Source organism: Chaetodon auriga, chromosome 12 (assembly GCF_051107435.1).
Source record: "Chaetodon auriga isolate fChaAug3 chromosome 12, fChaAug3.hap1, whole genome shotgun sequence".
In the NCBI taxonomy this organism is placed as follows: domain Eukaryota; kingdom Metazoa; phylum Chordata; class Actinopteri; order Chaetodontiformes; family Chaetodontidae; genus Chaetodon; species Chaetodon auriga.
Window position 1 is genome coordinate 2114371 of NC_135085.1, and position 72089 is coordinate 2186459.

A 72089-nucleotide genomic window follows, 5' to 3' on the forward strand; every position below is an offset into this window, starting at 1 on the left:
CAACATTTTAAGGCCTGACTTTGGACGAAAGAGGAAGGACGGGACTTTGGTCCGGGAGGCAGACAGTCTGGGAGTGATCATACGAAGAGAGGAGCTGCCAGGGAGAAAGTCCTCCAAAACCGGCAACCCTCAGCAGGGTGGAGCAGCAGGCGAAGAGGAGGAGGAGGAGGTGGAGGACACGGGAGCATCCAACGACCGGCGGCGGGACACTGAGGCCAGGAGGCCTGACTTGATAGCCGCTGATGTGGCTGTGAAGGACCGGGGGAGCGGCGGGGACCGCTGCCGCAGCCCCCAGGCCAGTGCGGCCCCTGCGGCCAAACCGATGCTGTGGCCAGCCTGGGTTTATTGTACCCGCTACTCAGACCGTCCGTCATCAGGTTGGTGGAAATTGTTCAGCCACTTGTCATTAATTGGAAGGAAAAAAAAAAAAATCCCCCAAAGAATGAATCGCTACACGAAGACCAGTAACTTCTGAGTCAATTAAAAAAAGGCCTGAATTGCCTAAAACAGCAGCCTCTTTCAGAGAGAGAAGAATGATTTTCAGGTTTAAAACCTGTGAGAGCTAATTTAAAAAAAAAGAAATGAAAAAAGAGTGGGATTTTATTCGGGCAGCAGCGCGACCCCAGACCCACTTAATAGACATATCACTTGTAACAATTGACAAACCAATTATTGCACCGCCATAACTATTTATTCTAATATCGAACATCTTCATTATGTCATACTTTCAATGTTTCTAAAAACGACTTAGAGTCTTAGAATAGACACCAACCTATTTTACAAAAAATATACTACTTTAAGCACAAATGAGAAACTAATTCGAGCTGCTTTCAATGGAATTCGATCTGGATTTTGGCTTTAGAATAACGCTGAAGTGGACAAGACGACAAGTAGTCATCGGAAAGTTTGGTGAAAATAAAGTTGAAATTAAACCGGTCTGCGAGTCAAAAGCAAAGCTTAAAAATATATAGAGAAGTGAGTGAAGTAAAACCAAGTTTAACGCCATTGTTCCTTAGTCTTCTTTGTTGATAAACCATTAGCATATTTTTTGACAATGGAGGGGGGGGGGGGGGGGTCTTAAAAAAAGTGAGGACCTTGTGTCCCAAAAAAAGAAGAATTTGACGTGAAATGCTGAACAAGGAAACTTCAAAGCCCTTTTACTTCCCAGCGAAATAAGAAAAGTCATTTTTGGTAGCATTTCCATGTTGAGGCTTTGAAATTATTTGGAGCATTTTGGAATCAGGCGGCCGTAAAGTGTCTTCCTCTGTGGCTCGATCGCTTTGTTTTGAACTGTGCGCTTTATTACAGCATGGAAATAAACATTATTCCATTTTTATCAATGAAATGAATAGCTTTCTGCGGGCTGAGGTTATTTCAAAGGTGGAGGCATGGTGCACTTGGACTTTTCCTTTGTCATGATTTAGAATCACACTGAGCCTTAAATAATGCTGCTTGCGGAGGTAAAGATGCTGATTATGGTGTACGAGGGGACGGCTGGGAGAACTCAGAACGAAACGAAGACACAAGCAGAAATGATGTTTTTATTGTTGTATGAAACACAGAAAAGTTTCCATCGAGGTCCAGGCCCGAGCTCAGAGGACCACAAAGGGCCTTTAAAGAGGTCAGGGAGGCTGCAGCTTTCCTTGCATTATGATGTCTGTCAACGGAACCATAACTTCTAATAAATCAGTAAATCATTCAATTATAGAAGATGCGACCAGATTTCAGAATGAATTGTTGTGAAGCCAGACGCAGTCCGTCACAAGCGGGCTCTTGCAGTATATAGAGTAACTGTTGGATGTTGATTTAGGCTTGCTTTATTTTTACACTTTAAATATCAAAGCTAAAACATACTCTCCATCCATTCCAGTTTGTTTGCCTTTTGAATTAGCAATGGTAGAAACGACCAAGTATTAGAACAGAAACAAAACACGTTATTGATCTTTTTACGAGACTATTTTTTAAAAACGAGTTCCTATGGTAACAGGGAGGAAAAGAGGCGCCTATCTCCCCCATCCTCCATCATGTCCTAACCCCACCCCCATCGGCACCCTCCTCCCTTTCTCACTAAATCTGCTGCAGCTGAGCTGAGGTGGAGGACGTGCAGCCACCATCAAGCTTGATGGGTTGCTCCTGTGAATTAATGCAGAATATCTTCTATTTAATAACTATTTGCAGTTATAGTTGTAATTAAAAGGTCTGTCTATCTATCTATCTATCTATCTATCTATCTATCTATCTATCTATCTGTGTAGAGAGAGAGAATTTAGCTAATGGTTGGTGGTTAATAATAATAATCAGAGAGAAAACCTGAGAGGAAAATAATAATAATAATAATAATAATGCTATCATTATTGTTGTTATTGTTATTATTATTATTATTATTATTAGTCATAGTAGTAGTAGTAGTAGTAGTAGTAGTTTTAATTCGTATACTAAATGGTTTTTTTTTTTTTATTACTTAGCTGATTTCTACCTCTGGAAACAATGAAAGAACATATGCACTTGTTATTCCATCCTCATGATGGAAGATGAGATAGCCTGTTCTTTCTGGTGTGACACAACAAAATAATTGCCTGTGTGACGCATGAAAACGTCTGCAAACGTCTCCATTTTGGCTCACAGTATCTTAACGGAAACAGCTTTGGAAGCAGCTTTCTTGCAGTCTACATGTGATTTAAATTACAAACAAACAACCAAACAAACAAACAAACGTTTAAATAAATAAATAAATAAATAAACGTGTTGAAGTTCAAAAGTAGGCCACAAACCTCTAGGTGTCATTTTTTTTGTAATTTTTCTCTTTTTTTTCTTCACCCCCACCCCGACCCAAGGGCCCAGATCCCGCAAACCAAAGAAGGCGTCGACCCCGAGTAAAGAGGACAAGCGGCCCCGGACGGCCTTCACCGCGGAGCAGCTCCATCGCTTAAAAACAGAGTTCCAAGGAAACCGATACCTGACCGAGCAGCGGAGGCAGAGCCTGGCCCAGGAACTTGGCCTCAATGAGTCTCAGATCAAAATCTGGTTTCAGAACAAAAGGGCCAAAATCAAGAAAACTTCCGGTAATAAAAACTCTCTGGCGCTCCATCTCATGGCGCAGGGACTGTACAACCATTCCGCAGCCAAGGACGCAAAGTCGGACAGCGACTAGAGGAGACGCGGGGAGGGAGGGAGATTCTGAACCATGCAATAAAATCACTTCAGTACCAGCATTCATATTTAAAACTCAACCAGAGGCGATATCGTGACGTTTTCTTTATCTTTTGAGAGTGTGTGCTAGTGAGAGAGTGTGTGTCAGTGTGTCGGCTCAGGGCTGTAGTTATGACGGTGTCCAATCCAGGTCAAACGTGGTGCTGCATTCAGGTCACATCCACAAGTCGGAAATTTCCACGTTACACACTTGTTACAACCTACAATCCTGAACCTCTGTGCATGCAGAGGTCCGAACAGAAACACGCATGGATGATTGTGAACTGCTAACCATTACTGTTACCCATGCACGTCTAATGTTAGCCATCGTCAAGCTACATCAGAGATGTGGGTTTGAATGTAAGAGGGCCGACCAAATTATATTTCATGATCGGTGAATAAGCCCAAGAGCAAAATTGGTGTTCACTAATTGAGGAAAGAGTAACCTATACACTATTTGGCCTATTATTTTATTTGCTAAAATGTGTGGGCTACAGATGAGGTTATAAAATTAAATTCCGATAGGCCTGCCATTAATGTTGGGAAGAAAATGTGCTTTGATAGAATTAAGATTATGCATTGCTAAAAGGACTATTTAGAAAATATTAACATCAAAATGAATGGAAATTAATGTTAGACTTTCTTACTTTGATCATAGTTTTAACCGTGTATCCCGACATCTTCAGAAAACGTTTTCTCAGAAACCTTACAAATGTTATCCTACTTGTGTGTCTAACGTCAAGGTTGTATATTCCTGTGAAGAAACAGGCAGAATCGTCGTGGGTGTAATGCAGCATCATGTGTGTGAGGGTCAAAACAAGGTGCGGGGTGGGGAGGGATGGACACCCAGAACAAATGGTCAGATCTGAACAGTAAACTCTAGACTTTTTTAGTGTCATGTTTACAGACGTTAGAGAGTGTCAACATATGTGAACTCTACCTGCTTGCTGGAATTGTGTCCTCCCACATTAGCCTAAATCTAGACGAAATAAAGCAATTTGGTCAGTTGCCGACTCAAGGGCCACAAAGTAGCTTTGAAGCGTTGAGCTGAACATGAAGGAACGCGCTGACGCTCCGCGTGTGTCTTTGGAGGGACTGGAGAGGACAGCAGTGACTCTGCAGCCCTGCGCCCCGTCAGGCTCCACTGAGCTGCTGACTCTGAAAAATATGCTGAAACCCAAAGATTTGTTTCTGCTGCATTCTGGGAACATGTGTTGAGGAAATAGCCTACTTTGTGTTGTCCGTGTTTTGTCCCCTTGTCTGACTTTACTGACTATTCTTTGCTCTTCGTCGATCTTGTGTTCTGTACTGTAGTGGATGTCACCTCCAGCCTTCTTCAGCCTTCTAAGGGCAACGAAATTGCCAAAAATTGGGAATGTAACGACACAATTGCTGAAATTAAAGGTCTGCTTTATAGAATACGTCGGGTGAACAACGTTTTGTTTAATAACAAAATTGGTCATGACAAATTGGCAATAAAGCCACGCGCAGCCCATTCCAGTGTTGATCTGACTCTTATCTGATTTTCGGTCGTGCTTTCCTCAAGATTACAATTTTTACGTCGTCGGTCGCTTTTATCCAAAGCGACGTACATATGAATTCACACACCGATGGCACAGCATCGGGGGCAGTTTGGGGCTCAGTATTTTGCCCAAGGGTACTCCTGCATGTGGACTGCCGAGGCCAGGGATCGGACCACCGACCTCCTGATTGGCAGACGACCACTCTTACACCTGAGCCACAGACGCCCCCTTGATGATCGCGTTTTATTTTTATTTGCTATCGAACCGTGGGACACTCTGTTTGAAATGTCCATTTAAATGACCAGCACAATGGATTTTTTCCAAACTGAACTTTTAGCCCAAACACTTTTAAACAATTCACATTATTCTCACAGCCAGATTGTCATCATGAAGAGCCATTTTTCTCACTGATCTCCACCAGGCTGTCGCCAAATCATGGACCTATAGTACAGGCCATCATGTCTGCCTACTCTTCCGAATGTTCAAGATAATAGGCAACGTTGTATTTGTTGTTAGTGAAGACCATTATATGCTTATTTATCATATAATCAACATTTATAGCCATGTAGAGACGGGGCTCTGGAGTGTTTACATAACTTATTTTTCCTGCAATAACTTTTGCGTTTGAATGCCACACCTGGCAGGCCTTTGCCGGGTCGAATTCACGTGGATTGAAACCAAATCGTAGTCTGTCTGTCCACGATGTTAATGCGTCTGTTTTTTATTTTCTCTACAGCCTTACAGGGAGTCCGTTCCCTTGCATTCAGTTACAAACCCGGATAAGCTTCTGCCTTAAATGTTATGTATATACGACCTAAAAATATTGACAGTGTTATAAAGAAAGAGCAGCTGTGTTTTTTATTATGGGATTTTCACATCAGGATTTTTGAAGATAAATGAATGAACGCATTCAGTTCCGAAGTTCTCTTTTATATGATCGTACATGTAAATAATTTATATCATAAAAGGTGTGATGGCAAATAAAAGACAACAATGAAAATGTGACTTTTCAGAAGCTTATTTTATTATAGAACTTTAAACAAACATCAGGGAAAAGTTCTTCGAACAAGAACAACACACACACAAGACCAAAATATTTACCAAAATATTTAGTATTTTGCAGTGAAATTGACTTGAGTCTGCTGCGGGTGGTTATTCTCGAAATATCTTGATAATGATTAGCATCATAATGAGAGCTGGAGACGGCAGACACAACATGGACGACACTTATAGTCTGCATACCAGGTACATCCGGACTCCATCCTCAACACAAACAACGGATTTCGTTAAACACTGCACCTGTGTATTGAAGCTTCAGATTTGACTTCAAAAACGTTTTTAAAATTACATTCTAAAAGGCAGTTGAACAGAAAGCTGATATCAGTTGTTCTGCCACATTTGCTGCATCATTTCTGTCTGGACGCTGCCTTTAAATACAGATCAAATGACAGTTATTTTACAACTCTTTGCTTAACCAGCTGAAAATATGGGTGCCCATGTCAAATCCCATACAATGTAATTTTGACTGGTGTATGAAGAATATTACAACCATACAATTAATAAGCTTTTCTTACAAAGTGTACGTTAACTATAACTAAAATGTGTTCAGTCAAGTGCCCCAAATGCTAAAAAGGGTCATGTTCCAGAAAAGTTTGAGAAACTGTAATTTAGGACTAAAATCATTGCCATGGTAGGCTACAGAGTCAAGTGCTGTAAGTCATGAAAAGGTACACACATAAAGCATGCATTTATTTTATACATCCTGAAAAAAGTGTTTTTTTTTTTTAAATATTTATTTATTTTTACACTGGCAGTCCTTTTACTTATTCTGTGATTACAGGTCACAGATAAAACACATTACTAGTAATACTAGTGAAACATACCCATGAACGTGAAAAGATGCAGGAAAATAGTGTCAGGTCTGGGCGGCTGAGCTGAGCAGGATTACAGATTCACTGTGTTTAGAGAGTGAAATGATCAGTAAGAGCTTGCAACCACCACCACCTTAATATCAATTTGTTTGCTGTGTCTGCAGTAGCTCCGCAGTCAATATCCACAGCTGTTCAATTTCTATGGCTTTCCAAAACCACCTCAGAGGACTGAAAATCCTCATGGGTTTCTGCCCCATTTGGGCACAAAACCATTCTGATGAATGAAAGTGTCATAAAAATATAAGCTAAATTGGACATCAACAGTATGCAGCATGTAAGTTTTGCAGGTAGTGGGCCCCTGCTCTGAAAATAGTTCAAACTTTAATGAATGGGACAATCCAAGAATAAAAAGGCATCAGTGAGGCCAGTTAATAATAATATTTAACTAATTTAATTAAAGCTGATAACAGATGTTCATCAACTGGTCAGGATGCAGTGACAATGTAAAAATCCAAGGTTCTCAAAAACAGAAGACTCAACAAAACAAATGAGAGCAGACTTTTGGCAGCATACCTTAACAACACCAATAATTGTACACCGTAGATTAATTTATTTGAAAGCCAAGTGAACCTAGATTATTTTTCCAAGTTATAGTAGGTGCCAGAAAACAAGCCAGTAAGGATAATTGATAATGAGTTTGTAGGATTTTCAAGAAAATGTTTCTGAGGATAATCAGTCCATTTTTGAACATGCAGTGCATACAAACTGAGGGCTCCTTGCTTGTAAAAATGACACAAAGAACAGGCAAAATGCTAATGGTTCTGGTTGTTCCATCGGCGCATGCTTGACTGAATAAAGGACAAAAAAGGCAGGTGATATTTTTTGAACTACAAGGTACTTAGTCATTACTTTGATTAATATATTCACTTCATGTCCATAGCAGTTTGTCGAAGTCACACTAGAAAAGTCTGCGACACAATACACAGAACTTGGCAGGTTAAGACATACAAAACTAAGACTCATGAAAAACTGTGAGGTCAAAATGATCTGCAAACCAAAACACCCCTCCTCCCCACAACTGATCCACTATCCAAATTAACCAAGTCCACCAACAGCGTCACTGAAATCTCAGAGCTTCACACACATCTGTTCATATCTGTGTACTGTTTACCTGAACATCTGATTGATGTAGAGAAACAGTCGAGAAAAATGAAACAGAGGGGGAGAAGAAATATGGAGAGCAGAAGGAGATCCATCAACAAAAAGCCAGAGAGTTGTCTGTGACTTGTCCATTGGCAGCAGCAGCATTGACCTGGGCTCTGTGAATGGCAGCAGGAGGCCTCATCTACATTTCCTTTCTTAGCTGGCTTGTATGTGGAAGTAACGCCCAACGGTCTCTGACTTGATGAGCTGAGCTACTCTTGACTTGGGGGAGGAAAAGGGGAAAAAGCTACGAGCTGGGTTTCTATGCACAGTGTGGGGCTGTCAGTCGAAAGGGGGTGGTGGGGATGTAGGAGGAAGGTGGGGGGTGGTGGTGGTGGGTGGTACAATGGCCAGAGAACCTGGATGAAGGTCAAAATGCTTTGGATGTCCATGCAAAAAGCAGCAGGTGACAATACTACAGGCGAGAAACACTGAGAAATGACATCTCTTTCCTGTCTGGTTAAGACTGTGGAGATCAGAGGATATTCCAAAGACGCAGTGCTGAATAAGAGGACTTTCACTTGTGTTCATCATGGATCTGATGCTATGTTTTATTACAATTACATTCTGTTAAAATGTAAATACGTTTCTAAAATTGGTTGTTAAGGTCAGTCTGATTGACAAACTTTTTATAACTTTCCAAATGTCCAAGAATTTTCATATACAACCCTGTAAAAAATACATTCAAACCATTTGGACTAAACCCATTGTTCTGCTCCCCGGTTGCCAATGTCAGCAATGACAACTACTATGGTTGAGCCCCGTCTCCTAGAAACTACCTTTATATACAGTAGAACTAATTAACAACAGCAATTACTTTGAAGGAAATGAAATGATGACTAAATTATTTTTTGTATTAACACAATGAGGAAATGTTGTTAATCATCGTACTTGGCAAGTCGTTAAAATGTTGATACTGAACACATGTTCACTGATAACATTTTCATTTGTCTTCAGCCAAAATAGACAATCTTGCGATGCACTATCCACTCGTAGTAACTGCTAGACTAGATGTTGAATGTGCTATTTCTCTGTCCACCACCCCAACCTCCACACCCTTAACCCTTAGATGTACTTGAAAACAGGTGTGGACAGCAGACATCTAGGCAGTTTTGTTTGTCTTACATGGGGTATCAAAGGCTGGTGTATTCACATGTTTGTCTGTGTGTATGCTCCCTGAGTACATGGGACAAATGACAAAATTTATGTCACATAGACTGTCATGGTTATGTAGACTGGGAAAGTATAACGGGTTCAGCGTGTTTGCTATATGGCTGTTCTGAATCACCACACTTGAAAGTGGGGTGAGAAGCCAGCTGTTACAGTCTCCTCATGATTGTATCTCAATGCCTCCTCAATCTCTCTTCAACAGTTCTGAGTTTCTTTGTAGTTTCAATGTGACGAATGGCACAAACGGGGATAACAAAGTACACTTTATCTCCTAAAAGGTATCCATAATGTTGCACTCGGCTCTTCACATGAAACCTGCCTACTTTCATACCATGGCACACCTGGTCAGTCACTGTGTGAAGTGGGTCTGCTGGTCTATGGAAAGTAAAAACAAATGTCAGTTGGAGCTCCTCCAATTTCAACATCACAAAGGTGTGTTAGGAGAGTATTTTTGACACTGACAAACACTGTGTTTGAAGCAATACTGATTCCTCAATTGGTGCTTCACTGTCCTCCTCACTACATAAAGGGCACACTACTTGCTGTGCTTCCACTGAACATTCTGGGATGAGGTTTTCAATTTGGATTCCACTCTAATGAGCTCAAAACAGTTAGATTCAAAGAATGACTAAACTATCTAAAAATGACTACACCTATGTTATACAATATGTTGAGTTGTTTACTTCCAATTGTACATTATGTCAAATGTTTCTAACAATGTTGAGATATTTGTAATTTTAGTCAAGGTAATGCTGCTTTTCATTTGGTCATCTGTCAATGGCTTCATATCCCCTGACCACCTCTAGTAGCCAAAGCTTCAGAGGAAACATGGGAAACACCAGCAGATATGTCAGAGAAGGAGGAAGGATGTCAGCAAACATGACTAAATGTAAAGTGAATAACACATTGTTTAACAATGAAGACAACAACTCCCATGATCCCATGCTGTTTAACAATGTCATCACACTATGTCTTTTGTAATTGTTTCAATTGAGAGACACCTAGCAGCAGAAATTACATACTGTGCCTTTATGTTGTGTACACATCTGAAAAGACGTTGAATTATCACCTCTCGTAGTCTCAGAATGAATACCCCCTGGTGCACTTTTAAACTACAGTCAGTGTTTCTTTGCTATTTTTGATGTTCTCTCCAGAATAACCCTGTCTGAGTGCAGGTGTGCTTCTCTTTTTCCTGCTGTACACCACATGAGGGTCTGTAAAGTTGTGTCCTTTTGGGGGATGTGTAAGAATACAATCTCAACTCAATGTGCTAGCCTTTTCAGAGCTTTGAACTGCATCTCATTGTCTTCATCAGCACTTGAATTGAGATCATCTCACATACTGATCCCACATTCTGGAATGAAAGCTTTGGGGCATCAATTTGAACATGGAAAAAACACAGCAGCAACATTCAGAAGAGTCAAATCCAACCATCCACATTAGATAAACACCGCCTGTTTATCCCACCAGCAGTGGGTCATAAGTCTAAAATGCAATAAATAAATAAATAAATAAAAATTGTATCTACAGCTAACAACATAATTAATCTGTATGCACTTGTTGTAATCAGTCTGGAATTCTAACAGGAAATATACACTATATCTCTCAAAAGAGAAGCATTAACAGTAAAACAAAGGACAAGTGTCTCATTTGCTTGTTTTTGACATGAGTCAAATATTGCCAAATCTGTCTGTAGTAACAGTTCAGCAACAGGTTCTGTTGTTTTTTGGCTAACAGCGGAGTATCAAGGGGGAAAACATTAAAAACAATCTTATTTACCCAAGGTTCATACATCCCCTTGTCATAAACTTAACCTCTCCAACAGGCAGAGGCAAAGGGCAGACGAGCAAAGAAAAGAAAAGTACATAGCACAAAGTGTTGATGTCCCCTGTGTTTCCGTCAGACAAAAGACGGCTCATCCAGTCCCCCTTCCCCCCACTGAGTAATTTAGCCATAGTTCTCTAAATGCTTCCTGGTCCAACTTGGAATATGGAATGAAGGGGACGGGGGCTTTGTGGCGGAAATATAATTACGGCTGCTAAAAGCTGGTGAAGGTGGAGAATGGGGGATGACATCAGACCAATTTCACACCCAGGCCTCGGATGGCCAGGCCAAGCCTGGGCCTCGCCGCGCTACACTGATCAAAGCCTGCTGCAGCCGCCCAAAAAGCCAAAAAAAGAGGGATACTTAACTATGCTAATCTCAGGACAAATATATTTTAATCTTGTTAGAATACAAGTTAATGTCGCAGCTCAGTGACCAAACTTTATGCAATAAGAGTAGAAGGATACAAGAATACAAAATCACTTTGTCTCAAAGGGCCGTCTTTTCAACAAGGAAACGTCGAGTCTCAGCAAAACAACAGTGGTGGAATCATCAAGTAGTCAAACCTCTATCATAATCCTCTTCACACACTGTGAGCTCAGTAAGTACATGTCCTAAAGTAACTGATAGACCTAGCTATGGCATATATTTTGCTATTGGCTGTAATGATTAATCTGCAAGTTGTGACAGCATAATAAGCTTGAAAACTGGTGCTCTGCTCAATAATCATTTTTCAGATTAAGATTTGTTAGTTGATCACATTGGAGAAACCAACAAGAGTAAGGTAGATTTTTGAAGGATGAGTCCTTGAGAGAGCATTGGTGAGAGGGGTAGCGATGAGGAGACTGCTTTTTTTTAATAAACACATAACTAAGCAACTCTGTTAAATACCTCAGTCATATACATACAAGCATAATAGCTGTCATGAACGCACCTTTCAGTCCGAATTGACTGCTCGGCCTGGCAGTTACTGCTCACTGCTGTGGGTGTGTGCTTTGTGCCGCTGGGTTAGCTGTTGAATGAGAGTCTGTCGATGCTGCAGCAGCTCACTCGTTCTTCAGCTCAGGCGTGTGTGTACTGTGCTACTGGGTTAGCTGCTGAATGAGACTGTGTACAAGAGTACTGGAACACAGCACATCAGTTTCATCGCTTACCATATCCAACAACCACACGTCTCATTGATATGTAAGGAAACACGTAACATTATCATAATGAATGTAAACAACGGAAATGGCTATTGTTAGTGCTCAAGCTAGCATGTTAGCATAGGAAATTTTGATTGCCCTTTTCTGCCATTCTTGTGTGACTTGTTCGCTACAGCTTTAGCAATATATCTGCCCAGCCTTGAGGAAGACTCTGGTCATGTGCAACGAGTACATGGGCAGAGTGAACGCGGGTATGCAGGTATGTAGGCAGACAGGCAGGCAGTCCAACCAATCAACCAAGCTCACGTCTCATCACAGATCTGAAAACGTTCAAATGTGCAATTTTTCCCCAACCTTAACCTTAATCTATCCTTGTTACTGTTCACAAATACTTTTGGAAGTGAGAACGTTAAAAACATTGTCATTGAACATAATCCGGGGTTTTGCAGAATCATCCAATATCTATGTTGTGTGGTGATAGGGTTGCTGCATCTCAAACTCTGTCCAGTGGAAAACAAAAGCAGAAATCTAAATGTAAAGAAATATCTAAATATAGATATAAATACAAATTACTTTAAATTCATTCATGGAAAAACATTTGCAAAACTGGGAGGTCAGCAGCCTAGCTACTAATCATTTCCCCAAATTATAGCAAAATGTGACTACTGTCCACTTGAAAGGTAAGCTGGAATTCACAAGCAGTTATTGCTTAAGAGTAATTCTATTGTATTACAACTTGAGTTTTATTTTTTATTTTCATCATTCCTTCCAGGTATGATATTATTGTAAACAGTAACTACAGCGGGTCAAAGTTGAAGCAGGAGGTGGGTATGTAAACTCTGAGATGTATTTCAACAGACATTTTGGGTCATAACTTTTAACTTTTTTTTTTTAAACTCTCCTTTGTTTCTTCTTCTAAATAAGTTTGACTTACATGTTGGTTTGTTTCCAACCTCTCTAATTGTCTGACTGCTGTTCTTTCCCCTGTTGTACTTTTTTCTTTCAGTCATGTCTGTGTTCCCCGATCTCTGGACCACCACAAAACCACAAAAATGGAAAATGAATTTTCCCTTCAACTAAGGTTAGACTTTGTTCGATTTATTTTAGCTAATAGCAGACTTTCTAATATTTACCTCTCTCTGCCTTACCAGTAGGAGCATCTATGCCACCAGATTAGGTCAACCAGGTATGGCTAAAAGCCCCATCATCAATCAACAGGCTTTGGGAAATGAGCATTTAATAGGTGTGCGGGTTGTTAAGGGTGGAAGCTGAGCTCCCTGACATTTCCAGACAGGCAGCTACACAATGAGTTTGTATGGGTCCTACTGCGACATCAGACCCTGGGCAGATAGCAAACCACACCGGCAGGGATGATGGGAAAAGACACCCCGCTGCTGGTTTAGGAACAACAAACTGGGGGACAGCTAGGAGGAAACGTGAAGATGTGTAAGATGCTCTCAGATTACAGTTGCTTAGAATCGCTATGTGTTAGTAAATGTTTACAACATTATTATCTAGAATTGAATGCTGTCTGTAGAACTTGAAAATTTAGGCCTGTATTGATTGCGTTTTACAGCACACACAATAACCTGGTGCTTGCTCCCTTAAAACTGGGCAGCAAAAATAAACACCTAAACTAATCCTTTTTGACATCTACTCAACTGAAAACAGCACAAAGAAATTATACTGCATATTGAATTAGTTTTGGAAGTCCAAATAAATATTACTTGATTACACTTCAGGTGTATTCAAACTGTGCACTACTATTGCATTTATTTATATTATACTTATTAAAACAGATATTTGTATTACAGACAGACAGCGTAGGAAAAGATGAAAAGTAAAATTACAGATATTAAAATGTGTTAAAATGTGGCCTGATTTGGTTAAAACTGGTTTAGTGCAGGTTCCTGTTCTGTAGCACAAAAGAGACAGAATAACATTATAATACAAAAAACCCCCAAAACAAAACAAAACAAAACCGAAACAAGACTAGAAAAATGCATAAACAGCCATGCAGACATTACAGAGGAGAGGGCTAAGTGAACTAAGATGGAACCAATGGTTGCAGGTGTGTCCCTCCCTCAGATAGTGTTTATGTGACTGTTTGAAATGTGGAATAGAGGTTATTGCTCTAATGTAATATGGGATCTCATTCCAGATTTTAGTGTATGTGTGAAAAAATGTTGTCTGACCATAGTTGTTGTTGTAAGCCAGTGCGAATGCATGTGAGACTGATCTGGTGATGTGTTCCTGTCCTGTCTTGTGTCTTGGAAGTAGAGCAGTAAGTGCTGGAGGGGAATTTTTGTTTTGGATCTGAAAGTAGAATACACTACATACTTTTTAATAAATACATCAAAATGCAACTGTATACGTTCTCCATATGAAAGTACTCATTCTAAGCAGCCGTGCACACAACTGGTATGCACGTATGCATGTGCAATAACAATCGGAAACGTGTAATGACAGTTGTTTCAAAATGCACCTTAGTGTACCAGACAGCAACTGAATTGGGTCTGAGTTATAGAATGGGCAATGTCATGAATGGGATCACTTTGGGTGGACACTTTAAACAATTTGCACTGTGAAGCTGTTACAATCCAGAAGATGGTAGTAATGCAACACTCTGTGGATGCCAACCACCATAAAACTCAACAGAAGAAGAGAGCAACAGCTGTCATTAGTTATCAATATACATTATCTTCACGCGTTTCTTGTCAACACATTTTACACAATAAAGTAACCCCTTCTGTAAAAGACGTCCAAAGAACAACAGACAGTAAGCAGCTACTTTGGCATTCCACCACCAACAAAAGAAATGTCAAACTGAACCCGAGCAGAAGATTTTTCTTTGAAAAGTGGCCCAAGATGTGCCGTGGCTTGCAGCTAAAGATGCGCACACCAAAATGTGTTGTAAGATATGTTGTTCACATCCACATCCAGCAGACAAAAGATGTGCATTTTATACTGGCTCAAAGAATTTCAATTATCCATTATCTGATAAACACAAAAAGACTAAGGAATACACAAATGTGGCACAAGCTATTGCAAAGCAGCAAGCTAGTCAAGCTGAAAAGTCCAGTCACCAACTTCCTAATGGTGAAAGAAGTTGAATGAAGAACTACAGATGAGCATTTCATAAGGTTAAACACACACATACTATGTCTTACAGGGACTTTGCTTATTGAAGGGACTAGGAGTGAATGTTAGAGGTGCTTATCATTCATGAAGGCGGTACACAGATAGTACAGAGCATTACATAAAGTATCTGCAGGGAGGTAAGAGCAAAGATACAGTCTGCCAAATTTTTGGGGCTGCTCTTTGATGGATTGGGGGACATTACAAAAACCACCATAGCCTGACAAGGAGAGAAGGAGAGAATGGACTTGCTTAAGGCACGCAGGAAAATGCTTGGCAGTGTCCTCTGCATAAGACTTGTTCCAAAGAGAAAATAAAAGGAATCCAGATTGTTACTCCAACATCAGCAAGGTTTTTAAATTGTCTCTTACACCACCTTTGAGGCATGTGAGAGGGAATTCTCACATATGAGCATGATAAAAAAGTATAGATCTCATCTGTCTGGATGGAGACAACCAGGAACTGGGAGATGGGAGAACTGGGATCTTCATCATCTACCATGCAGGGAGCTGAAGTGGAGGACAGTGAGAAGAGTGCCTTTATTAAGACCATGGTGTATGGAGTGAGTACCAGTATGCCGGAAAAAATGGCTTGATAACTGGTTGTGGTCAGGAGGAGGTGGTAACATGGTGTAACATTAGCTATTACTTTAAAACTAAGGTGACAGATTTAAAGTAATAGCCACAAGCAACATGACTAACACTTGTTAAATCCTAAGACAGGTGAACATAAATAACGTGCCCTGTCTTGTTTCGTGACGATCCTCATCTTTAGTGTTGTTTCACTGGACCTTTGCGAGTGGTTAACCTAGCAAACCACCGTAACATAAATATCAACATTCAGCACCACAGCGCTGAATGTTTGTTGCTAAGTTAATCCACAGGACAATAAAAGCTGCGAACCCGAGCAAAAACGAAACGAAAGCCATTCCTGAGCACCTTGGTTGTGGACCCAACTGCCAACAAAAAAGTTGTATGACTTCATACTTTTGTATGCTTTCATTTGGTTTCTAGAGTAGACTGACATCTAAATGACAGGGTAGCTGGATGTGTCTACTTCAGTTCAGTTGAAACATTGCTTCTCTTCATAATGCAAGGGTCACATCAAACATATGTTCTGATTTCCTGTTTATACCTTTCTCTCGTACTTTAATGTAAACTAGGACATTAAGAACTTTCCGCCATCTCATCCATTGAAGTTTTCACTTCCTGCCCTCCATCTGGATTTAATGTCACGTGACTGCAAACAACCTATTAAAACACAGAGCAAATACACTTTTTGTATGATGGACACAAAACGTGATAATGTGCTCTAAATACACTTATGGCTGTTCATTTACATTTTAAGTACATGTAAGTGTATTATATTTTTGCAATGGAGAATTTGAAGATGAGTCAACTCTGGTTGAGGTGGCAGGCAGGTCAGTGACAAGCTGAGATCTGTTGGTGATCCTGCATCCTGGCACTTGACCATATGTACATCTACTGGTTGTGTTTAGCTGACATCAACACTGGCCTAAAAATGTACACTTTTCAGCAATTGTTACTGCTATTCAAGCCTAACATACACATAAACTTAATCTAAATCTAAATCTAATTTGAGCTAGCTTCTACACAACTACCACAGCTAATGCTAAGCTAGCAAACTGTAAGTAACACCAGTAAGTAAGCAAGTGTAGCACAGTACACTCACCTGGAGATCACAATGATGAACCTGATCCCAAAACATGACCATTGGTTTAAATAAGATGCTCCACTTTGTCTTTGACTTCCTGGTTGAAGTCAGAGTGCTTTCCTTCTCTTTGTTGTCACTTGCTGTATGGATTCAGGTACTCTGTGGGCTCTTTTTAGCCTTCTTCCAGTAGTCTGCAGTTCCATCAGCTCATATGCTGGCGTATCTACCAACTGCACCTCACATTTGTGGATGTTATTCTACAGATCTGCTGGGGTACGAATTGGAACCTGTCCCACAAACAAACAGGAAGCAATCCACAAATGCAGAAACCTGTTTCACATTTTCAAATGGGTCCAGAAATGCATAAATACCACTTCACATGTATATTTGTGGTTAAACTATTTACATTTGTAAACCCTAGAATATTTTATGTGAAATGTAATTGTGTTTACAAAGTAAGTTCTGTCTATTTGCAAACTGCTCTGTATTTGTGGATTTGACTTAACACAACACAAATAATAAAATACATGTTTGTGGATAGTGAAATATTTGTGGATCATGGTACACATTTGTGCATAGTCTTCTGTGGATTACAACTATTAAAGCCCAATAAACACTTCCATATTTCACTAGATGTTAGGGCTGTCACTTTTTCAAAAATTCTAATTTGAATGGATGAGAATTAACATCTATTTTGTTCAAATTAATTTGAATGCAGTCACACATAACCAAACTGAATATTAAACATTGTAGAACCGACTTCTGTTCATTGGTGGTGCCTCCTCCAGTGCTTCACGGAGTGACAGCTAAGAAGTACCTTAAGACCACTTGTGGTAATGTTACTGTAAGACAGGCAGTAAACAGCTTTACTTTTGTACACAATTTTTTCATCTATCAAATTATAGTGTATTTTTCCTTGCTGGAAGACCATGCATGACTGATTGCATTTTAGTTTGTGAACTTTGAATTGAAATATATAGTTTTATTAAAAAAAGCTTAGTAATTTCCTATAACAGTGGGGCACTGTAGTTTTAACAAATGTTACTGAAACAAGAGGAAATAGTGCATTTGTTGGGGACTACTTTCAGCAGTGGATTAATGCACACTTGTTGCTCTAGTGAGTATTTGATTTGTGTACATGGCCATGAAATTCTTTGGGGGCAGCAGGGCTTTCATAAGGGAAAATCTGTGTCCACATACACAAATCCGATGAAATTTTGTGAGTATTTCAAGAATTTTTTTCTTAACATTTATACAAAATCACAAGCTTTCCAAGACCTTAATCTAACTGAATCCTTTACATAAAATTTTGTGACAATTTCATGAACTGATTTCGTACTAACATTGAGCTGAAATGACAATCTTTCCCTAACCTTAACCAAAGTGCTATTGTTGCCGAAAGCTAACCACAGACAGGATGCAAATCCTGGATACTGGTGTCACCGTCCGGCACTTTTTATGCCCACCATCCATGTTGTTCACATAGACAAATAAACATGGAGAACTAATTTATAGACTTCAGGCACAAGTTCATACCAACTGCTGACAAGACTGAGAATCAGTTGCCATGTGGTGTCAAATCATAGCTTCCATTCTTGTTCTACTCCTTTAATAGATTTTCAGCTGTTGTCTGTGTGACAGAAGTCCTTGTTAGCTTAATTCTGGTTACAAATGTAGCTTTATGATCAGACCATGAGCCGTGTGCAGTGGCCTTTACCTCTGTCAAAGTAAAGTACATTTTCAGGAAAGGAAGAAATATTTCTGCCCAAATTTTAACATCTACAGACCACAGATTGTTGATTGTCAATTTGTTGTTCATCCTCTATGTCAAAGCACAATGTTCTGATCAACCGGCTGCTGCCGTGTCTGGTCCAATCAGACAACAGATTCATCAACATTTGCTCTTATCTGTACACCTACTATTTTGCATGAAAAGTTGGTTTGGATTTTGTTTGGCTTTTCTGCATTTTTGTCCACCTACATGTTACAACAATTTAGAATAACAATGAGCTGACAATTTTGGATCCACAACTGATGCTCTGACCTTGCATGACCAAGGTCTATATCACTATATTTACTGAAGTGAAAGAACACAAACTATGAACTAAACAAACTTCAATAATTATGTTGTAGAATAAGGGAAACAATAATGTTTAGTTCTGTCAGCAGTTTTTCATTTTTTTTAAATTAAAATTTTATTTCAATATCCAAGTCCAAGAAAGAAATTGTCAAATGTCTTTTTTTCTCTTATAGAAATCAGAGAAAAGCAGAACATTTGGAGAAGCTGGACCAGGAAATTTTGGACATTTTTGCTGAACAAAATGACTCACTGACTAATTATTGCAGCACCATGTAGAATGCGTCTTACATTTGTTTTTTTTCATGCAGCTCAAAGCTAAAAATTAACACTGACTAAAAGTAGTACAAACAAAGCCATTGCTTCATTAATGTGCTCAGTTTGTAGGTCTGATTGTGGTTAGTCAGACCAAAAAGAAGCTGTCACTGTCCAGAAAACGAAGAACCTGCAGCTGACAACACAATATTGTGGTCTGACATTAGTAAGCGGCGTGCAGGAGCATCGATTTCAAGCCCCAGACAAAAACTAATGTACGCAATATGGTTTCTCAAGATTTATTCTTTTATTTATTTCAAGATTGTCAAAAACTGATTTTGTTAAAGGCCCTTTTCGTAATCTCTGCCACGATCCTGGTTCCACTTCATCCACTGAAAATATAAAACAACACTATAACTCCTCGTTTGTGTGACTGCTGTCTTTACAGTAGTCTGAAATCAAAAGCAGAAAGACAGAAATATCAGCAAATGTTATTTTACATTAATAAATAGGTCAATGCAATCATAGTGCTATTTTGCACTGCTATTTCTTTTTGATTTATGACACAAAAAACAAAGATTTAATTTGCTGTTTAAGGAGTTCATCGTGGTCCTTTTTGAAGAGGGGACAGTTTTGCACTCAGACTGTGAGTAACACAGTCTATTGCCTCACCCTGAAGCAGTGTGCATGCTATAGAGAGGTCTCAGCATACTGATGTTTTGGTTTGAAATAAACTTTGAACAATGGTACATCTGGACTGGCAGTGACTTTCAGCTGATTCACACATTCTAACAAAATGGCCTCTCTCATCTCTGCTGTTACGTAAGGCTGCAGAGGCCAAACTCAACAGGGAGAAATAAACAACATAAGATGATTAAAAAGTCATCTTTGAATGTTGTAGTACGGGGAAATGTGTTGATTTAGATGAAAAGAAATGCAAAAAGAAGCAAAGACAAACCAGATTTCAATGATTTCTCTACGACAAATCATGTGACGCAATTTGCCACTGTGACTGTTATGACCAAACACAATCTTTGGATTAGTTTGTTCAGATAAATTCTCTACGGATTTCCCCATCTTTATTCGACAATGTTCTTTGGAAGCACCTAGAAAAATGTCATGTCTTTGCTGTAATTGATTCCACTTTGAGGAGTGATATGATATCTTGTATGAAAGGCGGGGGAGGATGAATGTAAAACATGCTGCTGCATCATATCTGTGGTAGAGAAGAAGAAGAAGCTGTGGTACCTGAAATTCTGTTGCATAACTCCTTGTGCACATGCTGCAAGTCCTGGCTGAACAGAGAGATGATATCATCCTCCAGCTCCTCCACGACAGTTTCACACTGAGAGAAAAACACAAGCGCAGAAGAAAGACTTGGCCTGGGGGAAACAGAGCTGGTGCGGGTCGACCATGCATACACAACACACACACACACACACACACACACACACACACACACACACACACACACACACAGTGTCTTTTTGCACAATGGTGGGCACGCCGTTTTCAGGGCGGTGACCATGTCTCCCCTCTGTTTGCCAAACTGTTCAGCCATTTTGACAACTCGATGGTCACACTGCTAAGCCTCAACTCCTCAGATTCAGTGGGAGCTCGATGTTTACTACTACTTTACTTACTAATTGATTTCAGCAGGTAGTTTGCCAGAGAACTGGGACTTATTTTTGAAGACAGAAGTGCTCAAGAATACAACGTGTAAAATCCTAAATCACCTGTGACGTGAATTTTCTCTCCAGTGTGCTACATGAACTGAGCAGCAGCATCAGGTTCGAGCTGAATAAACTTTGAATCCTCGATCCTAAAAAAGCACAGGGAGCTCCCATTTTGAATCTACTAAAGAGCGTTTATGATTGTTTAGATCTGCTTAGGCTTTGAAACATTCCAACTTTCAAATCTGTCTGCTATTACCATATCTATAAGGTGTATAGTATGGCAAACAAGCAATCCAGTAACATGGCGAGAGCAGTGCCTGTTAAAAATGTGCCTGTTCAAAATGAGCCGACTGCTTTGCCTCCAGTATTGCTGCTTGCAGCTTTCTTCAGAGCCGTTCATCCAAACCACTTCGCACTCGACACTCACTGAATAGGGTTCTTAAAATGTTAACATTAAAACTGAAATCAGCTGATGCCTTGTTAGGTATCGGCTCTGGGTATGATGTGGTGCAGGACTACACCGAATGATTATTCTTTTGTCAATTAATCTAACATTTCTTATTTCAATTTGTTGAATAATTTAATGACTAATTTCACTGCATGTCATTGCAACCCTTTCCCTGAACTGGAGAATCAGTAGTTTTACTTTAGTATATGACTCAAAACTTTGTTATTTCATCACTGGAGTAATACACAGTTTTGATTACTGGCAAATGCATTTTTGCATCAGTGATTTACTGAAATGATTTACAGACTATAACAACAGTACATAATGTTAGTTTAAGCCACTGTCAGTCTCACTGAGTGGTCGTTAAAGTAAACGGAAAATATAAAATGGCTGTTAAGCGTCTACTACTAACAGAAACATTCTGCTTAATGATAATCTTAATACATCATGTTTGGCTGGGGACAAAAATGAAACAGGACAGAGCTGTCTTGCTGTCTCTGTAGAGACAGGAATCTTGAGCTACACTGCATATTCAACGTCACTAACAATTGATTGATCAATAGAAAATTTAATTCAAAATAGAAAGTGTTACACTTCATAACATGCAATGTATGGTCTGGGTCGTCGAGGAACCAGATGATCGTGAGGAAAGGGTTTGTAGCTGCAGCTTGTTCTGCGGGGGATGCATGCTATGACCGGCCGCAGCCATCATTCCTTTTGGAATGCAAACATTTGACTGAGTGATGCCGAGTAGTATCACGTGAATGATTTGCAATACATACTATTGGTCTGTGAGTTTTCTGGGCCTAAACCAGTGCTGTAAAGGCTGGAAGAGGTGCGCCAGTTAAAATATAAACACTCAACTCAAAACTCAAAAAACAGAACTCAAAATTTAAGAATTCTTCAATCATTTGTAGGTCATCAAAGTGACTTCAGATTCGACACTGGGGATTCTCCTGCTAAGTATGAAGTTGACGGTTGTCAAGAAAATCAAATCACAAAGAGACAGAGAGACAGACGGAAGGAGTGATCTCAAGACACAAACACAAAGCCTTTGAAGTGAAATGATAAACTGGTTCTGTCTTCGTTTCTTCATCTACTTTTTCTTGCACCTTTATCAAAATCACTGCACTGTCCTAATCCAAACATGATTTATATTTATCTATTTTATTTATAGAACTCTTTTATTTAAAGAGATAAAGTTGAAAGATGGAAACCTCTTTTGCAAGGGAGACCTGGCCATATAGACAGCGAGTGTATTATACTGGAATGGATGTTATGTTGACCATACAGATCCAAAAGTTGAATTCAATGTGACCATCTTTGGATTAATTATTGTAATAAGTAGGCCCTCTGCATGATATATTGCAACTGGAAACATAAATCAAATTTTTGTCCCATTCATAAAAAACACTGCCAACACTTAAGTCACATGACACGACATGGTAAAATGTGGCAAGCTAGCTGCTGCACCAGCTAAAATATGACACACTGAAGGAAAAGAGGAGTAAACGAGCTTATATGGTAACACACCTGACCTTGATGGAGATTTTGGGATGGGTTACCGTAGGCGTGCTGTGTGTCAGGAGCACACAACGGACAAGTCAGCAGTGGGATGTGCCACTGTGTGTGTAGTTTGACAGCAACAGCCACTTTGACTATCACCAACAGTGAATATCACAAAAATGCCAAGACACAATGCTGAAAAAGTGGGCACTACAGGCAGTAAAGGCCCCAAGGAAGTTGAAAGTGTAAAAAGAAGATCTTTGTTCAATTTTCTATATAGATATAGATACAAGTATGAGTTGTCATAATATTTCTTAAAATCTGAAAAATTATTTCCCTTTATGGATTTTTTTGTGACCTTTACACACAGCTGCATAAATTAAATTCTATAGTTACATTAAGTAACCTGCAAATTAAAAGCAGAGTTTGTACTGGACAGGAAAAATATATACATGTATAACATCAATTCCAAAAAGTTGGGATGCTCTCTAAAATGTAAATAAAAATAGAATGAAATCATTTTAAACTAACTGTGTTTACCAACAGCAGTTTTATGAAGTGTTCTTGAGCCCATTCAGTAATATCCTTAAAAACAATCATGTGTTTGCAAAGTGTTGAACTTTGCTCCATCCTTGTTTGTGAACGACCGAGTCTTTCCAGGATGCCCCTTTCATATCCAATCATGATACTATCACCTGTTACCAATCAACCTGTTTACCTGTGGAATGTTCCAAACAGGTGTTTTTGGAGCATTCCACAACTTTCCCAGTTTTTAGTTGCTGCTGTCCACACTTGTTAGAAATATTGCTACATCAAATTCAGTATGAGCAGATATTTCCAAAACTCAATGAAGCTGATGAGCTAAACATTAAATATATTGTCTTTGTACTGTTTTCAATGTCCAGACTTTTTCTGGAGTCAGGGTTGTATATGTGTGTGCGTGCTGTGCTGTGCTATGCAATGCTTTTGATTGGACAGTGCTAAAAATGTTTCGTATCAACTCATTCATGCAGTCCAATTTAGTGAAGTACTAGCTGGAGAGTAGCTAATAGTTACTAAGACCCTAGGATGGATTTTACACACAAACTTATTGATGGATTAAACTGGTGTAACCCAGTCATAGTCAGTATATTCTATAGCTTAATCATGCATTTTACACTTACTGCGAATTTCAAGGCATTGGATGCCTCGGGTCCATCAAACTGGAAGTTTTTAAAGTCAGGAAAGTCCCCGGTGGCCCCACTGGTCCTGGGAGCAAACCTCATGTACTGTTTGAACTGGGTGTTTGGATCCACGTGGAGGGCGTAGTCGCTCATGCTGTTGCACACTTCATCCAAGAGCTCACTGAGATGAGCCTCTGAGCGAGCAAGCGGTACCTGGTCAGATAACCGAGAGAGAGGAGGAAAACATGAAAATCAGACGTTGAGCTGTTTGGTGTTGTGAGTGAACCAATGTCCGGACTCCAGTCTGGCCTAGATCTTTAATCATGTGGCATTTCTCTTATTTTCCCAATGTTGCTTACACTTCAAATGCATGCCTCTAAACACATACACAGACCAAGCTGGAAACAATAACAATCAATCAATCAATCAATCAATCAATCAATCAATAAATAAATAAATAAATCTGACCTAAATATATAAAAAATGTACTTCCAAATATGAAATGCTACCTGTGTCACTGCCCTGGCAACCATACAGCACAAATGGTTAGCTTGTGGTAAAGAAAAAAAAAAAAAACTCATGTCATTCTGATGTTGACAATCCTTAGAGTCTGGGTTGCCCCGCTGTCAGCTATGTCATACCACAGGCTCAGTGTGGGTCAGCAGGGTGACCTCTTGTTTCCGCTGTGTCTTCTCCATCCTCACTAACAAACCTTACCCTCTAACTCTGACTTTTAACCTGTGTGCATACCCTCCCCACCTCTCCATCCAACCTCCGCCATCCTCTTCCTGTCCCCTCTTTAAGAACAAAACAGTGGGGCGGTGGTGTCTAGACAGGTCAAGACAGGTGCAGTGCCCCTGTTCCCACCATCCATGGAAGGGGATCGGGTGACAGGGGTGACACCCAGGAGGTGAGGGGGTGAGGAGAGGGTGGTGAAAAGGGTGAAAGGGGAGGTTGGTTTCCTGAGAAGGGTGGGGCTGGTGGAGGAGATGGGAGAAGCAAGAGGCCTCAGCAGAAGCCAAGTGCAGGGTAAACAGTTCATCCTCTCAGCCCCGCACTGCTTCTGCTGCTTCTTTTTAGCCCACTCACCCCCCTCCACCCTCCAATGATCAAAGGAGGAAATCTTCCTTGTCTTCTTTGGTTAAAAGGTGGCAGGGTGGGGATGGGGGGAATACAGAACAAGGAGGAAGAGGGGCAGGTTGGAGGGCATCTTGCAGCATGATTTTGTAACAATGTAGATATTATTCCCTGACCCCTTTTGTCTCTTTTCAGAATTGGCCATGTTTCCTTCCAGGCCATGCCTACTGATTACACTGCGCGCACACACGCATGCACGCACACTCTTCAAGATGTCACAAAGTGACAAAGGGCCTCTTCGCCATCTGTTTTCCACCAAATCCTTCCTTTGCGTTCACAGTTTTTCTGCCTCTTCCTCTGGTCAACAAAAAGGGTCTTCACATTAAAATAACTCAGACCAATCACTGATCCCTCTGTCTTTAAGGTTGACCCCACCTCTTTGACTCGGATTCATTCAGACGATCCCTTAGCTTGACAACACTGTTGTGCTGAGGAGGAAGGAAGCTGGCTGGCCAACAGAATATGTTACAGCACGGGGCCAAAGGTTGGAGGCCGAGCACCGAGGGATGTAGGTCCCACAGGCCAATGATGATGAGGTTCACCTATCAATCAAAATCTGCTTTGACACCAGTGGTGACATGTCATCCACTGAATGAGTGAAATTAGTGATTATATCAGTCTAGTCTTGCATATTTATTTTGGTGTGGCTATTTTCATTATCTATTGTGAACATTACTGTCTGAATAAATGAATCATTCATTTTGTTCCAAAACTCAGAAATGCCTGTCTCAACTTCCTTGAGGCCAGGTTCACATATTTAAATGCCTTGTGTTGTCCAACCAAACAGTCCAAAACCCAAAGATTCTCAGTTTCCTTCCACTGTAGATCAACCTTCTCTGATGAAAAAGTTTGACAAAATTGTCTTTCTGAAAGGCCTGTTTACGAGCTTTTACTGATGCTTTGAACTACAACTTATTGTCTTCATCATTAGATGGAGGTTACTTATTTTGCGATGGAGGAGGCCATTTTTTCATATTATTATCACACTTTTTTTTTTTTTGATATTTAATTATCTTTCTCTTTAAAAAGGCATCATTTTTACAATAAGACAGCTAATATGATAGCGGTCAGGTAAATGTAGCAGTGTATAATGTACGACTGTCCTTGTTCTTAATATACAGTTAAATCTGGAGTCATTATTTTTGTCTGAAATCAAACAAATAATATAAGAACTGTGGGACATCATTTAACTGCTTAAAAGTTTCTTTTCTCACCATATATATATAAAATTGTTCAAATTTAGTTTGAAATTTGAACTCAAACTAAATGCTCAATCTCATCCAAAACCCATTAAAAAAGAATAACTCCTCTGCCTCCGCCTGACAATAAAACCACGTCGGTCCATCTCAGCCCATGGGCTTGGGTTTGAGTCATTATCATGCCATGCTACAAAATGGTCTGGAATTAAACACTTTCCTTGCCAGCCAGAGCCTTGTGAAAGGAAGCTGTCAGTCACAGCGTTGTTTGAAGAATGGGGTGGGTGGGGGGGGTGAGGGGTTGGTTGGGCCAGAGAATAGGCTTCTCAGGGATGCTATCCTCCATTCAATTCCCATTGGACAGAGAGCCATTATTGCACTGCTGTGGACAGCAGCCTTTCAATTTTATTGTCCTGGTGATATGGGCCAGTGAAGACCCATAAATTAATAATAATAATAATAATAATAATAATATTGTCATCAAAGCAGCAAGTGGAAGGAGAAGCTGAAATGTAATTTTCATCATTATGTCTTTTAAACAAGCATGTGTGAGTGAATAAGAATAGAGGTTTGATGATAATATCACTATTGAAGCAATTTGTAATTAGCTGGCAATTCTGACTGCAAATGATATACATCCTTAAAGCGGCATTAAATCACAGCCTAGAGCTGGTTAATGTTTGCATTAAGAGGATGGAGAACAGCTGACGCTTGGCACAGTGCTTGAAAGCAAAATGGCAAAATTTTGGGAAATAACCTTTGTTGCTTTTTCAATCCAGCATAAGGATGTCTTAAATTTAGCTCAGACTTCAAAGTTGTTAGCCTGGCTCTGTCAAAATTGAAAAAAATGTAGCTTTAGGGGGAGTTATTGCAACTATTTCTTATTAGGATCATGCCCTCGCTGCTGGCATTAGTGTGATCTTCTGTACACCCTCCCAAGTTCAAAAATACACCTACCAAAACCTGTACTCACCATCCATATCTGGAAACACACAATCAAGCCAGAGAGTACAGTAGAAGTCCAGTATGTAACTCCCCTTAAAACTGTAAATTTTGTTTGTTTATAGCTGAGATGGACTGCGTCTGAAAAATGGCCCTGGAGGTTCCTGTTCTCTTGGGGGGTGCGGGGAATGACGCATCTCTCTTGCTCTTGTTGTTGTATAATGAGCTGCTCAAGTGGCTGATAGTGAGTTTTAGAATGTTGGTTGGTGATTTTTGTATAAAGATTTTCACACTGCTCCCCAAGTAAACAGGAAATGCTCCCTTGCAGTCCTCCCACTAAGTTCTTTGCACGTCTTCTCTACTGTTTACTGGCTGTCCCTACAACCAACTGTCCAATAAAGTTAAAAATGGCAAAAAAAAAAAAAAAAAAAAAAAAAAAAGCTAAGTAATGCTAAGCTTGGCTAACCACATCCCATTCCAGCTCTATACCTAACACACAGACATGAGAGTGACATCAATTTTCACATCTAGCAAAGAATAAATGCATTGAAAAATCCAGTAAAGTGTATGTCACCTCACTCAGTCACATTTGTGGGCCATGATATTATGTGTCACTGTGTCAGCATGGCATTGTGCATCCTCTCATTCTCAATGCATGACTTCCCATCGGTCACTATGAGACCAGCTCGTTGCTCCAACTAAGTTCAATGTCTTTGGAGGACTTAAATGTGTCATTGTTACAGCAGGCAGTTTTAACTTTTGTGCAACAGAGCAGCCCCATGCCCCCAGGAAGTCCTACTGTGAGGAGGCCAAAGAGCAGAGACTTAAAACCTGCAAATCCTCCTCACTGATGGCATCTAAGCTGTGACATCCCTCCCTCTCCGATTCACATTGGGTCAAAAGCTGCTGAAAAGGAGGGAGCCGGGAGGGCATGGGATAAAGGTTTGGCTTCTTCTGTTACTCAGTAACATTTGATTGACCAAACAATGCAACAGGTGGAGGTTAGTGTCAACTGAGAGCAGAGGAGGAGCTCATCTCTGGAGGAACCATGCAGCCTGGTGACTATAGCATGATAATAACCCACAACTGTTTTACCCAGAAGAACTGACTTGGGTTGTAGAAATGCAGTCAATGCCTGCCCATTCCAGAGTTGGAGAAGACATTTTATATCAATATGAAGAAATTATTATTTTTTTAATCATGAAGTAAGGTTTGAGTTGTCAAGTTGCACAACCGTGGTCACTACTTAAGAATATTATTAAAATGGGAGAAAGACAGAAAAAGTTTTATCAAGGGCATACATAAATGAATATTTGTCTTTGAACATCTGGTTCCAGACATTAATTGTTTGTTTCCATCGGAACAAACAGAAATATGTACAGGAGAGATACTACATTAGGACTCGCTGAAAAAGGCTGAACACCACAGGTGAGTATAAATGTAACCTCCATGTTAAAACAGCACAGATGTTCAGTTGACTCATTCTGATGAGTAAAACTCAGCCCATACAAATAGTTAATTGATGTCTTACGTTGCTCTGGAGGAGCTGAGAAAATAACCCCAATGATGTCAGTTACACAGAAGGCACTACTGATTTGAAGTGTAGGATCCAGTTCTTTTGGAGCTTTACTCTTTACTGCTTCAACTTTGACCTTTTTTTTTTTTTTTTTTTTTTTTTACATTTATGTCTTCAGTGAGTTCCTGAACCTGGAATGGAAGTGCAATATTAAATTAATGGAGCACTTTTAATAGAACATCCAGTGATGGGTAGAGTTCTGAAAATCTGTACTCAGGTAAAAGTACAATTACTCCTATAACAAAATAACAAGTGAAAAGTAAAAATGACCATTTGAAAAACCTATCAATTAATTGTAAGAAAGTACCTGATTAATAAATTACTCAGAGGGCAAGTTACTTTGCATTTTAATATTTTTTTTTTTTTTTTTTTTTTTTTTTAGAGTAGGTGGTCCAATGCAAAATAATGAAAAAACAGCATGTGTGGTTAAAACTTAAAAAGTAATGTTAACATTGTAGCTATAAGATACAAGTCAATGTCATTATCATAACATCAATGGTTACACATGAAAATTAACGTGGCTACACATCACCTACAGTACATACAACTTACTTCAATGAAGTTGAAGAGGAGTATTTAAAAGCAGACATTGTTTGGGAGTGTCTGTTCATCAGGCAGCGCAGCAAGCACATTGTCACGCAACTGTTGCCTTTTTTAGATTTTTGCCTAAAACGGTATAAAAATAGGCCAGGGATTGTTGCTGGAACTTGCTTTTGTTCTGGTTTTGCTTCATCATCATCGCATTTGGTCTAGACTCAATCCTTGCATTTACAGTAGAGAAGTAAAAAGTAGATGACCAGTTAAAAAAATACTCTTTAAGTTTAAGTTCAAAAAGGCGTATCAAAAGTGCCTGTTCCGAAAAAACAAAACAAAAAACTTTTCCTCATGTGCGTTACTTGCAATGTGTTACTACTCACCCCTGAGAACATCAAGCTGTTCAATCCAATTTATGTTGAAATTCTTATCTCTGCTTCTTCTCTTTACATAGTTGCTGAGGATCACTATAAAATTCTCAGCTCAGAAAGAAGATATTATGTTGCTGGTTATGGTTCATGTTTTATGTGCTTGAATCATTTTCTGCTTTCAGTATATTATAACTGCTGCAAATTTGTGCATGTCATGTCTTTGTGTGGTCAGTTACACACACACACACACCAAACAACAAAAGAATATAACAAAAAATACATAGAAAAATATTTTGAAATCTGCATTGTGTCAGCTGAGATAGCATCCTTCTCCTCTCCATCTAATACTTTGTTGGCATGACAATGTTCACTGTAAAGGTCAATTAGAAGGTAATCGGCAACAAAATAGATAATAGAGTCTACCAAAAGTGTTGGAGTTCTTTTTTTTCAAACACTTGTTTATCATGCTACGCCACTAGAGGGCAGTAATATGTTGGTAACTGGTCACTTACAACATACAATCAAGTAATACGGTTTTTCGTATTCACTTTGACTCATTTTTGGAAACAGTATTAATATTCTCAAAAACATTAGTTAAAACTGTTTCATGGGACATCACAACTCCGTAAAAGGTAGTAACTCAAGACATTTCAGTCATGATTCAAAACCCAGTTAGTGTGTTAGTAAACTGAATACTGAAATGAAAAATTGTTTCATCATGTGATCTATACTGCTTAAAATGTTTATATTAGAGTCCGTGTTATGATGATTTAGTTTTATTCTTTCCATCTGGGTTGTTTGTGTTTTTGTTAACCCTTTTTCTCCGTGTCTGTAGTGGAGGTGTGGCCTGCCAGAAGTTGGCACGCTGCCAGACTTTCCGGCCATTTGTCCTGTTACCATAGCGTCCTTGTATCTAGTCTCATTTTCCTAGTCGCCTGCTTGCGGATCTTGTCTTTGTTTGATTTCTGCAGTATTGAGTCCTACTTTCTGCAATCGGCTGGCGACCGGTTCAGGGTGTACCCCGGATAGGCTCCAGCCCCCCGCAACCCCGAAAGGGATACGCGGGTATAGAAGATGAATGAATGAATGAAAGAGTCCTACTTTCGGTTTTGTCTTTAGTCGTGTGTTTTTTCTTCCTACCCGCTCGCTACAGCGTAGTGAATGTTTTCTTGGGCTGATTTTGTGTTCTCTTGTTATTCGAGGTATTTAGCGTTTTGGTTTATTTCTGTTATTGTTAAATAAACTGTTTGTTTAAACGGCTCCCTTTGTTCTCTTGCTGATTATCTGCCTCTTGGGTCCAACTACAAAATACGTTGATTTACAAATCATAACAGTTTAGGTGTTTCTTCACCATGGCACTCAACCTGTTTTGTTAAACTTTTTTGTTGACACTGACTGCTTACTGTGCTATACAAGACTGTTTAGATTCAGATTTCAGCAGTGAATAAAACTTTACTGAGTTAATACCATATAACACTGTAATACAGAAAAACGATGTGCATATTTGTATGTATAGAGTAAATTTGTTTTTGTAGCAATCTGTGACATGCAAACAGAAAATTCTTTGATCTTTCATGTAAAGTTAAAAAAATCACAGCCACGGCAAAAATAAAACATGCAACAATGAAAAAAGTATGTGGTAGTAAAAAACAAAACAAATTGTATCTCCTTACAGTGCGTAAAACTGTAAGTTCATGAGTCTAAGTGGGCAGATGTCCTAAGTTTGACCAGGCTGAACCCAAAGAGCTCATAGTACCCTATTACCCCACTCGAACACAGCGCTTCCATGATGCAGATTTACTGATAACATTTATTTCAGTTAAAATATTAATGAAACAGGAATATCAGCTCTCTAACATCAACAAGACAACTCACTTTTTAGCTTACACTTACTGCTTTCTTCTACATTATTGTTGGTTACCTGTAAATGTTGTCTTATCCATACATTGCTGTAAAATTAGACATGAAGTCTTTTTTATCAATTGTTATTTTAGGACATGTAAATTACACAATTTTTGGTGTTATTTAACGATTTCAGAGAGGGCATCCACATTATAGATGTCTTGCAGAGGATGCAGGAGAGGAGTGGAAGCCCCCATCCACAGAATTGGCCAAACCCAATCCTAAATATAAGGACAGTGTTAGGCAGTGCAGCATCACCAAAGCTTGACACTACAAATAAAATGGTGCATAAAGGTAGATAAATGCCATTGTTAGTTTACATACGTTGAGTGTTCACAAATAATAATAGTGCTGGCATAGCTTACATTTGGTATTTACTGTTAATGTTATCTTTCATGTATGGTTTTGTTGTCCTCACCAGGGATTAGAGTGCTAGTGCTAGTCTTTCAGAAGCAAAATAATGTCCATGTAACTTTCATTTTTCCTCCTGACATGTATTTTTTCCTGACCTTCCCAGCTTTCTAAGAGTAAGCCTAACCCCAATAAATGTTTCCTATGGACGCATATCACAGGGGAACAAACTGGAATACAGGGAGGTCGTAACCAACTTCGTGTGGACTGAACAACCTGTACGTAAAAGCCAGCAAGACGACGGAGATGGTGACTGATTTCCGAAGGAAGGTACCGCAGACTAAACTGGTGAACATGCAGGGCTTGGACATGGAGATCATGGGGGATTACAAATACCTGGGTGTTCACCTCAACAACAAACTGGACTGGACAAACAACTCAGATGCACTGCATAGGAGGGGCCAAAGTCGTCTGCACCTGCTAAGAAGACTGAGGTCCTTTGGAGTATATAGGACACTGCTGAAAACATTTTATGACTCTGTGGTGGCATTCCTATGCAATGGTCTGCTGGGGCTGTGGAAGCTCAGAGAGGGACAGGAAAAAGCTAAACAAACTGGTCAGGAAAGCTGGCTCTGTCCTGGACTGCCCTCTGGACACCATTGAGGAAGTGGGTGAGAGGAGGATGTCAGCCAGGTTGACATCAATCATGGACAACTCATCCCACACTCTACATCAGACAGTAGGGGGCTTAAGCAGCTCCTTCAGTAACAGACTGCTGTATCCAGTCTGTAAGAGAGAACGCTGTTGCAGCTCCTTCATCTCAACAGCTGTTTAACGCCAGCATCATGTAAACACTGTGTTGATACTGTCTTTCTCAATTCCACATCATAAATCCACGTTGTTTTGCACTACTGTTATTAATGCTAATATATGCTCACATTATCCATTCATCTGGTGCAATTTCTAAGTTGTATATTTCTCTCAACTGTGCAATAACACTATTTATTATCCATATTGGCAACAGTACTTTTCTAAACTGTATATATTGTGCATATAGTGTATATAGTCCTTGTATTTCTCAAGTGCAATAGTATTTCTCAAGTGCAATACAACATATGTCATTAGTGGCTTTCTCATAGGAATATCAGCAATAGTACTTTTTTTTATGACATTTACTATTTTTTTAATAAGCTGTATAAATGTACATATTCTGTATCCCGTACACTTTTTTATTTTGACTTCTTTGCCAGTGTGCTTGCTCTTTGTAATACTTGCTGGCTGTAAATTTCCCCAGTATGGGATCAATAAAGTCTTATCTTATCTTAAGAATAACAGTGCAAACTATTCAACAAGCCAGTCTTTTTACAAGGTTTCTCCTGGTCTTAAAAAGAAACAGTAAAATTAGTTTCCTCAATACTTTACAAGATAATATTTCATGTATAAAAGTAATGAACATCTTTTCTTGCCTGCTGTTCAACTTGGTTACCTTCTACATTTAAAAAAAAATACCAACTAACCAACTAACACCAACAACTAACTAACAGACAGACAGACATTGCTGAAATTTCACAGGGATGGGACTCGCCCTAAAACAAATTTTTAGTCCCCTTTGGGCCTGACCTTGGACCAGTGGCCTCTATAAACGAGCAGGCCAGTTTCCTTCAGTTACAGTTTGGAGCAATTTCTGTGCAAGACTCACAAAATAATGTAATGTAATGTAAAATGTTCTCAAATTAGCATGATTGTATAAATGTATGCATAAGGCATATAGACATAAAGGCATGTGCTAGGCCTACAAATCTACGTATTAATTAAAGAACATCATCTGGCTAAAAATGTTTCATATTGCTTTTTCCTCAAAGACAGATTTTGTTATGCTGAGTATGATCTGATTATAAGCCAAGAATATAATGGCTTAAGAACCCCCATACAAACAAGCAAACTTGAAAAGTTGACTTGATTGTGCTTTGAGGTTGTTATGACTGACAGAGGCTGTGGATATGCAATGTGACATGTTGATCATTTATTTGTGTGAATGACGAAATGGTACATCTATTGCTGTTGCAGGCAACTGTGGGACAACATCACCTCTTTTCCTTTAGTAAGGGATCGTCAAGTTTATCCTATGCTAAAGGATGTACGAAAGGAAGCACTAAAGTGCCTTTCCTTAGAATATGAACAGCTCTTATCATAGCTGTCACTTAAATACTTCTGGATCATTTCAATGCAAGTGCGTTCGGAGCTGCAGCTTCGCTCTACCAATATGGCAGTTGTTCCCTTGGAATTGTGGGAATTGGTGTTGGACTGTCATGTCCTATGAACCCAGGACATGACAGTTCAAGCACAGGGTAGACTACATGTACTAAGTACAGTAGCAATGCACCATCAATTTACCTCAAACACAAACATGCACATAAATCACTGTGAGGAGTAAGGTTGGCTGTGAAAGCTACATTTATGACAAAAGATTCTGTGGTTGTATGAGCTAAAGAAAAAAGCCCTCTAGCCAGGCCCTAAACACACCCCTGCTCACTTCAAACTCGGTTCATTGGTTTTTCATGGTGCTGCTGCGGCGCTGCTCTGTCTTGTCTCTCTGTGTTCTGTCAATGTCCTTTTTTTGTGCTGTTTAATTAGTTCTAAATTTGTTTTTCCACTCAGTCTCACAGTCAGTGCCTGAGAGTTGGCAGCCCTGAGTTTGTTACACAGGTTTGCTGTTGAATATTTGTATGCAAGGCCTCATACATAACCCTGATCACATCACCACAGTATCATAGTTCCTCAGACTTGACAAAAATCCTCCAGAGCCACAGAAGACATCATATACACAGGCTGATTAATACTTATCGGGGAAAGTAAATTGCCTCTGACATGTAAATGGAAAGTGGCCCATTTAACAGTGTGCTGATTTGTATTTGGTTCTCATGGATGATCCACAAAGAGCCATGTGATAACAGAAAAATAACATTGATAACAGAGGGATGATCCACAGTTACTGTTGCAAGTAAGGGTAATTATTGCTTATAGCAACCAAAAATGGGGATAAATGAGACTCACTAATATTAATGTATTGAATAACTATTGACATATGAATAACCACATGATGGAATGCTAAACAGTTTATCTGTGTCACATGATTTGTATTCACAAAGCTAAATGGATTGTTCCATATATAGTGAAGTATACAGTGGAATTCTACATGACTTTTGGCTGTAATTGTTGCTGTTTGCTTTTTGTCAGATGTCATTTTGATCACTCTGTTGTTTTCTTGATGCACATTTTTGCTGTTTGTATTTTGGCATTCACAGCATTCGACTTTTTCCCTTTGTACTTATTTGTATTTTAGTATGTGTTTTGTCCTTAGGGGCTCCCATACTGGGTCACTGCTGGGGCAGAGCATTTTAGCCTCATGTGAGTTAATGTGGAACGGAAGCTAGCTAAGTGGGACAGGGCTTCAGTCCTCTATGAACCAAACACCAAATGGTGGTTCAGCATACTACATACAGTATACTGTAACTTAGAGCTATAGCAGAAAGATGATGGTAAGTTGAGAGGATCTTTACCTTTTTGTCTGTCATGGTTCCATCGGGGTTGAGTCTAAAGCTGCCGACGTTGATGGTTTTCTTTGGGTCCACCTGACTGATTGAGTAGTTCAGTTCATCCACAATCGCCTTGCATGCTGGGAAACACAGGTAAACCTCAGAGATGACAACAAAACAAGCTGCAGCTCATGGGCAGGGATTCGGTGAATATCAGTATATGTTTATATTGTTTATTCAGAAGGGCAAGACCAATATCAATGTTTGAGCATCCAATAATAATGCATAGGCCAATACTCATTTTACAACATAAACACATAATGTGAACATTTGTGATAAGTATCTCTAAAATGTGGTTATTAAAGGACTGTCACCGAGATATGTAGAGAGCGGGACATTTTACTGTGTAAAAATCAATTTGTCAGTGCTCTCTACTGGACACTGAATGGAGACAGTTTTTTTGGTATGTTACACCACAATTTATTGTTTGTTATCAGTCAACATATACACTGCTAAAATATATCTGTGACACGCCACTAATAGCTGTTGTATTGGTTAGGTTCTGGGATATACTTACCTATACTTACCTGTACTTGAGATGTGATATTATATATACATATGCCATTTCTCATACATATCTACATATCAACATTCTGATTGGAGACTCTATATCCAAGCACATAAGAATAGCAAAGATTGAAAATCTAATTATGGATGACACATCTGTCAGAGAGCTAACAGGACTGTTGCCAGTTATCCTCTCTACACACCCAAGCGACAGAAGATTACTATTCACTGTGAATCTTTTGACATTTTGTGGAGGAAAACTGGCTCTGAGGTCCTGAAGACAGACAGGAAAGGAATCAAATCTTTCAGCATGGCTGACATCGTCATGCCTCACACATGGGACAAAAAATATCAACATCTTTTAGAAAGACCACTTTAAGCCTGATGAAAAACATCCAAACATCACTGGTTGCAGGTTGCTTGGCACCAACAGGAATGTACAGATAGGTGCCAAGGATAGTACACACAGGCAGACAAATGGCAACTCTTCCCAGATGCCTCACCTGACCCTCTGCTTCACATCACCCAAGGCATTCAGAGGATGTCTCTGTTCCACCCAGGGACCCAATGCCCCTCATTCCCCTCTTCATCACATCCTCCAGGAACCCAGCCTCCACAACAATCACCAAACAAGGAGTTACTTAAAGCTGCCACACTGAAGCTCAGATTGGTGAAACACTGAACAACAATAACCACAGAAATGAAAGAAATGAGACCGACCCCATGCCACTTCTTTAAACATACTGGTGATCTTAAACAGCCAGTGGCATGATCAAACACATTGTAGCAATCTCAGACCACCTGGTAACTGTGTTCAGCTACAGTCAGTTTCCTCTCCTATCACATAATCCCTACACCTGAAATGAGCTCTTTTTTAATGTCAGATCATTGGCTAACAAATCCTTTTTGGTTAATAGTCAGATAATTGAAAAGAATTTGGATTTAATGTTCTTAGTTGAAACCTGGCTTAACAGCACTACTGGTGTGGCAACACTGATGGCGGCTTGTCCTCGAAATTAGGATTTTTATCAGTTTGACAAAACAAGAAAGGAAGAGGCATTGCAACCATTTGTGTGTAATGACACTGATCTGGGTGAATTTATGTCACTTGAATATCTTGTTCAAAGCAGAATTATCAGTACTCATCACTACATTCTACTGACCACCGAGTCGATACCACCATCGCTGTTTATGCAGGAATTCTCAGAGCTGATCGCACTTGGTATCACTCGATATGTTGACATGACCTGAATGGAGACGTGAACATTCATATCAACATAAAGAATGAGTCCAAAGCTATGGAGCTTGTGAATTTTCTGGGCAGTTTTGAACTTTCCCAACACGTAAAACCACAAATCAGCACAGTAACATTCTGGACTTGGTAACGACAACAGGATTCTTGACAACGTTTCAGTATTAGAATGACCTATTATTGACCATCATGGTGTCTTTTTTGATGTCCACCTAATCTTAACAAAGACTGAAAGGGAATTTCTGTTTCCAAAATGTCCAAGAATGCAAGGCTGCAGCAAAGTTCTCTCATACAGCTATGATCTCCACAAGGTTAAACAATAGCAGTTTAATGAGATTGTGAGAAAATGGAGGAAAACTGGGCTCACAGTTCACTATATAATGTACAAAGAAGCCATGACTGTCTTTGAAAAAGCAATACATCTGGCAAGAAAGGATTCATTTCCCAAGATAGAGAGATACAGAGACACAAGATACAGAGAATGCTGGGAACTCTAGAATATTATTCTCCACTGCTGACCGGCTACTCCACACTGCCCCCACCCATCAGCAGTTTTCTGCATCAAACTGCAAACAGACATCTTCCCAGATGCAAAAAAAAACCCTGACTAAAGAAACCCAGCTTAGATGGTAACACACTCACCAACTACAGGCCAATGTCCAACCTTCCAATCATGTGTGCAAATTAACTCCTTTCTTAAAGAAAACAATATTCTGGAAGAGTTTCAGGCTTTAGAACATACCACAGCACCAAAACCACTCTTACTGAAATAGTCAGTGACCTCAGACTAAATTCCGATGACAATAAGGTCTCAGTTATTGTCCCAATAAACTTATGTGCAACGTGTGTTTGAGAAACATGAAATCTGTTTTGGGGATGCGCAATGGAACTGCCTCGGTCCATTACTCTTCTCACTATACATGCTGTCACTTGGTGGCATCATGGAATGCACAATGTGTGTTTCCATAGATATGCAGATGACACACAACAGCAATAAATAAATGGATGAGCAATAATGTGCTAAAATTAAATCAAGACAAAACTGAAATCCTTCAAGACGGCCCTAAAACTAAAAGAGAAATGCTGTTTAATAATCTAGGCAAATTAACTCCCTGGATTAAATCTGAGGTTACAAATCTTGGTGTTATCCTAGATTCAGACCTAAGATTCATAGATTCATAGGTGAAGTATTACCATTTATAAATAAAAAGATGCTGAAAAACTGATTCATGCCTTTATTTCAAGCCAAATTGATTACTGTAACACACTATTCTTCCTGGCTTCCTGTAATATTTAGGGTTTGATTTCAAGGTCCTCCTCCTTGTATACCCTTAATGGGCTAGGACCAAGCTACATTGCTAACTCCCTTGTTCACTATTTGCCTTTAAGAACATTGCGATAAATCTCTGCTGGTTTAAATTGCTGTATTTACTTGATTTCATGGATTCTATATACTCTGTTTTTAACTTTATTTTATTACTATTATTCAGTAATTTTATTTTCCATCATATCTTATGCACTTTCTTTATTTTCTTCCTTTTCCTCTTTTTCCACATTAGTGTATTTTATTCTCCATTGTATTTATGATTTTATGTTCATGTCTTTGGTGGATGTGATTTTCACATTTCTTGTGTGAAAGGTGCTGTACAAATAAAAGGTACTATTATGATTATCTTAATTTATTTTTTATGATTGGTATATCTATGTTATATTTTTGACATTATGTATTTTCTCCATTTGCATCTTACCATTACCTGATTGATATTTTTGGATCCTAACTGGTAACCTGTTTATATTTTTTGATTTGCATTCTATATATTTGCATTCTTTCCTATACTGCAATTGCTACACACCAGTGTCTACGGAGATGAAAAAAAAATTCTTCAATCTGATGACCACAAGCTACATAAAAAAAACTTTATACATCCATTAGATCTTCCAGAGCTACTTCTTGGTTTAACTTTGTCCTACTGTATATACCGTGCACCTAACAGACATTTTAGTACAGCTACTTAGTCACAGTTTGGTATGTTTTCAGTACAGCGGGGAAAAAAGAAACAAAGCATAAAGTTGCCTCTTTTTTAATGAAATGTCCATTGAGATGCAGCATTTAGAAATCAATTCTATTGATGAAGACCATGGAGCAGCTGCTGCTACACCACCTGAGGCCACAGGTGCGCCACGCCCTCGACCCTCTGCAGTTTGCTTAACAGAGAAGGTGGGAGTGGAGGATGCCATTGTCTACTTGCTACACCGATCCCTCTCTCATCTGGACAGGGGCAGCGGTGCTGTGAGGATTACATTTTTGGACTTCTCCAGCATCTTCAACACCATCCAGCCTCTGCTCCTCAGAGATAAACTGACAGAGATGGGAGTAGGCTCACACCTGGTGGTCTGGATTACAGACTATCTGACAGGCAGACATCAGTATGTGAGACTGGGGGACTGCAGGTCTGACACCATCGTTTGCAGCACAGGAGCACCGCAGGGGATCGTGCTCTCTCCAGTCCTGTTCACGCTCTCCACATCGGACTTCCAGTACAACTCAGAGTCCTGCCATGTGCAAAAGTTCGCAGATGACACTGCTATTGTGGGCTGTATCAGGAACAGACAAGAGAAGGAGCACAGGACACTGATCCAGGACTCCAACCACCTGCACCTAAATACCACCAAGACCAGGGAGATGGTGGTGGACTTCAGGAGGCCCAGGCCTCATCCGGAGCCTGTGACCATCAAAGGGGACTGTGTGGAGTTTGTACGGACCTACAAATACCTGGGAGTGCAGCTGGATGATAAAATGGACAGAACTGCCAACACAGATGTTCTATGCAGGAGAGGACAGAGCCGACTGTACTTCCTCAGAAGGCTGGCGTCCTTCAACATCTGCAAAAAGATGCTGCAGATGTTCTACCAGACTGTGGTGGCAAGTGCCCTCTTCTACACAGCAGTGTGCTGGGGAGGCAGCATCAAAAAGAGGGACGCTACACATCTGGACAGAGCTGCCTGACATCTGTGGCAGAGCGACGGGTGCTTCAGTGACAGGCTGGTGTCGCTGTCCTGCTCCACTGACAGACTGAGGCGGTTGTTCCTCCCCCACGCCATGCAGCTCTTTAACTCCACACTATCTATCTATCTATCTATCTATCTATCTATTGTACTTGTATTCACAGCAGCTTTCAGGTTCACATTAGGACCAGGAAATATAAAGTATTAGTAGCAGTAGCAGTAGTGGTAGTAGCAGTAGTTATAGTAGTACATGATAAAGTAGTTATGTAGTTATATTTTCTTTCTTGAGCCTTTTCAGTCATTGCTGAGTGAACAGCAGCTTGGTGCTCGACATACCTCAACTTTCCTATTGCTTTTTGTGTTGTTCATAAATATATGTGTAAAGCATTCAATTTGGGAGCCCTGTCCAGCTTCACGGACTGCACTGACAATATTTCTGTCTGTTTGTTGTGACCGGAATTGTGCTTCCTGGCACACTGCTTGTCAGTTTCTCTGTCAGATGTATGCTTGTGTGCTGTTTATAAATGGGGCGAGTTTGCAGAAAATGGCTTTCCATGGTCAGGGCTAGATGTCCACCTGTTGGTTGTGAGAGTGACAGCAGGACAGGGTTACTTTCAACATGTGCTTAAAACTCGGTTTCTCAACAATGGAGTACGGTCTCATATCTGCTATAAAAACATCTCCGGCATTTGCATTGGCCCTGTTGTTAGCGAGCAGCAGCTTATGATGACCTCAATTGATATTCTGGAATATAGCTTTCATCCAATCCATCTGTCTTTGTCCATCAGCATTCTTTGTCCAAGTGTGTGTGTGTGTGTGTGTGTGTGTAACTCCACACCAAGTTTTTACTTTGTAACAGTTTTTTCTCACAGGTTGTCATCTCCATTTTCTGAAGTTACAGTAGTAAGCAGGTAACTTGCATACATAACATGGTCAAACCATACACCTCAGCCCATTCACTACACTCTGCCACCAATAGTCACCTTGCTACACCCTCACTATTCGGGAGAAGCAAATCACGACTGTTCAAGATTCTTTCTCCATCTCTTAATGTCTCTAAACGTAACACTTTATTAAGTGCTCTTTCAGTTTTACCAACCATTCGAAGTGTTTTACAATACAAGTCATTATTCACTCATGACTGCTCTACCTCCTGAGCCATTGCCACCCCACACACTTGGAGCAGTTCTACCTGCCTGTTCTTGCATTTTTTTGAGCCAATTTGGATGAAAGTGTTAACTCAAAATTGTAATGTGATTGATTGATTGATACAGTTGCAATTGTAAACCAACTGACAGATGGGTTTGCAATTGCAACTGTTGTGCTTTGCAGCAGCATCTGCACTATTTCATCTACTAACATCATTCAGTCAGAGGACTGGTGACTTACCAGAACAGTAGAGCACCTCATCCCTCTTCCCCTGGCTGTTTCTGATGAAGACAGAGAGCACCATCACAGTCATTTGAACGATCCACGTGGCCATATTGATAACCTAACGGGACAGACACACAGTCATATCAACAGTGTGGTTGCATAGTAGCATTTTTCCAGACCTCAACTGGACTATCATTCTTGTAAACTGCCATTTCTTAACAACATTATGAACTGAAGAAGTGGCCATCCGAAAAGGTTTTGCTGTCTTCTTATCGCCTTCTCTTCACTTTGTGGGTATCAATTATTTTAACTTTCAGAGTGCTAGACAGCTGCTTAGAGAAGCCCTTTGACTGATGCCAATAAAGCTTTGAAATTTGCATCACTTGGCCTTTCCTAATGATTGTGACATAGACAGAGATTTAACAAGTCAATTAAGATCTAAGATAAAATCTGTTGGCGTGCCTGAACTTAAGTATGGTCCCATTTAATTTTCCTGCGACTGGACATCAGCCAGGGGTAGGCTTATGTAGTAGCTTCTCTTTCTGAGGCTGTTGCACCATCCTCAGGGGTACTTGGTGTGGCTGGTCTGGCTGGGTGGTTGGAAGATGTCATGGGCTGCTGCACTTGATCCAATCGCCTTGATTCCTTTTCCAGTGTCAATGAGAGTATTTGATATAAGTAATATGTTCTTCAGCAGAAAAAAACGGTGGCAAAGATTGAATGAGCTACTGGTCATAGCATCAGTATGTGCAGCCATCACCAATGTAATGATATTCAGTTGGATCAGGCCAATGGACCGAAAATACATTTTAACGGGTCTTTGCATTTTCTTTTTCACAATGTTCCTACGTGCTGTTTTAACAATATACATATACAGTTTTTTGTTTTCAAGGTTGGTGGAAGTTACGACATGGAAAAAAGAAGGTCTGAGGAGGAACCAGGCTTCATTCTCCTTTGTTTGTTTTCTGTATCTTACAACATCCACACACAACACTTAACCTGCACGCCCACCCTATAATAAAGATCGTACTGACATCCACTTCTGTCTCTTTGTGATCCTTTGTTTATATTTCAGTCAGCTTTGTTAAATATATTAGTTGGTTTAATCTTTTGGAATGGTGTGTTTGTCATGGGCCAAGAGCCAGGTTGTGACAGATGACAACAACAAATATGTCACAGGAGGGGTGTTTAACTTAAACAATCAAAATGAAAAAGAATTTGCTGACCAGATAAACAGGGGTATAGCTGGAACTTTACTGCCAAGTTAGACCCAGTGATTCTATTTGGGTGACAAAAAATAACTACTTCAAATGTCGATACATTTAGGAATAATTCACTGCCCTCACACATCTAAAGTATCCAAAAGTTATGCATCTCTTCTGATGCCACTCTCACTGTTAGAAACTTTTGTGCTGTCAGAGAAAACCCATAAAGAGTAGACTGGACTGGGAGAGAGAGAGAGAGAGAGAGAGAGAGAGAGAGAGGAAGGGAGGAAGGGAGTAAATTTTAATCTGCCAAAACCTGAGCCCTGTAATGCCATCGGAGCCAGATCAAGAAACTGATTAGCAATTATACAATCCAACAATTAGCAATCACACACACAGACTCTGCCGATTAACAGCAGGTATTGTCACATCCCCTCCTTAAGGCAGGGACAGGGTCAGCATACATAACCACAGGACCACCCCCAGCACTGATGTAACCCTCAAAGTGTTGAAGTGCTGGAATTAAAAGAATACAACTACCATTCTCTCTGCAGAGCTTGTTTGTATACGCTGAAGTTAAAAAATTGGATTCAGGTGTAATAAGTATTTTGGCCCACCGCACTCTTTTATGTTTTTTTTTTCTTGTTTTTTTTTTTAATTCCTCTCAGTCCCACATTTACCACATCATAATCTATCTATTACAGACACAAATTGTTCGCCTCTGCCTTCCACTATTGCCTACTTTCTGCCAACAGCAGGGAACCAAGATAGACAAATTAGGAAATTATAAATGGGTACAATAAAAATTATAAGTTATAATGTCAAGGGCCTCCATAACCCGATTAAAAGAAAAAAAGTCCCACTCCACGTACAACAGTTGAACTGTCAGATAGCATTTCTACAGGAAACCCATTTATCAGATGGGGAGCACGAAAAACTAAAAAAGTCGTGGGCAGATATTACTCTTCTCATCCATCGGGAAGGAAGAAGGGAGTGTCCATACTTATTCATAAACAAATCAATTTCATACATACATCAATGCATAAAGATAAAAAGGGGAGATATATCTTGATTAATGGTTTAATTGATGGTGTAGAGGTATCCTTTGTAAATGCATATGCACCCAATGAAGATGAGCCTGGTTTTATCAAAACACTGCTAAATGTGTTAGTACGGTACAGCTCCGGAGTATTATTGATGGAGGGGGACTTTAACTGTGTAATGTCTCGATTAATGGACCCCTCTCCAGAATGGGTAGAATGCTTAAAAGTCAATCCACAGAAATAGGCCTGGTGGATATATGGAGAAGCAAATTTCCAAGAAGTAGGAACTTTACCTTTTACTCAAATAGACATGCATCCTACTCCAGGATAGTTTTCTTCTTCACCCCCAAAGTGGAGTTGTACCAAATAGAAGAAATTGAGATATTGCCCATTACTATCTCTGATCATGCCCCTTTAGCTCTTGAGTGGAAAATAGGTTACAGACCAATGTCAAAACAACGGCGGCTCAATGCATCTCTTCTTAATGATAATGAATTCATTTCCTTCATAAAATCAGAGTTCAAAAATCTAGATACAAACACTTCCCCTGAAACCTCACCCCTAATACTGTGGGACTGTGCCAAAGCTCATATTAGAGGACGCATCATTTCATGTGCATGCGATAGGAAAAGAAAGAAGGAGGCCAAACAGCAAGAATTAGAAGGAAAAATAAAGGATCTAGAACGCAAACACAAACAATTTACTTCATCGGCTCTAAAAAATGAATTTGACTCAGCTTGTAGAGAATTTAATAGCCTATTAACAGAAAAAAATTGAGGGAAATTTGAGATTCACGGACCAGAAATATTATGAATTTGGCAATACAGCCAGTAGATTATTGGCGTTCAGATTGAGAAAACAGCAGTCATCTAATATCATACAGAGAATAAAATCACATGACATATTCACTACCAAACCAGATAAAATAGCAGAATCCTTTGCAGAGTTTTACAAATCCCTGTACAAAAACACAGATACTTGCTCAGATGAGGCTAAGCTTACAGATTTTCTAAAAGACTAGAATTAACAGAATTAATGGCTAGGGAGCTTGATGAAGCAATTAAAGAATGGGAGATAAAACAGGTAATATCAACACTTAAAAACAATAAAAGTCCAGGGCCAGATGGCTTCATTAATGAATTCTATAGGACCTTAAAGGATATACTATCCCCACCGTTATTAAAAGCATACCATCACTCACTGAAATCCAAAACTATGGTGGCATCTTGGACAGAGGCAACTATTGTGGTGTTACATAAAGAGGGTAAAGATCCTTCGCAATGGCAATCCTACCGACCAATATCAATGCTAAATGCAGATCTACGCATCCTAACGGCGATCCTGGCTAGAAGAGTTATTCAGATAATTACTCAAATAATTCATCCAGATCAGACTGGATTTATCAGCAGAAGGCACTGTGGAGATAATGTAGGATGCCTAATAAATATAATATCACACCAACAGGACAAGAAAACAGAAGCAAAAAAATTAATCTCTTGATGCTCAGAACGCATTTGATAGGGTATCATGGCAATAACTTATTCAAACATTAAAAAGGTTTAAGTTTGGCCCTAATTTCATTAAATGGGTAGAGACAGTTTACTCAGCCCCTCATGCCTTGGTTAGAGTTAATGGTTGTAGATCAGAGAATTTCATTCTTGAACGGGGCTGTAGACAGGGGTGTCCTCTGTCACCTCTTTTATTTGCAATTAGTATCGAGCCACTCGCCCAGGTTATTAGAGATAGTGATGAAATAAGAGGAGTTGTAATAGATGAAGAAGAACATAAGCTATTGCTTTATGCCGATGATGTATTGTTATATTTGACCGAACCAACAAAAACCATACCAAATTTAAAGAAGCTAATCACTGAGTATAGATACAATTCCTGATACAAGGTAAATGTGGAAAAAACAGTAGCTATGGATGTCAATGGCAACATCCCACAAAGAGTTAAATGAGCGCATTCAAATGGTCTAATGAAGGTATTAAATACCTGGGCATATAGAAGAAGAATCAGAGGGACAATCTCCTTTATTTGCCACACAGATACATGCCCATATCATGCCCACACACGCCATGCACTGGTGAAATTTGACTTCCGCCTTTAACCCATCCTGGTCGTCCTTCCTCCGCGGCAGACCAGGAGTGGTGGGCTGCCATCCAACCGGCACCCAGGGACCCAGTTCAAACAGGAAAATACCACGAGATTCCACTGTGGCACTACTTGGGGTAATACCTGCTGACCTGCAGGGAAGGGCCAGGAAATATCTTTTAAATATTTTGTTTACCGCAGCCTTAAAGTGCATAACCATCAAATGGCTCAAACCGGACCCTCCCAACTATAACATCTGGATTCAAAAAATCTGGGCCCTGTATCAGATGGATCAAATCACATATTCACTAAGGTTTCAAAAGCCTACTTTTAATAAATGATGGAGCCCTGTGCTGTATATACTGACACAGTGAACCCTGGAATACTTAACTGATACACCTGTCACTTTCTCTCGTGTCATTGTGAAGATTGCATTGAGACTCTTAGACTATTGCTGTCTGAAGGGGGCACTAACTTTTATTCTTGCAGGCCTGCTATATTTATTGTGTATATATTTTTGTACACCTCTGAATCCTCTTATTTTACTTTCATCCTTTGTTATTAACTATCTCTGAGTGGAAAGTTCTATTAAGCCCTGTTTCTTTATTTTGCCATTACCCAGGTTTGCAGGGCTTGCTGTTGGACTGTCTTTGGAATTGCTGATGCAATGGATGCATTCAAAAGTTTCAGTGATTTGGTGGTAGAGTTGTTACTTGGCCTGTAGATTTTGGATACGGCAATTAAGTTTTCAGAACTGTGCTTGTATGCGTTGTTTGTAATATATTACAGGAGACACAGGAGCCAATCTGAAATGCATAGCTTTCATGTATACTTCAATAAACATATTGTTTATGTAGAAGTTCCCCTTAACTTTAATAACTGGATGAACACATAAAGTTTATGCATAAGTTTGCATTAAGTTATTTAATTTGTTCACACTGACTCAGCATGATAAAAAAAACTTTTCATTAAATATGAACCTTTACACTGAACTGATGGGACAAAATCAGATGGAAAATTTACATGTAATTGAAATACTTAAAGTCAGCATTTTAGGCTCAAGTCAAAGTCAAGTCGAGTCTTTTACCAGTGTTACTCAGGCAATTCTCAAGTCCTCAAATGTTTTTTAAATTCAAGGCACCACCTCTGCTTTTTAGCTGACAGAATGTACAAACTTATTATTAAAGTTATTAACCAAACGACAATACACAGCACAACTGTCAAGAGGAGTCAGGAGATGTTAGTTCTCAGTTACACTGCTGACCTGCTGCTCCCGCAGGTGCATCAGCAGGGCTCTGCGAGCTATTCCATCTCCAGACTAAAGGTGAAAAGGCCAGTCCAGTCAGAGCGCCTCAGCTCTGCAGCTCCGTTGGATAAATTAAGTTTACTATTATTATTTATGTTGTTGTTGTTGTTGTTGTTGTTGTTGTTACCCACACAGTCGTGAGAAAGTAAATAGTGAAACAGCTGTTTGGGTGTACAATAGGTTTCTAGGTGCTTTAAGATGATTATCTGGATTATTTCAAATAACTGTCAAATTACATGCTTTTAAACGTTTGAAAATATCATTTATTTCTACAGCAGACTTTACACTCGGAGAAAAACGATTCTCCTAACAGAGTGCCCTGCATTTCATCTTCAGACTTTCCGTTGACCTTACCTGACAGGTCCACACAAAGTTATTTTATCCATTGCAAAGGACACTCTAAGCACACTGCACACGAGCTGCGCAACAGCAAGCACGTCGCCCCGAGAGGAGGTTCGTGAGCAGGCGTGAACTCGATCGTTTGACTGATCGAGACCTCAGCACCCGAAACCTGGTCTCGTTGAGCCTGGCAGCTTGCCTGCAGGCAGATGTGCGTCATGTTTTCTGTAGGGACACTTGACGAATCGCGTGTGGAAATGAGCGACATATTAGCGACATATTATTTCCGCAAAACGTCACATCTTACAGTTATATGACACTGCGCACAACCCCCAGGTTGTGTACTTTGGTCGAGTGAGAATTCAAGTACACCAAATACTAAATAGATTAAATTCTATTCTAATCCGTACTGCTTGATGTATTCGATGCATGCCGAATTGTAGGCTGACTCAAGTCAAATTGTAAAATATATTTCATCATGTTCTCAACGGGGAGATCATTGGCCAGTGCGCAAGACCACATTAAATTCCAATATTTAGCGGCGGGATTCATGGTCCGTGCTGTGCATATCGGGGCTATGGTGTAGCTGATCAGCTAGCAGACAGCTTGTCTTACCTGGTGAGGAGAACAAGCTACACCCAAACGCTGGCGGACGTGGACGTTCAGACTCGAATGACAGCCGTGATGTGACTACAATGATGAGCTGTCATCAACTTGTTACTTTGTCTTAGAATCTCAACACAAGTTACTGATCCATCAGCACTGACAGGTTTCATTCATGCTCAAGTGGAAGTTTTACATTTCCTGTCCTGACTTTCAAAATAAAATCTCTATTGACCAACAATTTGCAATATTAGATCGGGACTGGCGTAACAGTTTACACATAGAAAGTAATCAACTGTGAGTACGTATTGTTTTACTAAAATGTTCACCCGCCACTTCTTTCTCATGTTGTTCAAGACGGTTACTGGCTTAATCTGAAGGGACAGTCATCGCACTTCTCCCTCCTCCTGATTCCCTCTGACTTGACGCACTCAGAACCGGCTGGCTTTACGTGCCCGTCAGTGGTGTAGCCACGTTCAGCCAGGTATCGACCTGATTAACCAATCATGTCCCAAAGTCAAAACAGATGGACCAATCACACAGCCACGGCGTGTTCCAGTCAGGTTTGTTCAAAACTGAAATCAGACTTTTGTGTGTCATTGATTGGAGCGTCCAACGGCCTGTGAAAGAAAAACAAATTGCTTCTTATTCAATGTTGCTCACAAATACAAAAAGTACATATTACTAAAAGTCCAGACCATGCAGTTCATTCAACGTAATTCATTTGCCATGCCCAGAACATCAAGCTTACACACATATTGTATTACACATGCTGTCATGTCATGACTGATGAATTTGGCTACAACAGTTTCTCATGAATGTATTTTACCCTTAAAGTAGGCTGTTTGTGATCGCTGTAAACTGAGATGGATCTCTTTGAAGAACCACTTCCCCCTCCTAACAGCCAAGGTTAATCAAGCAACTCATTGTAACTCTTTCCCACCTGTGTATGAATATGTGTGTGTGTGTGTGTGTGTGTGTGTGTGTGTGTGTGTGTGTGTGTGAACTGTGAGACAGGGAGCAGGTGGTGTCTTCACAGGGGGATCTGACCTGGTTTCCCTGCTACTAATTGTATGTCATCTATAATATCGAGGTCTTCATTGCACAGGTAGATGAAAATGTCCTCAGTCCAGCATGCAGTGGTGTGAAAAGCGAAGTCTAGTATGACTAAAAGGCAGACAAATCCAAGCTGGGTAAAAGCAGTCAAGGTATACTGTTCAGTAAATATCATTTAGCAGTGTGTCTGAAAGTGACAGCTTTGCAGAAAGTTCTTTTGAGTTTCAGCTGGTTTATTATCAATATTTATCTAAATATATTTTGAACATCCAAAAAACAAACAAACAAAACAGGCATTTGTGAGCAAATGGGAAGAGCATAGGGCCCTTAGGAATGAGGCACATCACTTCCTGTAGAAACCCCAAGATCTTCATTTAACAATGAAAGAAGCATTTTAAAGGGTAACCTTTAACAAAGTAATCAGCTTTGCAAATATAACAGAAGGAAAGCAGTCAACACCTTGGTACAGCACATGGATTTACACTGTAGGGCAGTGGTTCTCAACCTTTTTTGGATGAACACCCCTTTACGAGAAAGCAGTTGGAACCCCTGTATATTGATATTTATGATTGAAATTGTGTATTTCAGTGACCCATCTGAGATGTAGGCCTACCCACCGTATTCATAGCCACTGTAGCCCTGTCATTTAAGTCTGATAATTATGATATTTTTTTTTATCAAATAGTAATGTAAATGTATTGTTAAATGTAAAATGAATGAAGACTACACTATTTTATTGGTTGAACATGTATTTATTATCAAATTCCAACATTAATTAGGCTCCTTCACTGATCTAACTTGAGGAACCAATCACAGTTCAAAATAATAATTTAAAAAAAATCCTGGCCAATCAAAAAATACGATGAGCTTGTGCAACCGGTCTGGCCTGACACTCTGTTTTCTGCATTGTTTGTAGACGATCAGGAATGACACCGCGGGACAACTGCTGCCTTGCCAGCTGATGGGGATTTCTTCTGTGTAAAACACAACAACATCAGTATGGCTGCTCAAGCATGCTTCTAAATACTCACCCTTAAAGGAGAACAGGAGAAAATGGCAGACTGCATCAGAAACCATCACTATGCTCCACTAGCCTAGCTTATCCTAGCTTGAGATCGGTAAAATAGCATATTTCAAAGAAGTGTTGTACATGATTAAAAATACATATATACGATGAAATAAATATAGCCCAGGCTCTAAATGACATCCCTTTAATATTGTAATTGTCCCTTTTGAAATAATTCATTTTAATTGGGAAATAAGCTATTCATTGAATAGTCATTAAAATGCCTTAAACCCATTCATTGTATTTTGGAATAGATAAATAATTCGTTCATGTCAATTTACATGCACTAAAAACGATTAAAAGTTGTTTAAAAGTGTTAAAAAATGACAAAACGTTTGCACACAAGCAATTTTGCAATTTCCAAGTTGCTACAAAGGGCTCTATTAGACAAGCTTACCAACCAGCCAATCAGTGAACCCCTTGAGCCCAGATGATCAGCCCTTTAGTTCTGCTGTGTGTCACTACTGCCGGTTTAGGGGCACATGTCGCGCTAGATACCTCGTTCACCCTCGGATAGATAAAGAGATAAAATCTATCATCTGCTGCAGCAGCGTGAAAGACTTCATGATATTCGCTGATCTGGCGTGGTGAAATGCTGTAAGCTCATTTTTACATTCATACTCAGCGGTGAGTGAAAACACTATTTAACCTGTTAGGTTGATTGTAAAGCAGCTGATATTCATGCTAATTGGTGCAGATAGCCGTGAAAAGGTGCTAATGGTGCTAGCTACCTGAGACTGTGTTTTGTATTGCCAATGGACTATTAGCTCAGGTTAGGTTATTTGGCGCACATGTAAACTATTGAGACACTGATTATTTTGATTGTTGTTTACAAAGGGAGATGTTATTTTCCTAATTGTGCTTGCTACAGATGTTGTAAAAAATGTATATTGGTGAGACTATTTGATTGTTTATTTCCCCGTTTGTGGTATTTAGTGCAGTCTCTCACTGTTACCGGTGCAAGGAGAGACAGCTAAGCACGTTGAGCCCCTAATGTCTCTACATTACTGTGAATATTTACTGCATTGAATGCAAATTTGACCAAAGTAAAGGGGAACTTCATATTATTTTTTTTTATTTCTGAAATATGATCTTTTGTTAGTTACTAATGTAACCACAGTGCATTTAATACTTTAATCTGATTATTAAAAGCGTTTTGAGTGTATTTAGAGTTTCACAACTGCAAATGAACACTTGAAAGTGAACATGATTTTATGTAGACAGTGTATGAATGTAACAAGCCATTTGGATCTCATCTGACCTGCCTATAGGTCAGGTTTTTTGGTGACACATTAAAAAGAGGTCGCAGCCAGCCACGTCTCACCGTCCTGCTGGGCTTGTGCGAGGTTTCTCCAGATCCAGAGGCGATTCCCGGATCCCAAGACCCACAGATTCCCAGTGTGAACTGGGTGGCGAGCTGAGTCGAACCACTGGTATTGAACCTCGAGGGATTTCCTGATACCCCCTCCCTCACGGACTGTGTGGTAGGACAAAAGTAAACACTGATACACTGATCAGAAAGGGCCCCAACGCAAGGAATAACTTTGGGAACAGAGGGTTTTTTCTCTTGCCATCTTTATTATTTTAGTTTGTTATTTTCCATACATTGCTGTTCCAGTTAAATGCTGTATGTTCAACTGTCTGACTAATTTGCAATAATAAGTGGCCACAAAAAATTCACACCGTTGTCGCTTATGTCATTATGCACATTCAAAAATAAGGGCTCTCACGAACTTAAAGTCTTCTGTTACTAGTCCAGGTATTTTTATTGACTACCACCTGCCTGTGCTCTGTTATCATATCGTAACAAGGGTTACATAAACATTATGACAACAAAGAACATTATTTGTGGTCTTACCTCTCCTCAGCAGGGCCTGCAGCCGACTGAGGAGAACGAGCAAACCCACAGGAATTGACATCACCAAAATGTCGAAGGTCACACTGTAAAAATACAATTAACAAAATAAAAGCTCCCCCAAAATAAAACATGAACAGAAATTAAAAAAAAAAAGATTATTGGTGAAATATAAACTTATTACATTACTACATTGGTTACGCTTGCGCAACAGAAAGTACAGAGAGAACACAGTAAATTGGGCTAACTGACATTAACAGTAGCCTTACTGCTAAGCTGACAAAAAAGGCTTTTTAACATGCACAAACTATTTCTGCATGCTATTTGCGTCAGGTCAGAGAACTGCGCTTTAGTTTGAGCCCTGTTCTTGGTGGTTTTCGGTCAGCTTCTTCACCAAGGGATGTATATTTTGCTGGGAACCGTGCGCAGCTCGTGGTAAAAATAGGCGAGCCTCCTGAGCTCTAGATGCTAATGCAGGCAGTGTGGCAGCTCTAACCTGTTAACAGAGGTGCCAAAATAAAAAGCGACAGGTTCCGCCACGCACATGTGCTGCGGACACGTCTGGCTTGTTCCGGGCGTACTCTTGTTCAAAGTTCCATTAACGTGTTCCAGGTTATAAAAACATGTCAGATTATCTTGTGTCCTCACTGTTGGTGTTTTATTTGGGTGATTTTTTTTTCTGCGTGTGTGCTGACAAACACTATGTTGTAGAACTGAGAATGCTACAAAAATGACTGAAAGTTGTAGAAGACGTAACTGTACTGTTACTTGACTAACATTAATGACAAGAAGTTTAAGATTAAATTGGAGCATTCTCTGTTTCATACATTGCTAATGCTGTTGTTTCTGTTGAAAAGACTGAGTGCGGTGCTGTTACCTTCTCATTCTGAGTGGAAAGGACATGAAACACAGTGAAAGTAACAATCTCTTTTATATATTGAGCAACAAAGGAAGGCTCATCACTCTTATTTGGACCTTATATTCTTCTCAGTTTGTTGCAGACCTGCATGAACAATGAGCTCTGGAGTTGGACCCTTTTGGACACAGCCAGTGCTGGCTTAAGTGTTAAGAAGGAACACCACCAACAATGAATGGAGAATGTATGCAGGATGCATTGATGATGTATAGTGTCTATTATCTCAACTGAGCAATCTACTAGAATCATACACTTATTTGAAAGTCGACTGATCAGCAGGAGTGTGTCAGATGAAGAGCTGCATGCTGACCTTTAACTAGACATCAGACCACGCATTATCATGACCTGTACTGTTGCACCGTTGAACGTATGAGCAATATACATTGCATACTGTATACGTATGTATGGTAGCCCTGAGGGTCATTAAACGACATTTAAGAAAACACTACATTTCATTAAACATAATTACATTTCACAAAACACAACAACATTTCGCACAACACAGCATTTCAGAAAATATGATCCCGACAGCAGTCAGTTGTGGGTTAATTGTGGATTTCTTCCAGTGTCGGCTGACAGTCGGCCTGGCCTGATTATCTGTGTATTCACCAGAACTGGTCCATATGTAGAAGTAACATACCGGTAATTTGGTAGTACAGCTATTACTTAGACAAGGATTATTACATAGGTCCTGGCTCTTAACTGCGCTGTTAGTTTTGGCTTACACTGCTGACTGGATGTGCTACAACATAAGCAGGATGTCATGTGTGGGCCAGCACAGATGAACAACATGCCACCTGGCTTTTTTTTAATCCCAGGGATGGCAGGCAATGTCATATTGTTTTTTTTCCACAGCCTGCCCCAAACAGAAGAGCATTGCTCCACAATAACAAGCCAGTTGCCAGTTACATGCATTTTTTTTAAATAATGCCTTGTCCTAGTTTTTATTCCTGTTGTCTTTATTTTGTCAATCACATTGTAAAAGAAAATAAAGGATGTTATATTAAATCCCTGGGAGGAAATGCTACTCCCACAAGACCAAGCACCTGTCCCAACCTCCTTGTGAAAAAACACAGGCTGCTTACACTGCCGGGAATTTAATCAAAGGCTAGTCATTATGTTCGGTGGGTGGACTTTTGCTTTGTGAAAATAATATTTTAGTTCAGACAATTGAAATTCTGTTCCTGTTAGTAGTGGTTAAGTATGTGCAATGTTTAAACCACAGATAATTGGATACCCTTTTTTTCCAAGCTGTGAACATATTTTATTGCCTTGCCATGTCTCGCTTCTCTCGCAACTGTCTGACGTGAGTGTGTGTGTGTGTGTGTGTGTATGTATGTGTGTGCGTGCATGCATGCATGTAGTTGAAGGTGTGTGTTAGTACATACAGAGGGTGGAAGGGATGGGTTTTAACTGTTGTTCTGTTTTCATTTATATTGTTTGTAACTTGTAAATCACATTGTGTTGCATTTTAATATGTATGAAAAGTGCTATATAAATAAAGTTTGATTTAATTTGATTTGATTTAGAATAGCTGTAGCTAACCTTCAGTAACATTTTTAACACCTCATCGGAGACATGTCATGTGCCAGCCTGCTTCAACCATCATCCCTGTTCCCAAGAAGCCAACGACCAAAGGACTTAATGACTTCAGACTCGTCGCCCTGACCTCTGCCTTGTTCTCTCACATCTCAAGTACATCACTGACCCTCTCCTGGACCCCTTACAGTTTACAGTTACAGAGCCAACAGGTCTGTAGACGATGCAGTCAACTTGGCCCTCAACTTCATCCTCCAGCACCTGGCCTCCGCAGGAACCTATGCCAGGATCGTGTTTGTGGATTTCAGCTCTGCTTTTAACACCATCATCCCAACTCTGCTTCAGGAGAAGCTCTCCCAGCTGAGCATGCCTGACTCCATCTGCGGGTGGATTTCAGACTTCTTGTCTGACAGGAAACAGTGCGTGGAGCTGGGGAAACAAATCTCCGACTCAAAGACCATCACCACCGGATCCCCCCAGGGCTGCGTTCTTTCTCCTCTGCTCTTCTCCCTGTATATGAACAGCTGCACCTCCAGTCACCAGTCTGTCATGCTCCTGAAGTTTGCGGATGACACCACCCTCATCGGACTCATCTCTGATGGTGAGGAGTCCGCCTACAGGTGGGAGGTTGACCATCTGGTGACCTGGTGCTACCAGAACAACCTAGAGCTCATCGATCTAAAGACAGTGGAGATGGTTGTAGACTACAGGAAGAACTCAGCCTCACCTGCCCCCATCACCCTCTGTGACTCCACTATTGACCCTGTACACCTCCAGGACCCTGAGGCATGCAGGAAAGATTGTGGCTGATCCCTCCCACCCTGGACACAAACTCTTTGAGACACTCCCCTCTGGCAGGAGGCTGTGGTCCATCAGGACCAAAACTTCATGCCACAAGAACAGTTTTTTTCTCACCTGCTGTCAGCCTTATCAACAAGGCACGGAACCCCCCCGACACTCTTAAGACTCCACCTCTGCCTCTACTTGTCACGTTGACATTGCCATAACTCTATGCATTACATTAACTCTCAGCTTGGACTTCCTTGTTCTCATTTGCACATTTGTGAACATTTGATTTTTCGTACTGTATCACTGACAGCTGTAGTGCTCTTTTTATTCTGAAAAAACAGACTATGTATATATATGTTATATTCTTTACTTTTTAATAGTTTATTTTTAGAAGATTTGTCATGCACCAACATTGCCAAAACAAATTCCTTGTATGTATAAAACCGTACTTGGCAACAAAGCTTTTTCTGATTCTGACTCTGATTCTGATTCTTTGGGCTAATGCCGCATGCTGCTTCGCCACTATGGAATCATTTCTAAAAATGTAGAGATCAGAATTGGTTCATGTCTTCAGTTTGAAATAGTGCTAAAAGGAGTCAAAACTGTTACGTTAGGCTTGGTGTTACTAGTGTTAACCTTTTTGTGGTCGCCATCCAGACTGTAGCCAGGAAAGACAGCGGAGATAATTTTTTTTCCTCCAGGGCTGAAGATGACTCTTGCTTCAGGGCTAAATCCCTTCACCAGCAGTTGGGAGTCAGCACACAGGAACTTCATTTTGGTCTTGAGAAGCTGCAGCCTTTATTCACTCACAAACTGTGACTAGAACTGTACATTTACTGCTAAACTGCCCACTTATTGCAAAAGTTCTACATTCCAATAGCTGAAATTGTTGTACAAATTTCAGTAATTAAAATAAGTAAGATAAAAGAGACCCTATTCATTCCAAGATGGGAAACAATGCAGTACAGCAGCACAAAAATATCTGAAGGGAACAGTTAAAAAAGTAACTGATGAATAATAAACGTCCTCACACACTCAAAAAAACCCCCCAAAACATCAAGTAAATAACGTTCAAAAGCTATATATGCTACATAGTATTGTGTTGGAAGGTGTGCAAATATACGTGCAGAAGAGTCTAGTAGTGTAACTCTCTAGCAGGCTGAAAGTCTCTGGAACTTCTCGTGGTTTAATACTCAATAGCATGTGGCATAAAAATGTGTGCCATACACTTCATACATTTTAAACAAATTTGCAGATCTGTGTTTTTTACAGGCTCATTTCTGATTTATTACAACAAGCACGACAACAGATTTCAACATGCTGCTCTCATCCCAAAAAATTAGTACTTCTAGTACTTTTAGTACTTTGAGCAGCCTCATATTAAGGAATTGCCATCATCCAGCCTGGAAGTAACAAATGTGTTAACTACTTTTTCTGTATGATTGTTTTTATATGCAGATAGACCTGTTGCCCTGCCATCTGTGGTCATGAAATCCTTTGAGAGACTGGTGTTGACTCACATGAAAAACATCACAGGCCCCCTACCAGGAAAACTGGACATAACCTGTTCCAACTTCTCCCATGTGGTAGGTGCTACAGATCACTGAACATCAAAACAACCACATACGAACAGTTTTTTTCTGTAAGTCCTCCTAGCTAGTCAACAGTGTCACAAACCCACTGACAACAAAACATCCGCTGACTGGCCATTTATAATCCATTAATGCACAGTTTTTACATGTACATTCCCCAGCCAGCACACTCACTCAGCAGTCTGTCATCAGGGGTGGTTCCTGTTCAGTTTAAACATGCAGTTGTGCAGCCACTGATTAAAAAACCTGGACTGGATCCCACTGTTATGGCTAACTTTAGGCCCATTTCCAAACTGCCTTTCGTATCAAAGATCTTAGAGAAGATTGTCTATTCTCAGCTTTTTGACTTTTTTAATGACCACAACATTCTTGAAATTTTCCAATCTGGTTTTAAAACATTACACAGCACAGAATCAGCACTCTTAAGGGTTTTTAATGACATCTTTTTAGCTACTGATTCTGGTCACTCGGTAATTCTTGTCCTTTTAGATTTAACTGCTGCTTTCGACACAGTGGACCATGATATCCTAATTGCTCGCCTGGAGCAGTGGGTGGGCATCAGGGGTCAGGCGCTGGCTTGGTTCAGGTCCTACCTATCACACTGGTCATTCTGTGTTGGCCTTGGTGACTCTGTGTCCTCCACTGCTCCTCTCTCTTGTGGCTCAGTGTTGGGCCCACTTTTATTTTCTTTATACCTTCTTCCACTTGGGTCCATTCTCAGGAAGCACGGCATTTCATTGTTATGCGGATGACAGCCAGATTTATGTCCCCCTTAAAAAGGCTGACTCTTCTGCACTTAAGCCACTTCTAAATTGTCTGGATGACGTCAAAGCTTGGATGGCTCGAAACTTTTTAAATTTTAATGAGAACAAGACGGAAGTGATTGTCTTTGGTGGGACTTCCGTGACTTCCCCAGTCGACCTGGGTTCCCTGGCGCAGTTCGCCAAACCCACTGTTAATAATCTGGGGGTAAAAGTGGACGCGGAACTAAAGTTCGACAGCCAGATTAAAGCTGTGGCAAAAACCAGCTTCTTCCAGCTAAGACAACTTGCTAAAATTAAACCCTTTCTGCACAGACAGCACTTTGAAACAGTAATACATGCCTTTGTAACCACTCGGCTTGATTACTGCAATGCACTTTACATGGGGGTCAGCGGGTCCTCCATTGCACGTCTGCAACTAGTGCAGAATGCAGCTGCACGTCTCTTAACTGGCACTCGAAAGTCTGAGCACATTACACCAATTTTAGCTTCACTTCACTGGCCACCCGTCCATTTTAGAATTCATTTTAAAATTCTTTTATTTGCTTTTAAAGCCTAAAATGGCCTTGCCCCAGTGTACCTCTCTGAGCTTCTGCACCCTTACGCACCTACTCGATCCCTCAGGTCAGCTGACCAGCTGCTCCTGAGGGTTCCCAAAACAAGGCGGAAGCTCAGAGGGGACCGAGCGTTTGCTACTGCCGCCCCTAAGCTTTGGAATGAACTTCCGCTGCACATCAGGCAGTCCTCTTCCGTGGCCACTTTTAAATCTCTTCTTAAAACGCACCTCTTTTCCTTGGCTTTTAACACCACCTAGGTTTTTTACCCTTTAGTTATTATGTTTTCTGTTTTAATGTCTATTTTATTGTTTATTTTATTGTTTATTTTTTGAATGTACAGCACTTTGGAAACCTTGAGTTTATTTAAACTGTGCTTTATAAATAAAGATGGACTGGATTGGATTGGACTCATGTGGGGCCCAGATGGATTCCACCAGGGCTGATAAGTGGCGCCCAGATTGGCTGCCCAACTGGGGCCCAGCTAATTTTGTCCTCAGTTTCCATGGAGGCCCCACATGTGTTAGCCTTAATGGGTTGATGATGGGCCCCTGTTGGGCCTCATACAAGTCCCACATGGGCAGAGCAGGTTATCCCCACTAGGGGCCCACAAAAATTCTCTTACATGGGTTGATGAAGGGCCCTTGTTGGGCTTCATACAGGTCCCATTTCGGCAAAACCAGCATTTCCCATGTGGGGCCTATGGAGTTCATGGGTTGATGATGAAACCCAACTAGGTAGTGCTCCTGTGGGCCACAGCAGATGCATATGGGCTAAAATACATTACATTATACCCAATTAAATACATTTAGCTTACTAAAGAAGGGCGTATAAAAATAAACTGAAATGTAATTTATGTATTTAATGAACAGAGACCATTGATACTTCCTTCAATATAGCAGCACTGGTATTGAATATGATAAATCACAAAATCTAACTGAAGAGTAAAAGAATGAGATTAGAAGAATATAAAGCTAAACATGTAGAATTTATTTTTATCCACAGATCCACGGTGTCATGATGACACTGTCAAATTTGTTTTAAAGTTTCAGGCAAGAAGCTAACATAGACAACCATTACAAACTCAAAGTTTCTCCAAAAAAGATAATGGTTATTGAACAGAGATTGATCAAAAACTCGAAACATGGAATATTACATTAATATATGAGACTTGTGCTTACTTTTTAAAGTTGAAATAGAGTCTCTAGATTAATGTATGCCAGATTATAATGGCACACTGATCCCGATTAGGACACATCCAGTGACATCACCAATGCCCGATGCTATTGTCCGGGGGTGGGGGTGGAGGGGGGGATCTGAGTGTGGTTGATAGAGACCAGCTGTCCTATCTGTTCCAATGACCCTTTAAATAGAAGAAAAAACAAGATGAAGACACACCTTGCCACATTTATTAGTGATATTAGCTTGCTGATTACTGTGATCTACAGGGTACCTCAAGCGTTCTTCAAATTAAATGTAAGACTTCTGTAGAAGAAGAATTCCTTTATTCGTCACATTTTTTACACACAACATGCAGAGTTGAGGGGGAAACTGTACACGCCATGCATCTGTGAAATTCTTTCCCGCTTTTTGACCCATCCACGGTGGTCCTTCCTCCACGGAAGGACCAGGAGCGGTGGGCTGCCAGTCGACCAGCGCCCGGGGACCAGTTCCATTGTCGTCACCATTGGTCAGGTGGTGATCTTCTTGCATGTTTTTAGTGGGGGTATTTTATGGAGGATACCCAGGTGAACACAGGGAGAACATGCAAACTCCACACAGAAAGGCCCCTTATTTTTCCTCGAGCAGCAGGAACCAAAGGCATGGTGGAGGACACGCCCAGCGCCCACAGCGGGATTCGAACCAGGGACCTTCTAGCTGTGAGGCGACATTAAGATGTATTGTAAATCAGTATAGATTTTAAGCCTCAGAAAACAATTATTTCCTAAATATTATTACTCATTCATATTGCCTGGGATAATCTTAACTCAAACTCTGAGACTGAAATTAAAAATCAACAGCAACAACACCCCAGCTAAATTCAAGCCATATGAATCAATCACAGCTAAAATTAAAATCCAAAATGGCAACAAAAAAAAATGTCAACAGGATGAAAAAACAGGTAAACCATCTAGAATGGTTAATATTTATTGCACATTTATACAATTAAGTGCAAAAACAATGTACTTTTCAAAATTAGGCTATTAAAAAATTTAATAAATTAGCTATGCCCACTATAGCTCGCCCGGTGGCACATGCTGCGCATGCCGCTGGGGCGGAGTCCTTACTGCAGTGGCCAGGGCCCTCTGCTGCATGTCACCTCCCCTCTCTCCGCCCTGCCTATCCTGTCTGTTTCCACTGCAACTATCAGAAATTAAGTGAAAAATCACCAAAAGAAAAAAAAAACACACGCACAAAGTAATAAATTAATATGATTCTCATCTTTTGTATATCATTAATATCATTTCTAATCCTAAATATAAAACATTCCTTATTTGTTAATATATTTTTAACCCTTTAAATGTCAGGTGTTTGTCTTAATGCCAAAATTCATGCCATGATCATGAACACAGCAAAAACTATCAAAAAATAAAACGTGAAGAGTGCAGAAAAAGCACCTAACCATGCTAATGTTGTGGCTGAATAGTGTCTAAACATTTTGTAAATTGTACTGTCATGTCAGACAGTATGCACATCTTCAGACTTAGGTTTGCTCTCCGCCACATGCTCTCATGGCACGGTTTCCTCCCCTGTCCCTGGCACCAATGAACCATTTGGACGCAGCCTTTTCAGCATCCTTCCTTGTGATTTCCTTAGTGAGGGAATTTTTTTCAAACTGCCTGTAAGTAACATCCAGAAAGAGCATAAAAGTGAGATACAATTCCACATTTGAGCTTTTATTCAAAGAAGTTGCAGTATCTCCATTTAAACATTTTTTTCAGAAAATAGATTTCATTTAAGATGTTCATAAAACAAACAAGTAGTGACAAACATATAATGACACAATAGAGCCCTAAGACACTGATGAATATCATCCCTCTCCAGTCTCACATTACACAAGCGTGATCCTATTGCATGGGTGGTTCAGGACATAACTGCATAAAAATGACATGACATTGAACATTGCATACATCATCTGTTGACAGTGACAAAAACTGTTGGTTGCAGCCCTATTCCCATGTAAAGTAAACATACCGTACACAACTTCAAACAATCAAAGCTTTCGGAATTCTAGTTTCCCATGGCGGCCAACAAAGTTGTATTTTCTGGCTAAGGCTTTGTCCATCAGGAAGCCCATCATCCTCCTCATTGCCTCATCAACAGTAGCCCCCCCGATATCAGCCACCACAGCAACCTAAGAGAACATAATATATTCATGAAACTGGTAGGCATCCCAGAAATAATGACAGAAGCAAAAAGCATGTTGCATGTTGGTCTTCATTTCAATATTCTAAGAAGTCCATACTCTCTCAAATACAGTGAACCAGAAGTTAAACCTGCCTCCTTGGAGAATAAATTGAGGCCAAAATTTAGACCTAGACTAACGCTTATCCTTCCTCTTGCATCGGCTTAGTTTAATCTAGAACACGCTTGATCAGTTACTATTTTAAGATACATCTATGCAAGTCCCGTTGAGTTAAGTGAATTTAAAGGTGCATTTTAGTCTTGCTTAATATTTCTGTGAAACCAGTTGTTAAGTCTTGCAGGAAAATTCTAAGCTTGTGACTTGTTCTTCAGTACATGCTGATGTAGTTTCCAAAGAGGATAAGAAACTGATATAAAAATACAAAAACAGGTTCACAATATGAGTGAGGACACAAACTGAAATGGTTAAAAATCTGTCAAAGCTAACTGCTAGCGGAACCACCCATTCGCGGGTAACAGCGAGCTTGACACCCCGCTGTCGAAAGTTTGGATTGTGGGTAATGTAGTACTTCTTCGTGAGCACGTCTCAAATTAATCATCATTCTTAAATTTATATTTTCAGAAAAAAATGTTGGTAAGAACTTCTACAGGAGGAAAACATCATCTGACAGTTGTGCAGCTCTAGTGAGTCTACATTGGCAGGTTAGGACATTATAACCAACGTTAAGTTAACTTGAGTCCTAGCATGTTAGCTAACAACGTTTATCCAACGTTAAAAATGGGCCGCTCGTCCGAATGCATTGAAACCAATGATCGGAATGACGAGATTTCGCAATGGCGAGGCGACACCACATTGGGCGTTAGCACAGTGCTATGAATTTTCAGTTCCATTTTTTGTTAGCTATTCAGGACTTACCTTCAGTGAGCTTACAGGCGCAATGCAGATTCAGCAATCTCCCCTTCAAAAATTATGGCGGCAATGAAACAAAAAACTCTTCTTTAGTCCTGAGCCTGAAAGGTGAGCATGTGACCTGAGGCTGCGTTTTAATTGGCTTTCTTCAGGTTTGTATCTCTGTGCGCCACAGACCAATTTGAATTGTTTTAACGTATTTCAATCGAATGTGATAACTCTCTCGCTGTCAATCGTGTTCACTGAGCAAGATGGCATGTTCAAGTGCGGTTGTTGCTGTGGTTGAGGCTGTGCAAACATATCATGTATGTCAGAATTTTTTAAGTTTAGATTACATTGAAGTGGCGCCGCCAAAACATTTTGATGATGCCCTAAGTGTCAAAAATACAACAATGCATATATACATATTAATTTAACTTAAACAAATTAACTTACTGCTTGTTTCAAACAGAGAATATAGCCAAATGGGACCCATCTAGTACCCATGTGTGCCATCCAAGTGGGATGCCCATCTCTTGCCCATGTATATTCTTCTGGGATGCCCATGTGGGGCCCAACACTAACCCAATTAAAAGCCCACTCTAAGCCCATGCCCAGTTTAAGCCCATGTAACCCAAGAAAATCCCATGTGGGCCCCACTTGGACGTGTTGGCTGGGTCATCACTCAATGTCATTGTCAACATCCATTATAAATTTCATTGTATATATTGTTTAGTGTCTCGTCATATTGTTTATTTTATATATATATATATATATATATATATATATATATATTTTTTTTTTTGTTCAGTCTTTTGTGTCCTTTTTTTGTATGCAAATACATAGAGTTCAATGTTTAAACAGTCATATTTCTTGTATGTGCACACATAAGCCAATTCTGATTCTTATACATGTGCAGTCAGTAGTGAAATGTCCCTCCTGGGCTGCTAAAGCACTAGGCAGGCCTTAGCCCCTCCCACTTCCTTGTTGCCAATTTGTTGGGTCGAATATATAAGCTGGGTTGATGGTGCTGGTCTTCCTTTTATCCCGGGTGGCAACAGTTTGTGTGGTGGAGCAAGAGAGGCGACCTGGTGAGCCCAGGGGTAGGAGTGATTCAGTCCACCGCATTTAGTGACATGCAATGCTCGGAGGGTAGAGCCCCAACTAGTTCTGCTGACACAGAAATGGCAGAGTTAAAGCACACGTTACAGAAACAAGAGCAGCTTAATCAATTGACCCAGGGTCTATTAGCCTTATAGGCTAATAGGGGTGTTCATTTAAAACGGCAATATTTGATGTATTTATAAGGTGATTAGTGGAAGGTTGAATCTGAGCCAGCTGTTACCACAAAGCATATCTATAAATAATGACAGACAACCGCTTTTTCGTAGTTAGTAGCATCTTAGAGTTGATTTAACTGTAGTAACACTGCGCAACAATCAATAATACTTCAATCAAGAAACATCCACTGTCCAACAACGACTACACAACAAACAGCTGTAAGCACAGTCAACTACAATGACAAGCATAAAGAGAGCAAGCAAGCATGTGGCATCTGTGTGTACATGCATGTGTGTGTGCGTGCTGCAGTCTATGTCTGCTTCATTCTCTCAAAAAAAGAGGGAGACAGTTACACTTTAGAAAACAATATGGATTTCTACTTAGTTACTTCTACGATTGCCATCCAATACATGAATCTTAAATACTGAATTGTAACTGTACTTGTTCTTGTTAGTTGAAGTCCTGGAAAAAGGGATGTGCTCAGTTCTCTATTTATTTATGTAATGCAGTTGCTTTCAGTCATTCAACATTGGATTTTTTTTTTCTTTCTGCCAAGTAAGATACGAAGGTCAATTACATGAGGCATGTCGTCTGTTTTCCTTGTATTTTGTTCTGTCTTTGTTCAGTTCATGTAGCCTCTGCACTGGCCTGGACAACTAAAGGATTTATTATTTTTATTATTTTCTATGCATAAATGAATGGTCATTTTCTGTTAGGATCTGGACTATTTAGTCGTTAGGTCTTGTTTTATTTTGGTAGCCATCCCTCATGTGTCTAAGTTGACTTTGACACATGAGGGATGGCTACCAATTCTCAGTCTTCACTATAATGTGCTGTCTGTGGTATTTATTTTATGTCTAAAAGACATACATTAAATGCCTCAGCTACATCCTCATGAAAATAAATCAAAAAGTGAAAGTTCAGCAGACATTGACATCCATACGATAGACATTTATTGAACATCTGATAAAAGTATGTGGCTGTTGAAAACACCTTGAAACAACGTCTAGGTCGACAGAATATTAATTAATTAAAAAAATGCATGTATCTAACTCTACTCACAAGGGGAAGAAGCCTAGTCTGTCCTGAGAATTATTTTTGTTTAGCTTGCCAACCTGTGGCAATAAGCCAAAACAATTCTCTATAGGAATTAATACTTGCAGAGACTCGCTAAGCTTGTCTATTAAATGCAAGAGGTGTCAGGATGTCTTTGTGTCTGTCTGCCAGTCTGTCCATCCACGGCTTTGATCCACACTGAAATATCTCAACAACATGGGATAGATTGTCATGGAATTTGGTACAGACGTCCATTCCCAGATGATGATTCCTATTGATTTTCAGTGATCTCTTGACTTTTCATCTCACACTACCATCAGGCCAAAGTTTTCATTTGTCCATTGGGTTTTTGGCCACATCTGAAACTAATGGCATTCCCATCAGTCTCAGCTGTACTTTGTCTATGCTTCTAATTTGCAACTGCTAGCATGCTAGCATGCTAAACTGAGATGGTGAACATGGTAAACACTACACTTGTTCAGCATTTAGTTTTGTTATTGTGAACATGTTAGCATTTAGCTGAAAGCACTAGAATGGCTGTAGACTTTTAGTCTGTTTTAGGAATTTAGTCTAAGTATGAATGTGGTGGAGCCTCTAAACCACACGCACACACACACACACACACACACACACACACACACACACACAAAAACAAACAAACAAAAACACATAACCTGAGGTACCTGGGCTCATGTAAATCAATGAGTCTTCCACTGAATTTAGAGTAAGCTTGCTTCTTAACGTATCTGTTGGATGTGTGGGATCAGTTTGAATGCCCTCATCGCAGAGGAAGGAGGCAGAGAAGAGGGGTAAGGGAGGCAGGAATTTTGGATGAGACTGGCTTTTCAATCTCCTGCAGGGAGTGTTTTGACTACATAAAATTTGTACTGACAACTTCTTCGGCCTCAGTTCTTCCACCGCCCTCTGGCCATGTTTTCTTTGTCTGTTGTATAAACACACATGCCACAGGATAGCCATACATATATGCATACTCTAAAGAGCTCTACTGCGATTAGTTCCACACAGTGAGCACACTAAACCAGTGGACCCACCCAGGTGAGTGCAGTCCAGCTCTGCCTGGTCTGGACTGACTGAAGTAAAGTGTTGTTTTCTAATCTGATTCATTGCCATTTAAACTCTAAAGACGTATTGATAATGTTACAATTAAAAGAGCGTTTATAAACAATAGTGTAACAATACTGTTAGTATTGTGTGTCCTCCCAAGAAGAACGACAACATCAGTTGTTTCAGCCAGTGACCAAAAACATGCACCTGTTTATGCTCAACTGAAAAAGGCCAAGTCATGTCATTGTGACTTTTGTCCATCAGGAGAAAAGTATAATAGCCAGGTAGCGTTATTATAGACTGACGTCGTAACGACCAGACCTGAAGCTCTTGCTAGTACTTTGTCAGTATTTTTGTCTTGCCTGCCTTTTTGTATTCCCAAATGGTTGTTTTTCCAGTTGTGATCAGGACTTGGACCTGTCTGTCTACTCTCACAAGGAGATTGAATCTGCCAACCCTTCAACCATTGCTTATTATTCATTAAACTGTTTTCCTGCCTTCTGCATCCTTTGTCTGAGCCTGGTACTTTGGGTCCTGTAAACACCCAGTCATGCTGCCCAGCAGATGAACTCTATTCATAATGTTGATCCCATGACCTTCTCTTCAGCACCACTCTTACAACAAAATTTCCCCTTACTTGCAACATATGGCATAAAAAAACAAAACAAAAAACATATAGTGGAGACAAACAGAAAAAGATAACATAAATATGCCATGTTGTAATCTGTTTATGAGTCCATAATTACCGTTCATCTGGGCAACCAGCACAGTCACAGTGTGACCTTGACAACAGTGTGTGCTCTGTGTGTGTAATCTACTGTGACAGCTATCAGTGACAGCTAATTCAAAGGTCCTCAATCTAAACTAAAGGCCAGCTCTGATACACTCTGCCTTACTGAAAGGATTATGAACCTCCTCAGTGGTATATAAGGTGGTAATTGTTTCTTCTCTCTTGTATGTTTGGTGGTTGCAGAAATGACAGTTTAGTCAGTTCAGTTAAAGGACTGTGAATTCCTGATTTGTTATCTTAGCAGAGATATTCTAATTAAGCATCTATTTCAAATCAATCTGTTTCAGAGTCACCACCGTGCTCACTAGATCAATGCAATCTGTTAGCTGGCATACTGTAGACCTGTAAAAATTGTAGGCCGACACTGAGTGCAATTCCATCCACCCAGTTTTTGTTTTTTTGTTTGTTTTTTTTTTTGCAAATTTTCAAAATTTGTGAATAAAAAAACAGAAGGCCTGAAACTCTGGAAAAAAAAAAAAAAACTTTTTACGCTTGACTGAAGTGGAAAGATTGGTGTTTCGATAAAAACAAAAGTGACCAAGTGCAATGCAAAAGCAAAAACAAATCATGATACACATGAAGCATGCACCTTAAACATCCACTCAGGCCTCTGCTCCACTGAAGAGATGAATAATGTAAGGACATGAAAACATCAGATGTCTGGAGCAAGAAAGAAACTGTGACATTCCTCAAATTTATACATGATGCAAACATAAATGACATATTGCCATTGTGTTCTCTACATTATTTTTCATAGTTTGAGATTTGACTCATTTCATTAGTATGTCATTTTGTTGCACCCTCTTTATCTGTTTAATGAACCAACTCCTAAATCCTGCTGTGAACACTTTACAGACCTCTGAGATTTGTTGACAATGTCACTCAACTGCTTTCTGTTACCTCAACAGAACTAGCAACGTGACATTCACATTAATAATCCAAAAACAAAACCATTTTCTGGGAACTCTGTGTTTTGTTGCAACCGGTGAAATGGCTCACCCACAATCAAGGGCACCCACTGGTTTTTGGTTATTGCAATGCACTGACAAATTCTATTCCTCTAAATACTGATTCAGGTAAAACATAAGGTTTGGTGCGGCTTGATCCTAGTGCAGCCTTTGATACTGTGGACCATAAAATACTGTTTTACTGAGTGCTGTGGGATCATCTGGCACCGTCCTCACTTGGTTCAAATCATATCAAGAAGGCAAAAGCTCTGTTGTTGCCATTGGTGATCATAAATATATATATATAGATCACTTACCACGCAGACAGCACTCAAACTTACTTGTCTTACAGCAAGGAAGTAGCTGAATGCAATTAAGTTATTGTCTTGACAATAAGGACGCATGAATTAAAGTTATTGCTCAACTTGATTCCAGAACTATAAAAAAGTTAGAAATCTTGTATTAGATTTTACATGTTTTCTGAATCTTTGGCTCATTTTCGCAAAACTCTGAACACAAAACCACAAACACAACTCTATAACACTGTAGCCAGTTGTGAAAGATAGTTGCAATAATGTATATCTACTCAAATACATATAAGTAAACACAAATGCTGTACAGTCAGAAAACATTTTCATTTTTTCAAAAATGCTGTATTCGAAACACTTGTATTATATATGTAACACTTTACATACACAACAGGAGAAAACCAGAAAAAACAATCAAGATTCAAGGCTTTCTGTAAAAAAATAAAAATAAAAATAAAAATAAACTATCCCCAAAAAGACAATAACAAATGTAAAATTAAGAAAAAACAAACTAGGCTGCATCCTGCATCCTGCATCCTGCCCCCGTCTTCTTCTGGCCACAGCACCTCATCTATGATGATGTGATGTTATCAGCAGGCAAAGAATGGACATGTGATGGATCCAGCCACTGAAAGTCCCCACATTAACTTCACCACATGCATCCTCTATTGGCTGGAGAGGAGGCATGCATGCCAGGGGATGGCAGTCATACACCTTCCATCACCATGCCAAAAACAAACACACACACACACACAAAAAACTCTTGGGTTAAGGAATAGGGAATATGGTGGGATAAATTATGGATGGTTGATGAACCAGCTGCAGTCCAGAGCAGCCTTATGGACATACCTGGGCTCATCATCAATAGCAAGAATTAGAGGAGTGATTCCCAAAGTGGTACTTGACTGTGCCTTCTTAAACACAACATTTTCTCACCAGTTCAATTTCATATCAGTGTGAACCCCTATTTATTTGTCAGAGGAAACAATCTCACCTTGCTGATTTTTGATGAGAACTGCTTCGTCTTCCTAATGTTAAGGTTCTTGTAATTATTATTGCTGACATGTCTCTGTAAGAGATAATACCGACAAGTTGTATGTTCCATGGTTTCAATGGATGGTATAGGATTAAGAGGTTACAAAAGGAGATTTGCCTCAGTGGTAAGAATCATGGAACAAACTTTGAAGGGATTATTCCACTGCCACCCACCTATAATGTGCAATATGTAATCAACTTAAAAATACTAGTTGTTAATTTACATATTGTCACGGAGTGGGTTTCGGGCCCAAGTGCAGAACCACCACAACACGGGTAAAACTTTTAGCAACCCTTTTAATCTTAGATTGGCAGTACCAGATTAGCAGCAACAAGTACAGTCTCTGGTGTTTTGCAGGGAATAAAACATCCAGCAGTCACAGGCAGGCAAAGACTTGGGATGTGCAGACTACAAAGTCTTGGAGTCTCTGGTGTGGCAGAGACCAAACACTCAGGCAAACAATATCCAGGAACAAAAAGCAACACTCGTGGTCAGGGACAAAAGGCTAAGGCAGTTAACCAGGGAACAGGAGAACAGGCGTGGTCGGAGACAGGCAGGGTGGGCAACAGGAGATCAGTCCAAGAGATTGTAGCTGGAGAACAGTCTTGCATGAGAACAATGACAGTCTGGCAAAGAGTGAGTGTGGCAGAGTAGCTTATATACTGCACTGATTGCAATGAGTCTCAGGTGTGTGATCAGGTGTGCAGGCAGGTGGGTGTGGCTGAAGCCCCATTTACATGTACACAGCTATTTTGAAAAACTGAGATATTTCCCTTCGTTTGTGCCCTTCGTTTACATGCAAATGGAGAATTCACCTCTGAAAATGATGCATTCTAAAAACTCCAGCCAGAGTGGAGATTTTGGAAAACTTTGGTTACACGTTTGCATGGAAACAGAAAAACTGAGTTTTAGGTAGCCAACGTCACGTTATACGCCAGAACTTGCACCTGCGCCAAAAGTGTGGCCTATGTTTACATTTTCATTTGATTATGGTGATCATGGGTGAATTCAGAATAGCAGTCACATTTATGTTGGTGCAAACCCTTTCTGTATGTTTGTATTTGCAAATACAGCTGTTGTATAGTATCGAGGAGCAGAGACGAATGAGTGCTTGGAGGTCAGCAATCCCCCCCAAAACAAGAAGCCACTCCACGTCACTGCCAGCGTCAACATCATACATACATGGGTTAGTGTAGATGAAAAGTTTTCTGAAAACTGACACATGCGCACAATGTTATTTTTGAAAACGGAGAGGGTGAAATGTCTGTTTATGAAAATAGCCGGCTACATGTAAACGTAGTGTGAGAGTGGAAAAGTACTGAGGTCACCGGTGAGCAGATGAGGAAACAATGGTAGCAGGTAAGAACTGTGACAGCATGTACAGCTCATTTTGATCTCATGTGTCTGTTTTAAGCATCATACAATATTGTTCCTAAAATTTCTGTTGTTTGTGTTCCTAAGCAGCATCTAGCTAAACAGGAAGGGAATCACAAGGACTGAGCTTAGAGTATTAAAATCCCAGCCAGGAGAGGATAACAGTGAGAAGCAATGAGAGATAAAGTTTCGTAGCACTCTCTTACACATGTAGGCTGCCTTTTACTCCTCCTCCCTCTGTCATTCACACAGACATTGTGTGATTCTGGTTTCTCAGTCACTCCCTCACTCACCTTACTCCCCTGCAGCTATCCCTCACAATCAGCTTCAGCTTCACCACAGCAACACTGTTTTAGAAGGTCTCTCTTTCCTCCTCTGACTGTTGGTTGAACTGGACATCCAGATTCACGTAAACATCAGTTATATTTGAAATAGAATTTGCCTGGTTCTCACTGAAAGCCTTTTTTTTTTCTTTTCATTCTTTGTGGTTGTTGTTGGTGGTGGTTACACAAATAACCCTAGCTCCAAAACTTTAGCTCAGATATATGTTGCTGTCTTTGCCTACAGTTTAATACTGGCACATTCATTTAGAACTGCAATGAAACACAAACACCAGGTGTCCAGTTATACTGCCCAGTTATTAAAAGTTCATCCACTGTTTCCAGCCAATCAGAATTTAGAATTCTCAGAGCCTTGGACCTAAGTCTTCTTATCTCAAACTTCAAATTAAATCAAACTTTATTTATATAGCACTTTTCATACACGATAAAATGCCACACAAAGTGCTTTACAGCAGTTAAAAACAATGTAAAGGAAAACATGAAAACAGAAAACCCATCCCTTCCACCCTCCATACGTACATATGCACACCCACGACCACACCCACACAGGCACACACACAGTAGTGAGACATGGCAAGGCACTGAGGATCGGGGAAAACGCTACCTTTGGGGCCGTCCACACTGGGAGGAGTCGTTGCAGATTCTGACCACAGGGGGCGCCCAGCCGGGCCGAAGGGACCCGGGACCAGTACCCCCAGCAGCAGACCAGACACAACTCTCAGTGTGGAGGACCCCCTGAGGAAACAGGAAAAATTGCAGGTAAAACTAAAAGGCATGATATAAGATAACTAAAATAAATTAAACAGTTAAAGGAAGAAAAATACATAAATAATAAATAAAGTAGATTAATTAGGATAAAATACTACAGAATATAAAACAGCAAAATAAAAGGCATCAACATAAGATAAATGATAAGAACATAAGAGAATTTAAAGGTCAGTTAAAAGCCTGATTAAAAAGGTGTGTCTTTAACCTTCTAAAAATATCAACAGTCTCTGAAAACCTGAGGCTCTTCGGCAGGCTGTTCCACAGATGTGGGGCATAGTGGCTAAATGACGCCTCACTGTGGGTTTTAGTTCTGGCTTTTGGTATGGATAAAAGCCCGGTGCCAGAGACCTCAAGGTCCGCGAGGGTTGATACAGTAAAAGCAGGTCAGATAAGTAAGTGCGCAAGGCTGTTAAGACATTTAAAAACTAGTAAAAGAACCTTAAAATTGATCCTGAAGTGGACAGGGAGCCAATGTAATGTGGGCCCGCCCTCTGGTCTTCATCAGCACGCGAGCAGCTGAATTTTTGAAGTAATTGGAGGTTTG

At 40.0% G+C, this 72089-nt stretch overlaps 2 protein-coding genes across 2 annotated transcripts in view; one reads left to right on the forward strand and one right to left on the reverse strand.

The window, feature by feature from the left end:
• Positions 1 to 5716, forward strand: part of en2b (engrailed homeobox 2b) — a 6228-nt gene extending 512 nt beyond the window's left edge. Inside the window, exons 1-2 of the mRNA XM_076745769.1 lie at positions 1 to 377; positions 2835 to 5716. The exon at positions 1 to 377 is cut by the window's left edge and continues 512 nt beyond it. Coding sequence (XP_076601884.1) covers positions 1 to 377; positions 2835 to 3151 — 694 coding nt within the window. The 3' untranslated portion in view covers positions 3152 to 5716. The remainder of the gene's footprint in view (positions 378 to 2834) is intronic.
• A 13638-nt stretch (positions 5717 to 19354) lies between these two features.
• Positions 19355 to 48381, reverse strand: cnpy1 (canopy FGF signaling regulator 1). Its single transcript, XM_076744019.1, has 6 exons — positions 48209 to 48381; positions 41622 to 41724; positions 35432 to 35547; positions 23863 to 24075; positions 20318 to 20414; positions 19355 to 19521 (listed from the first exon to the last, which is right to left on the reverse strand). Exons 2-6 carry the CDS (start codon positions 41713 to 41715, stop codon positions 19481 to 19483), a joined length of 561 nt encoding a protein of 186 aa, XP_076600134.1. The 5' UTR covers positions 41716 to 41724; positions 48209 to 48381; the 3' UTR covers positions 19355 to 19480.
• Positions 48382 to 72089: the final 23708 nt, after the last annotated feature.

Excerpts from the sequence above, each read along its gene's own strand:
- cnpy1 (XM_076744019.1), bottom strand. The coding sequence starts at position 41,715 with ATGGCCACGTGGATCGTTCAAATGACTGTGATGGTGCTCTCTGTCTTC. Across the intron at positions 35,548-41,621 it reads TGAGGTGCTCTACTGTTCTG|CATGCAAGGCGATTGTGGAT; the intron begins GTAAGTCACCAG and ends TGTGTTTCCCAG. Across the intron at positions 19,522-20,317 it reads GTTATGCAACAGAATTTCAG|ACTACTGTAAAGACAGCAGT; the intron begins GTACCACAGCTT and ends TTTTGATTTCAG.